The sequence below is a fragment of the Nicotiana sylvestris genome, chromosome 3 (assembly GCF_000393655.2).
Source record: "Nicotiana sylvestris chromosome 3, ASM39365v2, whole genome shotgun sequence".
In the NCBI taxonomy this organism is placed as follows: Eukaryota; Viridiplantae; Streptophyta; class Magnoliopsida; order Solanales; family Solanaceae; genus Nicotiana; species Nicotiana sylvestris.
The window spans coordinates 50,778,147-50,850,235 of record NC_091059.1 but is presented as its reverse complement, the minus strand read 5'-3'; the positions used below and the strand labels follow the sequence as shown (position 1 = coordinate 50,850,235).

Here is a 72,089-nt window from a genome sequence, read left to right as displayed (position 1 = left end):
GACACGGTTCATTTGACCGTTTGGCCTAATACAACATTCTCCTATTGAGGTCCTCCTAGACATAGTTCGATTTCTTTGAAGAGATGACCTCCTGGGGTGATGCCCCCCCCCCGGTATTTGAGGTTGATTGAAGATAAGCCTTGAATACTTGATGAGTTCTTCTTAGGTAGCATATGGATGTTGCCTCGTTAAAAATCCTCGCCAGTAAAATCCATTTTGGGATAAAACTTGATCGAAGGGAAAAAGAGTGCAACGCATGCTTTAAAACCCAAGGTCTTTGAGTTGAAGGGCATTTCGGCGTTTCCCATCGAAAGCCTATAAGAAATTAGTAGGATACATAAAGCGAAAAGGGAGAAGAATATACCTTAGCAATAATAGCGTTTGAGCATCGATATGTTCCAGTTGCTTGGAAGTTGCTCTCCTTCCATGGTGCCAAGTTTGTAGTACCCTTTGCCCACTACTCCGAGGACGCGGTACGGTCCTTCCTAGCATAGGCTTAGCTTCCCTTCATTTGGGTTTTGAGTGTTGAGGGTGACTTTTCTTAGGACTAAGTCCCCGACTCGGAAATATTGGAGGTTTGTTCTCCTGTTATAATACATTTCGACCCTCTATTTTTGGGTGGCCATTCGGACTAGTGAAACATCTTGCTTTTCATCTAGTAGCTCGATGGCCGTAGTCATGGCTTCGCTATTTGAGTCCTCGGTAGCATGTCGGAATCTGGATCTTGGCTCTCCGACCTCGACTGGTATCAAGGCCTTGAACCCATATACCAAAGAGAATGGTGTCTCTCTTGTGCTTGACTTTGAAGTTGTTCGGTATGCCCATAGTACTTCGGGCAATACCTCTCTCCATTTTCCCTTAGCATTTTCTAACCTCTTTTTCAAGTTTTCGATGATGGTCTTGTTCTTCGACTCAGCTTGTCCATTTGCACATGGGTGATAGGGTGTTGATAGGATCCTCTTGATTTTATGATCTTCGAGGAATTTTGTCACCTTGCTGCTTATGAACTGTTTCCCATTATCACATGTAATCTCAGAGGGGATCCCGAATCGGCATATGATGTGGACCCAGATGAAGTCAATGACTTCTTTTTCTCTTATCTTCTCGAAATCCTGTGCTTTCACCCATTTCGAGAAATAGTCAGTCATAAACAAAATAAATCTAGCTTTACCTGGCGCCATTGATAGGGGGCCGACGATGTCCATCCCCTATTTCATGAACAACCATGGTGATAAGACTGAATGTAGTTGTTCACCGGGTTGGTGAATCATTGGCGCAAACCTTTGGCATTTGTCACACATTCAAACGAATTCCTTGGTTTCATTCTCCATGTTGTTCCAGTAATAGCCTACTCTGATCACCTTTCGAACCAATGAATCGGCACCAAAATAATTTCCACAAGTGCCCTCGTGGATTTCTCGAAGTACATAATCGGTGTCCACCGGTCCCAAGCATACTACTAGTGGTCCGTCGAAGGTCCTTCTATATAGAGTTCCACTCTCATCGAGTGAAAATCGAGCTGCTTTGGCTCGAAGGGCTCTCGACTCATTTAGGTATTTGTGCAGCTTCCTGTTTCTCAAATAGTCGATGTATTTACTCCTCCAATCCCATGTTAGACTTGTTGAGTTTACCTCTATGTGGCTTTCTTCAATCACCGACTTGGATAACTGTATGTTGGCCGAAGTAAAGGTGACTTTTGAAGACTGACAAAGAACTTAGGCATGGACCAGGTCCATTCTAGTGAACCACAGACATTGTCAACTCAAACATGTGATATGCACACAAATGAGATAAACCTCACTTACCGAATATTTTGTATATTGGATTAGGAGAAAGACTCCTTACACAAAGAGATACGGTTTAATAAATGGATAGAGTTAGAGCATATGACCAACTAGAACTCTTCCACCAAGGAAGAGTAGCATCAGTATTCTAGTCAATCTATATTTACTAGCTCCATAAATATCAGTGTTGTTCTCTTTTATTGGTAACACACATAAGCAAATGTTGAACGTGAATTGAGAGCAAAATAGCAAGGCAATTTTGCAAGCAATTTATGTGTGATTCAAGCGTGCAATCCTGAAGCTACTTAAACCAGATAAAAGAAACAGTTCCAAGTGTCTGTCTTTTATTCTAGTTCAACTTGTAGTAGATGTTTTCATATTGAACCTTTCAGCTTTATCTAGAAGAAATTGTATAGGTACTTAGAGTTTCAAGTTAGAGTTAATTTGAAATTGTCGTAAGAGTTGAGGCTATGTGCTACAATGGGATTAGAGTTAATCCTAGGTTTACAAAAGAGTTTTTGTAAATGCAGTTTTTGGCTCGGTGATTTCAGTGGAGAGTTTGGGAAAATCCTACTGGAAGGTAGGTCATGGTTTTTTTGCTTTTTGAGCCAGGTGTTTTCCATGTAAAATCTCTGTGTTCTTTAATTTCTATATTTTTAATTCCGCAATAGTAGCAGTTGGAACACATAGAAGAACCAGGTCATTCTATAATCAGGTTAAACGAAAAATTAGATACTACACAAATCACCCCCTCTTGTGTGGTATTGAAGTATAAAACATTAATTGGTATCAGAGCAGGTTATCCTTGAAGAGGTTAACACCTTAGGAATAGATCAAGAAGAGTGCACCACCTGGAAACTGGGAAGGACAATCCACTACAAGGCCTCCACTCTTTAATGACCAATACTACTCTTGGTGGAAAAATAGGATGAGATATCATATCATCGGAGAGGACTATGAACTTTGGGACATTGTTACTGATGGTCCCCTAGCTACAATGAAGAAGAATTATGAAGGAGTGGATGTTCCAAAGAGTAGAGTTGACTGCACTGATGAGGACTTGAAGAAGTGGGAAAAGAATGTTAAGGCCAAGAAATGGCTTGTGTATAGACTTGGTCCAAATGAGTACAACAATATTCAAAGTTGCACTACTGCTAAGGAAATTTGAGACACTTTACATGTGGCTCATGAAAGAACTCCTCAAGTGAAGAGATCAAGAGGAACACTGTTGTATTCTCAATATGAGAATTTCACCATGAAGAAAAGAGAAACCATCCAAGAGATGTACACAAGGTTCACAACACTAACAAATAAACATAAGTCTCTTGGAAGGATTATCCTTGAAGAAGACAAGGTTGAGAAAATTCTGATAAGGGTTTTACCTGTTACTTTGTAAAGAAAAATCACTGCTATTCAGGAGTCGAAGAACATTGCCACTCTCAAGTTGGACGAGTTAATTGGAAATGTCACTTCCTATGAACTGAGAAGGCAGACCATGAAGAGGGATGCTCTTAAGAAGGAAAGAAGCCTGACTCTCAGAATTACTGAAGGTGCAGATCAAGAGGAAGATGAAATGGCTATGATCACGAGGGAATTCAAGAAGTATCTAATGAGAGGAAATGGTTCTTCAAGAGGTGCAACTTACAACAAACCAAGGGTCCCTGAAAAATAGACTAACGAGGGCTATTAAAAATGTGGTAAGACTGACCACATGATCAAAATCTGTCCTCAATGGGAAATAGAATGAAAGAAGGAAAGGGATGAACGAAGGAATAAGAAGAAGGAACAGGTTCATCCCAAGAAGAATAAAGGATAAATGAAGGCTATGGTTGCTGCCTGGGGAGAAAGCTCAGATGAGGATTCAAAAGATGAAGATGAAGATGAACAAGAACTTATGGCCATTAGAGAATCAGATGATGAACAAGTGGTAAGTGTGAATCATCTCAAAGATAAGATTAAATTATTGTTTAATTAAAGGCTATCTGAGTTACTGCTAGATTTCATTGATGAGTCTGAGGTCATAAACAATGAAAAGGAACATCTGTCTAAGGAATGTGTAGTCTTGAAAGTTAAGTGCAAGAATCTGGAACTCAGGGCTAGTGAAAGTGATAGTAAAAGTACTGAGTTGAAGAACCAGGTTCTTGAACTTGACACCACTATGTTAGGGCTTAGATCTGAAAATTTAAAACTAAAATTAGGAACAAGTAAAATGAAAGATGATCAAATACATCTCACCTTAGAAGTAAACTTAGGAAAAATGAAGGATGAGTTGTACAAAAGGGATGAGAAGATAAGAGTCCTAAAAGAAGATCTAGGTAAGGTTAAGCATGAACTATACAGAACTTGTAAATGGTATAAGTCCTCTGATGCACTATCTTGGCTATAAGAACATCACAGTAGCAATAAGAGAGGACTTGGCTATGAGACCCATGCACCTAAGTGGGATCCCAAAAGCAAATATATCACACTTCCTAAGAACAAAATCTGCACACACTATGGTACGACTGGTCACTTTAAAGGTGAATGTAATGCAAAAGAAAAGGCTAGTCAAAAGAACAAAACCTTTGTTTAAGGGAAAAATAGGCTGCCAGGATGGGCTAAAAAGAATTTAATTCACTATTTTGCCTATAGAAAGGGACCCAAACTAGTTTGGGTTCCTAAGACTAACCCTTAATTTTCTCTTACAGGTCAAAGTGAAGGGATGTAGCCAAATATGGTATATGGATAGTGGCTGCTCAAAGCATATGACTGGAAGCAAGAACTAGTTCCTTTCACTTGAGGACCTCAAATTAGGTAATGTCTCCTTTAGAAATGTGAGATCATTGGGGTTGGAAAGGTAGGTAAGACAGACTCTCATTCCATTGAGAATGTCTACTTGATAGATGGCTTGAAATATAGCCTAATGAGTGTATCGCTACTGTGTGAAAGAGGTAACTTGGTAGCATTCACCTCTACCAAATGTTTTGTGATACATCTTACCACTGACAAGATTGTTTTGCAGGGAAAAATAGTAAACAATATATACATTGTAGATCTGTCCGTTCTCTCTGAAATGAACTCACTTGCCTAAGTGTGTTGGACAATGATCCTCTCCTTTGGAACAAAAGACTTGGTCATGCAAGTCTAAGTCAACTCAACAAATTAGTTTCCAAGGACTTGGTGATAGGGCTGCCTACCATCAAGTTTAATGAATACAAAGTTTGTGAGGTTTGTGCAAGGGGAAGCAGGTAAGATCCACTTTTAAAGGCAATAAAGTGGCAAGTACGACCAGGTCGATGGAACTGGTTCATATGGATCTTTATGGTCCAATAAGAATATTAAGCAGCGGTAATAAGAAATGTGTTATGGTGCTTGTTGATGATTACTCTAGGTTTTCTTGGACATTCTTTTTAACATCCAAGGATGAAACATTTGACATGTTTACTACCTTTGTTAGAAAAACTCAGAAACAACTTAATCAACTTGCATCAATTAGATCTGATCATGGAACTGAATTTGAAAATGCTAAGTTTGCTGAATTTTGTGATGAGCATGGTATAGATAATATTTTTCTTCCCCTAGGATTCCTCAACAAGTGGATTAATTGAAAGAAGAATAGGACTCTTGAAGATATGGCTAGGACTATGCTTCTTTATAGTAAACTGCCCCATAGCTTTTGGGCAGAGGATGAAAATATTGCATGTTACATCATTAATAGGGGCATTACTAGACCTCTTGTAGAGAAGACTCCTTATGAGTTACTTAAAGGGAGAAAATCAAATATATCCCATCTTAGGGCATTTGGATGCAAGTGCTTTGTGCACAATAATATAAAAGACTCCCTAGGTAAGTTTGATCCCAGAAGTGATGAGGGAGTATTCTTGGGATATTCTTCACATAGGAAAACATATAAAGTATACAACAAAAGAACTATGTGTGTTGAAGAAAGTGTACATGTAGTTTTTTATGAAACTAACATTTTTTTTGCGAGACAGGGACATGAAGATGAAGCTATTGGGCTGGTAAAAGAGTTAAATGAAGCTGCACCAGAAAAGGAACATGTGATGGAATAGGTTCTTCCATCCAGGGCAACTTGATAGGGGGAACTGAACAAAGAATAACTGAATCTAATCTATGAGCATGTTCCTCTGAAACAGAACATGGGAGAAACATCAAACAGAAACCAGTTGGTTGTGAAACCTTACAAGTATCAAAGTTCTCATCCCATTGAGAACATAATTACTGATCTAACCTATGCAATTAAAATTAGATCTCAATTAAAAAATTTGTGTTCTTTTGATGCTTTTTTATCTCTTATTGAACCTAAAAATGTTACTGAGGCTTTGCAGGATGCGTACTGGGTGAATGCAATGCAATAAAAACTCAATCAGTTTGAAAGAAGTCAGGTTTGGTGTCTGGTTCCATGACCCAAGGACATATCAGTAATCGGCACTAAATGGGTCTTCAGAAATAAACTTGATGAAGATGGAACTGTTACAAGGAACAAGGCAAGGTTGGTGGTTCAAGGTGACAGCCAGGAGGAAGGCATAAACTATGATGAGACCTTTGCTCTAGTTGCAAGATTGGAAGCAATAAGACTTCTCAAAGCCTTTGCAGAACACATGGAATTTACTCTTCATCAGATGGATGTCAAAAGTGCTTTCCTAAATGGCTACTTAAAGGAAGAAGTGTTTGTCAAACAACCTCTAGTGTTTGAGAGTGAGGAGTGTGCGGAACATGTATACAAATTAGACAAGGCTCTCTATGGACTCATGCAGGCTCCTAGAGCATAGTATGAACGACTATCCAAATTCCTGCTTGAACATGACTATAAGAGAGGTAAAATTGACAGTACTCTATTCTTGAGGGAAAAAGGTAAGGACCTTCTTGTAGTATAAATATATGTTGATGACATAATTTTTGGGGCAACGACTGAAAAATTAAGTAAAGAATTTGCAAAACTTATGGGGAGTGAATGTGAAATGAGTATGATGGGTGAGCTTAATTTCTTCTTAGTCTTGCAAATTAAACAAAATACAAATGGAACCATGATCCATCAGCAGAAATATGCAAAAGAGTTGATTAAGAAGTTTTAAATGAAAGAATCAAATGAAATAGACACTCCTTTTGCAACAGCCACAAAACTGGACATAGATGAACCTGGTTCATCTGTTGATCAGAAGTTGTATAGGGGTATGATTGGTTCACTTTTGTATCTTACTGCTAGCAGACCTGACATTGTTTTTAGTGTAGGGCTTTGTGCTCGATTTCAAGCAAATCCAAAGGAATCCTACATGACTGCTGTCAAGAGAATATTGAGATACTTGAAAGGCACTACTGACCTTTGTCTTTGGTATCGAAAATGTAGTAACTTTAACTTAGTGGAATATGCTGATGCTGACTATGTAGGTTTCCTGGTGGATAGGAAGAGCACCTCAGGTTTGGAACACTTACTTGGTTCATGTTTTGTGTCATGGTCTACTAAGAAGCAAAATTCAGTGGCCTTATCCACTGTTAAAACTGAGTATGTTGATGTTGCTTCCTGTTGTGCTCAATTACTATAGATCAAACAAAAGTTGATGGATTTTGGTATTGAAGTTGGTTGCATCCCTATTTTCTGTGATAACACTAGTGCTATTAGTATGACTAATAACTCGGTTCATCATAAGAGAAGTAAGCACATATATTTTAGGCACCATTTTTTTAGGGACAACTATGAGAAAGGACTCATTACTATAGAATTTTGTGCTACCGATAAACAGATTGCTGACATCTTCACCAAAGCACTGAGTAGAGAGCACTTTGAATAGAACATGTTAGAATTAGGGATGATTAAGATCACCTAATGGGATCAGTTCAGAATGCACAATGAAAAAAAACTGAAAAAAATGAAAAAAAAATTGGTTAGAAAATCTGGAACTTGTGTAAATATCTAGATTAATCGTTGCTTAGTCTAATACTGTAAAATGTATACTCCTATGACATGTGTTTATATGACTCACTGATCTCTAACAAAATTTTCTCTATTTTGGTAAATTGAGACATGGTCAAGAGGATTCATAGTGAAGAACCTGGTTCATCAGTACTGGTTCATCTGAATAACGAGGTATGCTTTCTACACTCTGTACAATTTGAAAAATTAATATTTAATTCATGAGCAGAGTCCTACCCATGTTCAAAATCATCACAAAAATCTATCCCTCTAAAGTTTGAACTAGTTCTGTCTCTAATAGAATCCCTACCACATAAAATGCCTAGAATCTAGAGAAGCTTAATCGCTTATTCAACCTGAAATTTCAGGTTGATTGGACTTCTAATTGACTACAAAAAGCTGCTGTTAGTCATTAATTAAGCGTCTCTATTTAAAAACCCATCATCACAATCTCTTCGACTTTCATAATTCTCTAAACCGTTGATTTTCTTCTTCACTCTTCCAAAACCCCAATTCACAAATCCTTTTCTAGGATTAGCAAGATGTCTAACCCCCAAGATAACCCAGTCACTCCTCCACAGCTTACCCCCTCTAATTCCTCCACCCCTCCTCCACCAAGCACAACCCCTCAACCTAGGAGAAGGCGAGTGAAAATGCTTGCTCGTAAAATGGTGGCAACTGGTGCTCTTTCAAAGAAATTGAACGTGAAATTAAAGGCAAAACAAGCCCAAGATTCTGAGAACTCAGATGATACGTTCAAATCTATGAGTGAGGGGGAAGTAGATCCAACCAGAACAAACCTATTGTCTACGTTTTCAACTAAAACAGCACGTACCTCAGAAGGGGAATGTGGAATTGCCTCAGTTAAGAAGGAAAGGTGGTAAAAATAAAAGTGAAAAAGAAAAGAAAAGTGAGGGTGTGGATAGTAATGTGAGGGAAAAAGGGAAAGAAGTGGCTGATTCTTCACCCACTTTTGAATTGGTGAGACCAGCTATCTGTGGGGTCGAACATGCAACTGTGGAAGAGAGTAGGAAGATGACAGGGGGAAGTGGTTCAGGGGAGGCTGCTGAAGGGTTGGTTAATCTTAGTTCACAGGCAGATGAACCTAGTTTATCTATTGAGGAGACCCTAGTAGACCTTCAGAAGAAAGTAGGTGCTAGCTATAATCCAAAGAAAAGGAGAACCCCAACACCAAAAGCCCCTAACACTGCGAAACCTTCCTAGAAAAGAAAGGCTTCTTCTCCAACAACTACTGAGATTTCTCTACCAAAAGGAAGGGCCACACGAAACATTATGAAATAGAGTGAGAGTGAGTTACAAAAGGCTACGGAAGAAAGCACGAAGAAAATGATTGATATAGGGAAAGCTAAGGTAGCAGAGCCTACTGAGGCTGTTGATGTGGATGAGATGGAACAGGTCCATCAGGAAGAGCACACAACTGTGAAGGTTCAGACCCCCAAGCCCAAAAAGACCAAGACTTCTTCCAAGAAATCTTCATCTGTGTCTGAGACTGTTGAACCCTCATTGGCCAAGAGGACAAGGTCTGCTGTAAAAAACAAACAAGTTAGAATTACTGAGAAGGAGGAATGGAGTGGTGAAGAAGAGAGTGAATCTGATGATGAACAAGAAAAGGTGGCCTAGTTTGGCAAAAGAAAATTTTTGAAGGGTAGACTTCTGAAGGATTTTGTGGAACCACGGATGGTTCGATTGGTTGATGCTCTAGCTGCTCAGGGCTGGAAGGACATGATCCTTCAGTTGGATGGTAGGCTGGCTAGGAATGAGATCATTGAATTCATGGCCAATGCAAAGGTCAAGGATGACAGAGTTACTAGCCAGGTGAAAGGGATCCAAGTGACCTTTGATGCAAACAAGCTGGGTGAGATTCTTGACAATCCTTCTAAAGGATATGATATTAAACAAGGCAAAGATGGCCAAGTCTGGACTCCCTTCCTACTACCCTTGCAATCACTAGGAGATTCTGTGATGTCACAGAAGTGAATGAGGCCAAAGTTGTGCATAAGAGTGAAATGAAGCCACAACACAAAGTCCTGTTTGAATTTGTCAACAAGTGCTTGCTACCTAGGCAGGAAAGTAGGCACATTGCTAACAATATGGACTTGCTGTTGATGGAGTGTCTTGAAAGTGGAAGGTAGATCAACTGTCCTGCATTTATTATCAAGCTACTGGACAGGGTTATCAATGGCTCCAAAGCCCATACTACTCCTTATAGGTTTATTTTGACTACTGTGTTTGATCGTTGTAGGGTGCCACTGAAGAAGTGGGAAATGGCCACAAGTAATCAACACTTTGATTTCTTATGACTATGAGGTCACTGCTATTCCCAATGAACCTGGTTCTTCCAAGAAGACACCTATAAATAGCAAAGTCAAAGTTCCAGTGCAGGAGAGTGGGGCAAAGGATGCTGAGATAGCTAGGCTAAAGGCTCGTTTAGCAGAGGTTGAATCTGAGAGAGATGCTCTCAGAACTGAACTCAAAAAAGAAAAGGAGAAGAACGATGGAATTCTTCAAGATATGTTGCACCTTCTCCAATCCAAAACCCAACCCTCTAGTCTTTCCAAGTTTTAAGTTCTCAGCCTTCTGTTCTTGAACCTTTTCTAGACCTTTCCCCTAGATTCAGGATTTTTCTTGTTTTGCTCATGTTTTGACTATTTTTATTTCTTTTTGTGGATTGTGGTAGATTGATATTAGCTATAAATGAAGTTTGTTGTGTTTGCTCTTGAGTAATTGTTTATTTTTCCTTGATAGTTTAAATATGTTTGGTTGATTACTGATGATTAATTCATGATTGCACTTGTATTTGCCCCAGTGGCCATGAGTAATTGTTAAAATTTTGGAATCACACTATGTTTATACAATTTTTCGATGATACCAAACGGGGAAAGATATTGTGCTTTAAATTCTGAATAGTGATGTTTATAACCTAATGAACCTGTTCCTTGATGATAAGTAAAAAAATTCTAACTTTGCATTGATGAATAAGATGAGTTCTGATAGGGCTGAAGTAAGTGAAAAGCACAGAGTTTGTTATCATCAAAAAGGGGGAATTTGTTGGCCCAAGTAAAGGTGAGTTTTGAAGACTAACAAAGAACTCAAGCATGGACCAGGTCCATCCTAGTGAACCACAGACATGGTCAACTCAAGCATGTGACATGCACGCAAAGGAGATAAACCTCATTTACCAGAAATGATATCTCCTGATCTTGATCGAAAAATTTGCATATTGGATAATGAGAAAGACTCCTTACACAAAGAGAATACGGTTTAAGAAATGGATAGAGTTAGAGGATGAGACCAACTAGAACTCTTCCACCAAGGAAGAGTAGCATCAGTATTCTAGTCAATCTCTATTTACTAGCTCCGTAAATATCAGTGTTGTTTTCCTTTACAGTTAACGCACATAAGCAGATGTTAAACGTGAATTGAGAGCAAAATAGCAAGGCAATTTTGCAAGCAATTTATGTGTGATTCAAGCGTCCAATCCTGAAGCTACTTAAACCAGATAGAAGAACTAGTTCCAAGTGTCTGTCTTTTATTTTAATTCAATTGTAGTAGGTGTTTTCATATTGTACCTTTCTGCTTTATCTAGAAGCAATTGTATTAGGTACTTAGAGTTTTCAAGTTAGAGTTAACTTGAAGTTGTTGCAACAGTTGAGGCTATGTGCTACAACAAGATTAGAGTTAGTCCCAGGTTTACACAAGAGTTTTTGTAAATGCAGTTTTTGGCTCGGTGATTTTAGTGGAGAGTTTGAGAAAATCCTACTAAAAGGTAGGTCGTGGTTTTTTCACCTTTTGAGCCAGGTGTTTTCCACGTAAAATCTCCGTGTTCTTTAATTTCTGCATTTATAATTCCGCAACAGTAGTACTTGGAACACATAGAAGAACCAAGTCCTTCTATAATTAGGATAAATGAAAAATTAGGTACCACACAAATCAATCCCCCACTTGTGTGGTATTGAAGTATAACACATCACTGTACAACAACCCATGGGAGTATGTCATCTTCTTTGACAGACGACCCAGGTTCGCGAGTTCATCGACCTCATAATTCTAATCTCGAGAAATGTGGACCAGAGTCCATTCTTTGAAGCGATGTAGTATGACCTAAAGTTTGACTAAGTATCTTTGCATCCTATCTTCTCGAACTTCGAAGCTCCCAATTACTTGGTCAACCACCAGAAGGGAGTGGAGTTAAGGAAGGCTCGAGAGATACCGCTTTAATTCCTCTAAAGCATGTTGGCATTCTGGAGTCCACTCAAAGCTATTTTTCTTTTTAAGAAAGGAGAAGAAATGATGACTCCGATATGACGATCTCGAGATGAACCGGCCTAAGGCGGCTATCTGCTCGGTCAACCACTGCACGACCTTCATATTGTTAACCACTTTAATTTCTTTGATTAAATCAGGGTTGATCTCGAACCTATTCGACACCATGAAGCCTTAAAATTTGCCCGATCCTACTCCGAAGGCACATTTCTCGGGGTTGAGCTTCATGTTGTAGCTTCTAAGGATATCGAATATTTCCTGCAAATGAGTCAGATGGTCCTCTATGTGCAGGGACTTAGCTAGCATGTCATTAATGTAAACTTCCATAGATTAGCCTATTTGATGTTCAAACATCTTATTAACTAGGTGCTGGTACGTAGCTCCTGTGTTTTTAGCCCGAAGGGCATTACATTATAATACTATGTACCATATTTTGTGAGGAATGAAACTTTCTCCCTGACCTCTAGGTAAGAATTTGATTATACCCGGAGTAGGCAACGAGAAAAGTGAGGATTTCATGGCCGGTCGTGGCATCGATCAAGCGATCGATGTTGGGCAATGGGAATGAGTCTTTGGGCATGCTTTATTAAAGTCTTTATAATCTACGCACATTCTTAACTTATTTCCGTTTTTGGGAACCACTACTTTGTTAGCCAACCATTCGGGGTATTTTACCTCCGTAACTGATCCTATTTGAGGAGTTTTGTTACCACTCTTTGATGAACGCATGTTTTACCTCGGACTGAGGCCTCCCTTTTTTGATTCACTGGTTTGAACCTGGGATCGACACTTAGTCGATGGGTGGCTATTTTCGGCGGGATCCCTGTCATGTCTAAATGGAACCAAGTAAAGCAATCAATGTTGTTAATAAGAAATTAGATGAGTTTTTTCCTGAGTTCGGGGGTTAATCCCATTCCCAGGTATACCTTTCAATCTGGAAGGTGCTTGAACAAGACGACCTGTTCGAGTTCTTCGACCTGTCATGACCCTAAACTCGGACCCCGTCGTGATGGCGCCTCTCGTAAAGAAAAGGCCAGCCGACACTTCCCATTTCAATTTTTAGTAGTTAAACCACAAGAAATAAGTCTAAAGCATAATAAATAGAATCTTAAAGCAGCAGATAATAGCATAATTTGCAGAATACAACCCCACACAGCCCGATACCGGGGTATCACTAGTCATGAGCATCTATCAATTCTAATACAAGTCTGAAAAGTCTATAAGCTATTACAAAATGTCTGATAAAGAGATAGAAATGATAAAGGGGAAGAAACATGGGACTACAGACACCAAGCAGCTACCTCATGGTCTCCGAAATCTGCCGGAGCTCTCAACTCGCACTGGCAGGATCAACAACGCCTGAATCTGCCCACGAGGTGCAGGGAGTAAAGTGAGTACTCCAACTCAGTGAGTAATAATCATAAATAAAGACTAAAAGCATGAAATCACGTAAGGCACATTACATGCTATAATGAAGCAGTAAAACAGGTAAGCACAGTGATTCAGTAGAGATATATAAATCATATAAGTTCAGTTTAAAATTCAAGAAATGTCTATTCAACATTTAAACAAGTAAATGACAGACAAATAAGACAGATAAGCACATAGAGAATTGCCCCTCGGGCACAATGTCAACAATACTAGCCCATCGGGCTATATCTCACATCACAATAGGTATCCACGCTCACTGGGGGTATGCAAACTTCTGGAGGGGCCTCTTACGGCCCAAGTGCAACATCAATCCATCTTGTGGCATCATCACTGGGCCCTCGACCTCGTATCAACAAGCCACCTCATGGCATACATATCTCAGGCCCTCAGCCTCATAATTATAATCAGTGTTTCCTTACAACATAGGCCCTCGGCCTTACTCAGTCAGAATCTCACAGCCACTCGGGCAACAGTAAAACATAATGCTCAGTCCAAAATATCATTTAAAATATTATTTAAGTGTTAAAGTAGAGTAAACATGGCTTGGTTATGAAAAATAGTAGAATATAGCATGACTGAGTTCAAGTATAAAGTCAAAACAGTGAGGAAATATCAACAAAAATCCCCTAAGAGTTCAAATAGTTGGTACGAAGCCCAAATATGACGTTTAGCCCAAAACATGATGATAGCAAATAGTTTTTAGTCAAATACATGGTAAATATTCGTTCGGGACGGACTAAGTCACAATCCCCAATAGTGCACGACCCCACGCTCATCATCAAGCGTGTGCGTTACCTCAATATAGCACAACGATGTGAAATCCGGGGTTTCATGCCCTCAGGACATCATTTACAATCATTATTCACCTTAATCCGGCCAAATCTCTAGCCCGCGATGCCTTTGCCCCATGAATCAGCCTCCACTCGCATCAAATCTATCTAAAATCAGAATCACGATGTCAAAATATTGTAAGAGAACGAAGCCCAAGCGAAAATAATCAATATACGACACAAATCTCGAAATTACCAAAACCCAACCCCCAGGCCCACGTCTCAGAATTCAATAATTTTTATATCAATAGATCCCTTATCTACCCACGAGTTCATACATATCAAAAGTTGTGAAATCCGACCTCAATTGGTCCTTCAAATCCTCAATCAAAGGTCTAAGTTTCCAAGCCCTAGTTTCCCCAAAATTTGAACCTTAAATTCTATAAATTACAAGCTTAATCCGTGAAATAATACCATGGAAACAAGTTTTTAGGTCCAAAATCCTTACCTCAATGAAGTTCCCTTGAAATTCCTCTTCAAAATCATCCAAAGAGCTCCAAAGACGACTCAAAAATGGTGAAATAGCTCAAAAATCGCGAAGGACACAATTTATACCTTCTGGCGCCCAGGCATTTTTGCATCTGCGGCAATATACCTGCTTCTGCGGTACCACATTTGTGGTCCTTGAACCGCTTCTACAGAAATCACTTAAAATGCCCACTCCGCATCTGCAATGAAATATCCGCACCCGCGCCATTGCAGGTGCGGTTCCTAGACCGCATCTGCGGTTCCTCCTCTCCTAGCCCCTTTCCGATTCTGTGACCAATCATCCGCATATGCGGCATCTCACCTGCGGTCCCCAATTCGTAGGTGCAGAAATACCAGAAGTAGAAAATCTGCAGCTTCTTCAAAAATCCCAAACTCTCCGTCAACCATCCGAATTCACCCTGAGGCCCCGGGATCTCAACCAAAAGCACAAACATATTCCAAAACCTTATTCAAACTTGTACCAATCTTCAAAACCCTCAAACAAAATCGAATCAACTAAAACACATCGGATTCAAGCCTAAGTTTCCAAAAATCTTCCGAATTCTGCTTTTGATCAAAAACCCAACCAAACCACGTCCGAATGACCTAAAAGTTTGCACACACATCCCAAATGACACAACGCAACTACTGCAACTCTCAGAATTCCATTCCGACCCGTATATCAAAATCTTTCCTACCAACCGAAAATCGCCAAAATCTCAACTTCGCCAATTCAAGCCTAAATCTACTCCGTACCTATAACACTCATTCCGATCTAGGTCTTATTTCTCAAATCACCTCCCGAAGCTATCCGAACCTTCGGAACTCACATTTGTGCCCTCTAACACATAAGTCAACATGTGGTTGACTTTTCCAACTTAAGCTTCCTCAAAAGAGACTAAGTGTCTCAAACCTTACCAAATCCTTTCCGAACCCGAGCCAACCAACCTGATCACATATAGAACCAATAGACAAAGCAATAAGATGCAGAATTGGGGGAAACATAGCGGTAATTCATGAGATGACTGGCCAGGTCGTCACATCCTCCTCAACTTAAACAAATGTCCGCCCTCGAACGAGTCAAGAAACATACCTGAAGCCTCAAACATGTGAGGATATCTGCTCTACATCTCCCGCTCGGTCTTCCAGGTAGCCTCTTCTATGGACCGACCTCTCCACTGCACTTTCACTGAAGCTATATCCTTTGATCTCATCTTTCGAACCTGATGCTTCAAAATAGCTGCTGGCTCCACATCATAAGTCAAATCACCATCCAACTGAATCATGTTGTAATCTAGAACATGAGACGGATCCCCAATATACTTTCGAAGCATAGAAACGTGAAATACCGGATGCACACTCGACAAGCTGGGTGGAAAAGCATGCTCATAAGCCACCTCACCAATCCTCCGAAGCACCTCGAAAGGCCCAATGAACTAAGGACTCAATTTACCCTTTTTCCCAAACCTCATAACACCCTTCATGGGCGAAACCTTCAACAAAACCTTCTCGCCAACCATGTAGGACACATCTCGAACTTTTCTGTCAGCATAATTCTTTTGCCTCGACTGTGCTATACGAAGCCTCTCCTGAATCACCTTCACCTTTTCTAAAGCATACTACACCAAGTCTATCCTCAATAGCCTAGCCTCACTCGACTCAAACTAACCAATTGGAGATCTACAACGTCTCCCATACAAAGCCTCATACGGGGCCATTTGAATACTTGACTGACAGTTGTTGTTTTAAGAAAACTCCGCAAGCGGTATAAACTGATCCCATGACCCTCCGAAATCAATGACACAAGCCCGCAACATGTCCTCCAATATATAAATAGTGCGCTCGGACTTCCCGTCCGTCTGAGAGTAAAAAGATGTGCTCAACTCAACCTGAGTACCCAACTCTCGCTACACAGACCTCCAAAACTGTGATGTAAACTGAGTGCCCCTTTCTGAGATGATAGAAACTGGGACACCATGCAACCGAACAATCTCCCGGATATAGATCTCTGCCAGCCGCTCTGAAAAATAGGTGGTACACATACGAATGGAGTGCGCGAACTTGGTAAGCCGATCCACAATCACTCAAATAGCATCGAACTTCTTCAAAGTCTGTGAAAGTCTAACTACAAAGTCCATAGTGATCCTCTCCCACTTCCACCCTGGAATATCCATCCGTTGAAGCAAGCCACCCGGTCTCTGATGCTCATATTTCACCTGCTGACAATTGAGACACCGAGCTACAATTCCCACAACGTCTTTCTTCATTCTTCTCCACCAATAATGCTGCCTCAAATCCTGATACATCTTTGCAGCACCCGAATGAATGGAATACCGCGAGGTGTGGGCCTCCTCCAGAATCAACTCCCGAATCTCATCCACATTGGGCACACATATCCTGCCCTACATCCTGAACACCCTATCATCACCAATGGTTACATCTCTGGCATCATCGTGTTGAACTCTGTACTTAAGGACAAGCAAAATGTGGATCATCATACTGGCGCTCTCTGATGCGATCATATAAGGAAGACCAAGAAACTATACAAGCCAATACCCGACTAGGCTCCGAAATATCCAACCTCACGAACCGATTGGCCAAGGCCTGGACATCTACTGCAAAAGGTCTCTCCTCAACTGGAATATTTGCCAAACTCCCAATACCCACCGTCTTTCGGCTCAAGGCATCGGCCACCACATTGGCCTTTCTCGGATGGTATAATATAGTAATATCATAATCCTTTAGCAACTCTAACGATCTCCGCTGCCTCAAATTGACATCCTTCTACTTGAACAAGTGCTAGAGGCTACAATGAGCAGCAAACACCTCACAAGACACACCATACAAGTAATGTCTCCAAATCTTCAACGCGTGAACTATGGCAACCAACTCCAAATCATGAATGGGGTAGTTCTTCTCATGGGGCATCAACTGACGAGAAGCATAAGCAATAACTCTACCCTCCTGCATCAATACACAACCAATACCAACTCTCGAAGCATCACAATACACGGTATATGAACCTGAAGCTAATGGCAAAACTAACACTGGAGCTATGGTCAAGGCTGTCTTGAGCTTATAAAAGCTCTCCTCACACTCGTCCGACCATACAAATGAAGTACCTTTCTGAGTCAACTTGGTCAAGGGCGATGCGATATACGAGAATCCCTAAACAAACCGGTGATAATAGCCTGCCAAACCAAAAAAGTTGCGAATCTCTGTGGTTGAGGATGGTCTAGGCCAACTCTGAACCGTCTCTATCTTCTTCGGATCAACCTGAATACCCTCGCTAGACACCACATACCCCAAGAAAGCCATTGAACTGAGCCAAAACTCACACTTGGAGAATTTTGCATAAAACTTCTCCTTCCTCAATCTCTGCAATGCAACTCTCAAATGCTTCGCGTGCTCCTCCTGACTACACGAATACACCAAAATATCATCAATGAAGACTATGACAAATGAGTCGAGATAAGGCCAGATCACGCTGTTCATCAAATGTATAAATGTTGCTATCTTAAAAATATATGAGTCCCTGATCATCAACTGGTGATAACCTGAACGGATATCAATCTTGAAGAACACTCTCGCTCACTGAAGCTGGTCGAATAAATCATCAATGCGAGGCAAAGGGTACTTTTTCTTAACCGTTACTTTGTTCAATTGCCTATAATCAATGCATATCCTCATAGTGCCATCCTTCTTCTTCACAAATAGAACCAGCGCACCCCAAAATGACACACTAGGATGAATGAACCCCTTTTTAAAGAGTTTCTGAAGCTGCTGCTTTAGCTCCTTCAACTCCGCTGGTTCCATACGATACGACAAAATAGAAATGGGTTGAGTGCCCGGCACTAGGTCAATACCAAAATCAATATCCCTGTCCGGCAGCATGCCCAACAAGTCTGTAGGAAACACATCGGGAAAATCCCTCACAACCGGAACAGAATCAATACTGGGAATCTCAGCACCGACATCCCTTACAAAGGCTAGATACGAAAGACAATCTTTCCCAACCATACGCTGGGCCTTCAAAAATGAGACCACTCTACTGGGAACATAATCAGTCAAACCTTGCCACTCAATCTGTGGCACACCTGGTATAGCCAATATGACTATCTTAGCATGACAGTCCAGAATAGTACGACATAGAGATAGCTAATCCATGCCCAAAATGACATCGAAATCCACCATACACAATAATTAAAGATCCACTCGGGTCTCCCGACCCCCAATAGTTACCACACACGACCGATAACACGGTCTACAACAATAGTATCACCCACCAGGGTAGATACATGAACATGTGAATCAAGAAACTTATGGGGCGTACCCAAATAACGAGCAAAGTATGATGACACATAAGAAAAGGTGGAACTGAGATCAAATATTACAGAGGCATCTCTGTGGCAGACTAAAACAATACTTGATAACAGCATCTGAATCAATAGCATCGGGTCTGCCTGGAAGTGCATAGAAATGAGCCTGACCGCCACCTGAGCGACCTCCCCCTCTGGGGCGACCCCTATCTGACTAACCTCCACCCCTAGCTGGCTAGGTGCGTGATGATGAAGTAACTAGCGCTGACGCCGATGACTGACCCCTCTGCTGGATGAACTGGCAAGACGACGAGGGCACTGCCTCCACATATGACCCATCTCTCCACAGTTATAACAACTCCCAGGTGCTGGAGAATGGGACTAAAGGGACCCCCTCGCACCGGAGTAACTAGCAGATGTACCAGGAATAGAAGAGCCCTAAACTGATGGAGCACATGACCAACTTTGAGCTGGAAGGGCACTAAGTGATGACTGGCCCTGATGAGAACTGTTAGAACCATGACGCCCTACGATAACCTAGGCGAGCTGGTTGAGCATGCCTAAATGGATGGCATCTACCGTGCTGAAACTAACCTCTCGAAGGAGCACCACTAGAGCTTCCAGATCCTTGAGGCCTCTTGGCCTAACTCTCCTCTCGCTCTTGGCGACGAACGGACTCAATCTCACAGGCAATATGGACAACCTCCTCGAAAGTAGCACCAGTCACCCTCTCCCTGGTCATGAGAATACGAAGCTGATAAGTGAGACCATCAACAAACCTCCTAATCCTCTCTCTATCTGTAAGTACCAACCAAATAGCACGACGAGCTAACTCGGAGAACCTCATTTTATACTGCGTCATAGTCATCTCTCCCTGATGCAACCACTCAAACTCCCTATGCAGTTCCTTTCTGCGAGACTGCGACACATACTTCTCCAGAAAGAGAACGAAGAACTGCTGACAGGTAAGGGTGCTGCACCAATAGGTATACATCTCTCAAAAGTCTCCCACCAAGTGAAGGCAGCTCCAGAAAACTGATAAATAGTGAAAGCGACCCCGCTGTACGAAGCATCCTCTAACACTTATCCAAGAAACCCTGGGCAACCTTGCCCTCTGCACAGCTGAAAGTCGGAGGCTGAAGTCTACCAAACCTCTCCAACCTATGCTGCTCATCCTCTAGCATGGCAGGAACTACATAGTCCTGAGCAGCTGCAAACGGCTGGGTTGGATGTTCCCCCGGCGTCTGAAGTCCCTGCACGACCTGCTCAGGTTTGCAAGCGACAGGAGTCTGAGTGCCTCCCCCGGCCTGAGAAGTAGTTGCGGCTGTAGTGACTGAAACTGCCTGAGCTAGGCCAGCGCAAACTGATAGGATCTGAGCCAAGGCCTCCTAAAGACCCGGAATCACAATGGGCATAGCTGGTGCCTGAGCTGGTGCTGCTGGAGCCTCCATAGCTGGGACTTGATCCAGAACTAGGGCGGCTAGTGGATCTGCAGGTGCAGCCCTAGCTAGTGTGCGGGAGACACCTCTACCCCTACCGCGACCACGATCGCGTCCTCGGCCTTTAGTAGTCACAGTTGGTGGTACTGGTGGTCGTCCATCCTAACCGGTAGCGTGTGTCCTCACCATATATGAGAGAATAGAATAATAGATGTTTAGTACTCGGATCAACAAATTCGCACGACAAGAATTTCAAGAATATGGAGTTTATTTCCTAAAGGTTCTGCAGCCTCTCGAGGATAAATACAGACGTCTCCGTACCGATCCGCGAGACTCTACTAAACCTGCTCATGACTTGTGAGACCTATGTAACCTAGGCTCTGATACTAACTTGTCATGACCCTAAACCCGGACCTGGTCATGATGACGCCTCTCGTGAAGACAAGGCCAGCCAACACTTTCCATTTCAATTTTTAGCAGTTAAACCACAAGAAATAAGTCTAAATCATAATAAATAGAATCTTAAAGTAGCAGATAATAGCATAATTTGCAGAATAAAACCCCAAACAGCCTGATACCAGGGTGTCACTAGTGATGAGCATCTATCAATCCTAATACAAGTCTGAAAAGTCTATAAGCTATTACAAAATGTCTGATAAAGAGATAGAAATGATAAAGGGGAAGAAACACGGGACTGCGGACGCCAAGCACCTACCTCGTGGTCTTCGAAATCGGCCAGAAGCTCTCGACTCGCACTGGCAGGATCAACAACGCCTGAATCTGCGCACGGGGTGCAAGGAGTAAAGTGAGTATTCCAACTCAGTGAGTAATAATCATAAATAAAGACTGAAAGCATGAAATCACGTAAGCCACATTATAGGCTATAATGAAGCAGTAAAACAGGTAAGAACATTGATTCAGTAGAGATATATAAATCATATAAGTTCAGTTTAAACTTCAAGAAATGTCTATTCAATAATTAAACAGGTAAATGACAGACAAATAAGACAAATAAGCACATAGAGAATTGCCCTTTTGGCACAATGTCAACAATACCAGCCCCTCGGGCTATATCTCACATCACAATGGGTACTCGTGCTCACTGGAGGTGTGCAAACTCCTGGAGGGGATCTTACGACCCAAGGGCAACATCAAGCCATCTCGTGGTATCATCACTAAGCCCTCGGCCTCATATCAACAAGCCACCTCGTGGCGTACATATCTCAGGCCCTCGGCCTCATAATCATAATTAGTGTTTCCTCACAACATAGGCCCTCGACCTTACTCTGTCAGAATCTCATAACCACTCAGGCAATAGTAAAACATAATGCTCAGTCCAAAATATCATTTAAGTGTTAAAGCAGAGTAAACATGGCTGAGTTATGAAAAACAGTAGAATATATTATGACTGAGTTCAAGTATAAAGTCAAAACAGTGAGGAAATATTAATAAAAATCCCCTAATGGTTCGAATAGTTGGCACGAAGCCCAAATATGGCATTCATCCCAAAACATGATGATAACAAATAGTTTTCAGTCCAATACGCGGTAAAACAGTCATTCGGGACGGACTAAGTCACAATCCCCAACAGTGCACGACCCCACGCTCGTCATCAAGCGTGTGTGTCACCTCAATATAGCACAATGATGTGCAATCTGGGGTTTCATACCCTCAAGACATTCAAATCTCTAGCCCGCGACGCCTTTGCCCCTCGAATCGGCCTCCACTTGCATCAAATCTATCCAAAATCAGAATCGCAGTGTCAAAATATGCTAAGGGAACGAAGCCCAAGCGAAAATAATCAATATACGACACAAATCCCAAAATTACCAACACTTGACCCCCGGTCCCACATCTCGGAATTCGATAATTTTACATCAATAGATACCTTATCTCCCCACGAGTTCATACATATCAAAAGTTTTGAAATCCGACCTCAAATGGTCCTTCAAATCCTCAATCAAAGGTCTAAGTTTCCAAACCCTCATTTCCCCAAACGTTATCCTTAAATTCCATAAATTACAAGTCTAATCCGTGAAATAATACCATAGAAACAAGTTTTTTGGTCCAAAATCCTTACCTCAATGAAGTTCCCTTGAAATCCCTCTTCAAAATCGTCCAAAGAGCTCCAAAGCCAACTCAAAAATGGTGAAATAGTTCAAAAATCGCGAAGGATACAATTTATACCTTCTGGCCCAGGTATTTTCTCATCTGCGGCCATATACCCACTTCTGCGGTAACGCATTTGCAGTCCTTAAACCGCTTCTGCTGAAATCACTTAAAATACCCACTCCGCATCTACGATAAAATGTCCACAGCTGCGCCATCGCAGGTGCGGTTCATAGACCGCTTCTGTTGTTCCTGCTCTCCTATCCCCTTTCCGCTACTTTGACCAATCGTCCGCATATGCGGCATCGCACCTGCGGTCCCCAATCTGTAGGTGCGGAAATACCAGAAGCAGAAAATCTGCAACTTCTTCAAAAATCCCAAACTCTCCGTCAACCTTCCGAAATCACCCCGGGGCCCCCGGGACCTCAACCAAAAGCACAAACATATTCCAAAACCTTATTCAAACTTGTACCAATCTTCAAAACCTAAAACAACATCGAATCAACAAAAACACATCGGATTTAAGCCTAAGTTTCCAAAAATCTTCCGAATTCCGCTTTTGATCAAAAACCCAACCAAACCACGTTTGAATGACCTGACATTTTGCACACTCATCCCAAATGATACAACAGAAGTACTGCAACTCTCAAAATTCCATTCCGACCCCTATATCAAAATCTCGCCTACCGACCGAAAATCGCCAAAATCTCTACTTCGCCAATTCAAGCCTAAATTCACTCCGAACTTCCAACACTCATTCCGATCTTTCTCTTAGGTACCAAATCACATCCGAAGCTATCCGAACCATCAGAACTCACATCCATGCCCTCTAACACATAAGTCAACATGCGGTTGACTTTTCAAACTTAAGCTTCCTCAAAAGAGACTAAGTGTCTCAAATCTTACCAAATCCTTTCCGAAACCGAGCCAACCATCCCGATCATATATAGAATCGATAGAAAAAGTAATAAGAAGCAGAAATGGGAGAAACAGAGCGGTAACGCATAAGACAACTGGTCGGGTTGTCACACAAACATTGATTTTGTTGTGTCCGACTCTTCGGAGGCAATGAAGGTTCGAGGAGTGAGGAAGTCTTCATCATCATCTTTGTTCGAATGCTCACAGACCACTTGTTCCTCGGGGGTCAGCCCATTTCCTGACTCATCCTGGATGAGGAGAGTATATGTTGGTGCCGTGTATCTTACCGCAAACATTTCCTTCACTGCGTGTTGTTCTCCGTACATCGTTTTTACACCATATTTTGTTAGTAACTTCATCATCTGGTGAAGAGTTGATGGTAATACCCTCATGTTGTGAATCCACGACCTTCTAAGTAGGACATTGTACCTCATGTCACCTTTGGTGATCTGAAACTTGGTGTGTTAAACTGTACCAGACACGTTGACTGGGAGGACGATTTCTCCATTCGTTGTCTCGCTTGCCATGTTGAATCCTTTGAGGACTCGAGTGGTAGGTATGATCTAATCGGGCAGTCCGAGATGCTCCACCGCCTTCAATCTGATTATGTTGGCTGAGCTACCTGGATCCACGAGTACACGTTTAATTTGAGCATTGTTCAAAAGAAAAGAAATTACCATTGCATTATTATTAGGCTAAGACAAGGTCTCGATGTCCTCTTCGCTAAATACGAGAGCATTCTCCGGTATGTAACTATGAGTTTGCTTTTCCCTGGTGATGGATATTTTCGTTCGCTTGACAACGGGTCCCTGTGGGGCGTCGACCACTCCAATGATCATATGGATGACATGTTTTGGTTCCTCTGGTTCATTTTTTTGTTCGCCTCTCTTTCCCGAAGTTAGTTTTTAGCTCGGTCGCTGAGGAACTCCCGAAGGTGCCCTCCGCTTATCAGTCGGGCTACCTCTTCTTGAGTCTGTTTATAATCCTCGGTCCTATAACCGTGAGTGCCGTGATATTTGCATACCAAGTTAGCGTTCCTTTATGAAGGATCTGACATTATGGGTTTTGTCCACCTGGTTTCTTTGATTTTACCTATGGCCAATACGATGTCCGAGACATTGATGTTGAAGTTGTACTTAGATAACCGGGGTGCCTCTACCGACCCAGTGTGCCTATCGAACCCGATTTTATTCATGAGTTCTCGGGAACTTTGGCTTTGATCTATCCTTTGCTTGCCTCGAGGGGCATTATGCCTTGGGCCATTTCTTCGATCTTTTAAATACGGCTGATATCTTTCCTTGTTTGGTCTCGACTCTCTTTCTATAAACATTTATTCCTTTGATAAGAGCATGCTAGGATATACTGAGCTAGATGGTGCTCCCAGTTGGTTGTCCTCGAACCCGCTCTTCGATTGGTATCTATTGTGTGCATTTGCCCAAGTCACGGCGGGATACTCAACCAAGTTCTGCTTTAGCTACTTCAAAGCTATCGAGCTTCGCTGGTTCAAACCCTGAGTGTAGGCCTGCACTGCCCAGTCATCGGACTCCTCCTTCTTCCATTCCTCGTGCTTCTTGGCATCTAGCCCGGGCTTTCCTGTGTCCATTTCTTACGGGGTCTGCGCCTGTTTTCGTGTTTAGAGTGTTGCAGGAGCTGATATCAACTGGCTCCACGTTTGGCACTCCCACAAGGTTTATGGGTGGTACACCAAGCCCTATGTCATTGTTTTATCCCAGCCCTTCACTGTCATGAGTAGGTGCATTTTGTGTGATAGACATATTTTGGCCTGAAACCAGAAAATCTTTGACAAGAAAAAATGTGAAGAATAACGTGTGTTATCAAGAAACTAGCACCAAAACAGTCACTATTATTTTTAGCCCTAGGGTGGGCGCCAAACTGTTTACCTTAAAAATGGTTTTAACAATTATATTTGATTTGTGGTTCTAAAAATACGTGATTTATCTTAATACTAGTTGTTATGTGAATAATGCTAAGTATAAATGAACAAGAAATGATAAGCAAACCAATGTGGTCGCAAGACTGAGGGCCTCGAGCTCATCCATATGGAACCTCGAGGGCAACCTTTAAAGTTTGATGATGAGCAATAAATGAAGAACAATAAATGAACATAATAATGAGAAGTAATAAATGAAGAACAATGCAGTAAATTCATGGAATAATTGTTGATTATGTTTAGGCAAGAAAAGCAAAGGTTGTTCTATTGTATCCAATCTTCATTTGTGTTACCAAGTAAAGAAAAGGGTCCCTCTACAAGAACGCTTGGGTCCCCTTTATATAGGAGGGGTGAATCACAATATAGTACATGTCTAATCATGACAGAAAAAGGCTATTGGTATAGTTGTGTAATAGCCTAGTACAGATTGGTACTGTTTCTCGCAGACTTTGTCAGCTTTAATCACGTGCCTTCGGGGGTTTCCCGCCTTTTTATGGCGGTCGTCGATTTTTATGCTGCCTCGAGGTATGCTGTGGTTAGTCTTCGATATACCCCCTCGAGGAAAGTGCTTCGAGGACGAGCCTTACACCATGCTCCGAGCCCATCGAGGCCGGGCATAAAATGCCATAGGAGCCTTAAAATTGACCTTCCCTGATTTTGACCGTATACAAACATAATTAAATGGAAGAATAAGCTCAATAATGAAAGTTATTCCATATAATAACAACTTCAATTGAATGCACATAAGAATAAACTCAAAAACAAAAGACGTAACATGTAATAACAAGTTTAATTAAATGCATATGAGAATAAACTCGACAATAAAAGACATAAAATGTTACAACAACTTCAATTAACTGCATATAAGAATAAACTCGATAATGAAAGACACGTGTAATAACAATTTCAGTTAAATGCATATGAGAATAAACACATTAATAAAAGGCATAACATGTAATAAAAACTTTAATTAAATGCATATAAGTAACCTAAGAGTCTGAATCAGTCAATTTCAACATATAATTTCGTGTACACACTCGTCACCTTATGTACATGTATTTCACATAATCCAAATAGTGCAATTAAACCAAATCATGCGGAGTAGTTTTTTCACACAAAGTTAGGCAAGACACTTACCTCAATTAGGTCAAATTGACACTCAAACATGGATTTTCCCTTAAACTTCTCCTCTGCATTGCTCAAATCTAACAAAAAACTGCTTAATATCATCAAACAATGCAAGAGAAACCAATTTCGATTAATAAAGATAAGTTCTTTGTATAATTCCCCAAAAGTCAACCTTGGACCCTCTCGGTCAAAACCCGAGTCCAAGTGTAGATCTCAACTACCCATAACACCACGAGTCCATATATGTATTTTATTTTTAAATCTGAGTCTAATACGACTCTTGACGTTCAAATTTTTGTTTTTCAAAACATAGAAAAAATCCCCCAAAAATTCTCTTCAAATTTCACGGAGAGGTTAAACCTCATAAATAATCACCTAATATAACTGAAATTGGTTCAAAATCAATTACTCAATAGTTGTATGCGAAAATCCCTCCTAACGAGTCTAGAGTTCTAAAATTAACAAATGAATCTAAGTCCCGTATTTTAGTCGTTTTTTTCAGGTGCAGAAGTTGCAAATGTGACCCCTAGTTTGCAAATGCGGCACCTGACAACCCAGGAAAATGTTGCAAATGCTGCACTGACTTTGCAAAAGCAAAGTCATTCGCTTATGCAAATGCGCCAAATGGTCGCAATTGCGACCTGCCCAACCCAAGACAGTTTTTTCCAATTGCATGTAAGGCATCGCATTTGCAATGCCTTAACTCTCCCTATCTAGTTCGCAATTGCGATGCTGGTGCTCACAATTGTAATAACCGCAGCACCAGCACACCAGCAACCTGAAACAAGTTCAAACCATTCTGAAATACGTATGAAACTCACCCGAGCCCTCGGGGCTCCACACCAAACATCCACACAAGTAATCATACGAACTCGCTCGCACGATCAAAATACCAAAATAATATGTGGAACCACGAATCGGACACCAAAACACATGAAAATAAAAAAAAACTCAAGAATCGCTAGAATCACAGCCGAGCATCTTAGTCCTATCAAACCAACTCGGAATGACACCAAATTTTGCAAACAAGTTTCAAATAACAAAACGGACCTATTCAAAGACACGAAACCAAAATATGAACCCGATAGACATAAAGTCAATCAATGGTCAAACTTAAAGATTTTCTAAACCTTCAAATTGTCAACTTTTGGTAAAACAAGCCAAAACAAGCTAGGAACCTCCTAATTCAATTTCGGGCATATGCCTAAGTCCAAAATCACTATACTAACCTATTGGAGCCATCAAAATACCATTCCAGGGTCATTTTCCCAAAAGTCAACCCTTGGTCAATATTTTCAACTTGAGCTTCTAAAACCAATGGATCCAAATCATTCAAAACTTTTTCGAAACAAAAATAACCATCCCCATAATTCATAAACTTACAAATACAAATACACGAATCTTTAAAAGGGAAAATAGGGTCATAAACTCAAAACAACAAGTCGAGTTGTTACATTCTTTCCCTTTTAAAACAAACATTTGTCCTCAAACGTGCATAGAGACATACTTGAGGTGCTAAAAAGGTGAGGATAATGACTTCGCATGTCATGTTTGGTCTCCCAAATCGCCTCTCAACCGGTTGAACCATTCATTGAACCTTTACTGAAGCAATGTTCTTTAACCTCAACTTCCGAAATTGCCTATCCAAGATAGCCACAAGCTCCTTAAGATAAGTCAAATGTTTGTCCAATTAGACTGAGCTGAAATCTAATACATGTGACGGATCACCATAATGCATTTAGAGTATGGAAACATGGAACACCGGGTGAACTCCTAATAATCTGGGTGGAAATGCAAGTTTGTAGGACACTTCACCAACTCTTTCAAAGATCTCTAAAGGACCAGTAAACCGAAGACACAAATTGCCCTTCTTTACGAACCTAATCACACAGGCACGTGGCATGCTTTCCAACATATAAAGAGTTTGCTCGCACTAAAACTTTGCGAGTAGTTGAAACTGATCTCATGAACCCTCGAAATCAATAACACAGGCACGTGGCATGCTTTCCAACATATAAAGAGTTTGCTCGCACTATCCGTCCAACAGGGGATGAAATGTCGTATTCAGCTCGACCTGTATGTCTAACTCACGCTGCACTGCTCTCCAAAAATGTGATGTGAACTTCATGCCTCAATTATAGATAATAAACACCGGCACACCATGAAGACAAATAATCTCATGGATATAAATCCGAGCCAGCTGCTCTAAAGAGTGGGTAGTCATGACTAGAATGAACTGTGCAGACTTGGCCAGCCTATCCACAATGACCCACACTGCATCAATTTTCCTCAAGGTCCATGGAAGTCTAACTAAAAATTGCATGGTGATGTGCTCCCACTTCTACTCTAGAATATCAAGCCTTTGAATTAAACCCGCCAGTCTCTGATGCACGTACTTCACCAACTAAGAGTTTAAACACCAAGGCACATAATTTACTATATCTTTTTTCATTCTTCTCCACCAATAGTACTTGCTCAAATCCTGGTACATCTTCGTGGCACCCAAATGAATGGAATACCGCGAACTGTGGGTTACTTAAGAATCAACTCAGGCAACGCATCCATATATGGCAGGCAAATCTTGCCCTACATTTGTAACACCTCATCATCTCCGATAGAAACCTTCTTGATAGTATCGTGTTGCACCGTATCTTTAAGGACAAGCAAGTGGGTATCATCATACTGATGCGCCTTGATGCACTCAAACAAAGAAGACCACAAAACCACGGAAGCAATAACACGGCGAGTCTCCGAGATATCCAACCTCACGAACCGATTGGCCAAAGCCTAAACATCTAGTGCTAACGGTATCTCTCCAACTGGAATATAATCAAGACTCCCCATGCTCTCAGCCTTCCTACTCAAAGTATCGGCTACAACATTGGCCTTCCCGGGAAGATAATGAATGGCGATATCATAGTTATTTAATAGATCTAATAACCTCTATTGCTACAACTTCAGATCTTTTTGTTTAAATAAATGTTGTAGACTCCTGTGATATATGAATACCTCATAAGACATGTCATAGAGATAGTGCCTCTAAATCTTCAATAACATAAATAATGGATGCCAACTCTAAATCATGTATTGGGTAGTTTTTCTCATGGGGCTTCAACTAACGTGATGCATAAACAATTACTCTACCTTGCTACATCAATATGCACTAAATACCAATCCGTGAAGCATCACAATAAACTGTATAAGAACACGATGCTGAAGGTAAAATCAAAATTAGAGCTATGGTCAAGGCAGTCTTGAGCTTCTGAAAGCTCTTCTCACACTCGTCAGACCACCTGAATGGGCCACCTTTCTAAGTCAATCTGGTCAAAGGATCTGTGATAGATGAGAAATGCTCCACAAACGGTGGTAATAACCAAACAAGCCTAGAAAACTTTGGATCTCGGTAGCAAAAGACGATCTCGGCCAACTCTGAACTGCCTACACCTTCTTCAGATCCACTTTAATCCCCTCATTAGAAATTACATGGCCCAAAAAAGCTACTGAATCAAGACAAAACTCACACTTGAAGAATTTAGTATGAAGCTTCTTCTCCCTCAAGGTCTGGAGCATGATCCTCAAGTGCTGCTCATGATCCTCCGGCTGCGAGAATATGCCAATATGTCGTCAATGAACACAATGACAAAAGAATCAGTATATGGATGGAACACACTATTCATTAAGTGCATAAAGGTTGTGGGGCATTGCTCGTCCCAAATGACACCACCAAAAACCCATAGTCACCATAGCGAATCCTGGAAGCCATCTTCGAAATGTCTGAATCCTGAATCTTTAACTAATGGTAACCCGATCTCAAATCAATCTTCGAGAATACCCTAGAACCTTGAAGGCGACTGAACAAATCATCAATATGCAGTAGTGGGTACTTATTCTTGACTGTAACCTTGTTTGGCTGCCTATGATCAATACACATACAAAACTCACACTTGGTGAGCTTTGGCTTTATCAAGGGGTTCCTGAAGTTGTTCCTTTAATTCCTTCAACTCCACTGGTGTTATACGATATGGTAGAATAAGAATGGGCTGAGTGTCCGGCACCAGGTCAATACCAAAATCTATATACCTGTTTGGCGGCATGCCCGTAGGTCTGCTAAAAACACATTTAGAAAATCTCTCACTACCAAAACTGACTCAACATTGGTATTATCGACACTGACATTCCTCACAAAGGCTAGATATTCTAAGCATCCCTTCTCAACCATCTTATGTGCCTTCAGGAAAGACACCACCTTATTAGGAACATAATCCAATATATCTCTTCACTCCAGCAACAACAAACCCAACATATCCAATGCCACGGTCTTGGCGTGATAGGGCGACAACCTGTTACACCCCATATTTTCGTACGTGAGAGTACGTCCTATGTCAATTGATGTAAGCTCAGAAATAAGATCATCTTTGAAAGTATATAAAGTAAGTTAATCATGTTAACTTGGAGGTTACAAATATTTAAGATCATCAACTGCAAGTATCAATAGAGTTGGAAAGCTTAGAAGCTAAACGAATCGAAGAAAATAGTTTTATCGAAAGACGACAAGTTGGAAATGTTAGAAACAAAAATATTGCATTTCAAGGCTCCTTGGTATGACGTAAATCTTTAATACATACAAATTCTGTATTTGAGTGTTTGAAGATAGTTTTCTTAACCAAAAAAAAAAGTGTTCTACACCAAATGGATAAAAACGACTTAATAGGGTAAGTCATCTTTAGTTAAATAAAAACCTCTCCACTCCTGCTCTACTTTGCTTAGCTGGTTTACACAAACATGTAGACATTATTTACTCTATACTATTCTCTCGTTTCACTTTAGATGAGATAGTTTGATTCAGTACGGAGTTTAAGAAAAAAAAGAATATATTTGAAACTTGTGGTTTTAAAAGCTTAATGGGTGCTTTGTGGGACCATGACATTTGTGTGGTTATAAAAGCTTCTCATTAAGGGTAAAATGGGTAAAATAAAGAGTATAAAATTGAATTATTTCTAATATAAAAATATGTCATTTATTTTGGAATAGACTAAAAAGAAAAATACCTCATCTAATTTGAAATAGAGGGAGTACTCACAAGTAACAACAATTACCAAACTTGATCACATGCCTCATCTCCAACACCCTCTACCACTATCATATGCCCCTAGAATTTATGTTCAATCAACAATAGCAAACCTAATGTAATCTCATAAATGGGGTTTGGGGAGGATAATGTATATATATATCTTACGCCTACCTTATGAAGATAGAGAGTCTGTTTCCGATAAACCCTCTTTTCAAGAATCGTATAGAATATATGTTCAATCAAACACCCAAAATTATAAGATTTCAAGTAAAATGTTTTGTGTAGAAGAATTTCTCATGTAAATTTTTTTATATAACAAATACTTTTAAAAAGAACTTTACATCATACCATTAGGGTCTTAATTAATATAAGCAATGTTCCACATATAGGATTTAGCTTCAAGTTTGAGAGAGTACTCTATTACAAAGTTTACTTCATGTAGGCTTAAGCTATCAACCAGGCACCCGCATTGTCATGACCCCAATATCTCATCTTTAGGATCGTGATGACACCTAGTCTTTAAGATTATGTAAGTCTAGCACATGTTGAGAATTTAACCGAAATAAACGACTAAGTTATTAATTTAAACCGATAAATGACATAATAAAAGCCCAAATGGAGTAACAGTCATACAATCATAGTACATAGTCATAATCTCTACTGAAATACACTAGAAATCTCTATTACAATATTGTTTGAAACTAAAAGAAACTGTAACATATGATTACTAGAAAATGACTCTGAGGCCTGCGAGCATCGAGTAGGTATACTTTGAAGTCTTTGTGATGTCTGAATCAACTCACTAGCGCCCAGCACGGGCAGAGGTACCTGAATCTGCACAAAATATGCAGAAGTGTAGTATGCGTATATTACAATGATACCCAGTAAGTATCAAGACTAACTTTGGTGGAATAGTGATGAGGTCAAGTCAACACACTCACTAAACATAGAAACCTATGCAGAATATTAATATAAAGCTAACGATGGGAAGTAAAAACAATAAATGACAACAAAGCAGAATAGTAATATAAAGCTAACAACGTAAAGTAAAAGTAGTAAATGACAACAACGAGTAAGCATGTGATAAAAACAGCAAAGAATCAAATACAATTGAAAATACAAGTCAAATAAATTAAAGAAAACATTAACCATCTAAATCAACAAGTTGTTCCAACATAGAATGTACAAAAAGAATCACCTCGAGGTCCATACCTCATATTCACATTTCACAAGTCACAAATCACAAATCTTCCTTATATCACCACGTGAGCCTTGCATTTATTTTTCAAAATACTTTTTCCTAAATAGCTTCACGCGCTTTAGCCCCCTTATCTCGCCGCGTGTGCTTCAATTGAAGTAATATTTCTTACTAGAAACATGCACATAAATCCCCCTTATTTCGACGCATGCGCATCAATATCACCACCCTTGTGTTGCCGCATGTGTATCACATCACAACACAATAGTCAACTCACATCACACGTGTCCATATGCCACAACATTGCCAAAACAACAATACCAATGTCACAACAACGCATAGCCCATGGCTCAACAATAATATATACAAGAGTCTCAACAACAACACAATGAAACGGAAGAATAAGCTTAACAATGAAAGTTATTCCATGTAATATCAACTTCATTTGAATGCACATAAGAATAAACTCGACAACAAAAAACATAATATGGAATAACAACTTCAATTAAATGCATATAAGAATAAACTCGACAATAAAAACATAAAATGTAATAACAACTTAGAATAAACTCGACAATGAACGACATAACATTTAATAACTATTTAAATTAAATGCATATAAGAATACACTTGACAACAAAAGGCATAACAAGTAATAACAACTTTCATTAAATGCATATAAGAATTAACTCGACAATGAAAGACATAACATGTAAAAGCAACTTCAATTAAATGCATATAAGTAACCTAAAAGTCTAAATCGGTCAATTTCCACATATAAACCTGTGTTCATACTTATCACCTCATGTACATGTATTTCACATATTCTAAATAGTGCAATTAAACCAAATCCTACGGGATAGATACCCCAAACAAAGTTAGGCAAGATACTTGCCTCAACTAGGCCGAATCGACACTCAAAAATGCAATTTCCCTTAAAATTTGCCTCCGCATTGCTCAAATCTAACAAAAAAAAGACTTAATATCATCAAACAATGCAAGAGAAACAAATTTTGATTCATAAAGTTATGATATTTACACAATTCCTCAAAGTCAATAAAAGTCAACCCCGGGCCCTTCTGATCAAAACCCGAATCCAATGGTACATCTCAACTGCCCATAACCCGCGAGTCCATATATGTGTTTTGTTTTCAAATTTGAGTCTAATTCGACTCTTAAATCTCAAATTTTTTATTTGTCAAAATATAAACCAAATCCCCCAAAAACTCTCTTCACATTTCATGGATTAGAGGTTAAATATCATAAATAATCATGTAATATAACTGAAATTGGTTCAAAATCACTTACCCAATAGTTGTATATAAAAATCCCTCCTCAAAAGCACCTTCTACGAGTCTATGGGTTCTAAAATATGATAAATGAGTCTAAATCTCATATTTTAGCCCTTTTGTTCGGGTGCAGAAGTTGCAAATGACACCCGGGGTTCGCAATTGCGAACCCTCGCAATTGCGAACCCTCGCAATTGCGAACCCTCGCAATTGCGGGCAACACCTCACAAATGCGGCACTTGACAACCCAGGAAAATATCACAAATACTATACTGACTTTGCATTTATATTTCGTTTATAGCAGGACTGTGACACTCCTCTCAATCCAATCCCTTACTTGAACCTCAAAACTCACTATCGAGTTGTAGCCGAAGTAGATCAAGAGAATGGACGATGCCCATATGACAAATTTGACCCAATGTCAAAGAGGTCAAAGGCTTAGAACGAGACGAGTCATGGATCCAGAATGACTTCATTGACTGATCACCAAGAAAGAAAGACGTTTTACGCAGCATTTCAAGTCAGAAAACTCTTTAAGAGTGTAATCAAGTTAGGTTAGGCCAACGTCGGAACTTGATGTGGTCACCTTTCTGATCTAACACTATATGCGATGGCCAGGGATCATCCTCTCAATAGGAAAGTTACGACCAAATGGTCGCAATTGCGACCTGCCCAGCCTAAGCCCATTTTTTCCAATTGCGAGTAAGGCATCACATTTGCGATACATGAACTCTCCCTGCCTACTTCGCAATTGCGATAAATGCAACACTAGCACACCAGCAACCTGAAATAAGTTCAAACCTTTATAAAATACATTTGAAACTCACCCTAGCCTTTGGTGCTCCACACCAAGAATCCACACAAGTCTAAAAATATCATACGAACTTACTCGTGCGATCAAAACATCAAAATAATATTTGAAACTACAAATAGAATACCAAAACACATGAAAATTAAAAAGAAACCCAAGAATCGCTAGATCACAAGTGAGTGTCTTATTCTTATCAAACCAACTCGGAATAACACCAAATTTTGCAGACATGTTCCAAATAACAAAACAGACATATTCAAAGTCCCAAAACTAAAATCTGAACCCGATAGCCGTAAAGTCAATCTACGGTCAAACTTTAGGAATTTCTAAACCTTAAAATTTCAAATTTCGGCAAAACAAGGTAGGAACCCCCGAATTCAATTCCGGGCATATGTCTAAGTCCAAAATCACTGTACGAAACTATTGGAGACATCGAAACACCGTCCCATGGTCATTTTCACAAAAGTCAAATTTCAATCAATATTTCCATCTTAAGCTTCTAAACTAAGAACCAACTGATCCAAATCATTCTAAAACTTCCCCGAAACAAAATTAACCATCCCCGCAAGTCGTAAAACGACAAATACACATATATGAAGCTTTAAAAGGGGAAACGAGGCTCAAATACATATAAATGACTACTCGGGTCATTACATTCTCCCCCTCTTAAAACTAACGTTTGTCCTCGAATGTACATAAAGAAATACTTGATGTGCCAAAAAGGTTAGGATAATGACTCCGCATATTGTGCTTGGTCTCCTAGGCTGCCTCCTCGACCGGTTAACCCTCCGTGAACCTTCACTGAACCAATGTTCTTTGACCTCAACTTTCGGACCTGCTTGTCCAAGATAGCTACTAGCTCCTCAACATAAGTCAAATCATTGTCTAGTTAGACAGAGATGAAATCTAATACGTGTGACAGATCACCATAATGATTCTGGAGCATGAGAACATGGAACACTAGGTGAACTCTCGATAAGATAGGTGGCAATGTAAGCCTGTAGGCTACCTCACTAACTCTCTCAAGGATCTCAAAAGGACCAATATACCGAAGGCTAAAATTTCCCTTCTTTACGAAGCTCGTCACATCCTTCATGGGTGATCAAACTCTGAGCAGAACCCTCTCTCCCACCATGAATGCTATATCACAAGTCCTCTGATCAGCGTACCTCTTCTGCATGGAATGTGCTGTACGAAGCCGATCCTGAATCAACTTTACCTTCTCGAAGGCATCCTGAACCAAATGAGTGCCCAAAACCTAGCCTCAACTAGCTCAAACCATCCAACCGAAGAACGACATCTCCTCCTATATAAGTCCTCGTAAGAAGCCATCTGGATGCCCGACTGATAGTTGTTGTTCTAGGAAAACTTTGCGGGCAGTAGAAACTGATCCCATGAACTCCCGAAATCACTAACACAGGCATGTAGCATGTCTTCCAATATATAAATAGTGAACTGTCTGTATGTCTGGGGATAAAATGTTGTGGCAGCTCGACCTGTGTGCCTAACTCATGTTGCACAGCTCTCCAAAAATGCAATGTGAATTGCGTGCCTCGATTAAAGATAACAAACATCGGCACACCAAGAAGATGAACAGTCTCACAAATACAAATCCGAGCCAACTGCTCTGAAGAGTAGGTAGTCATGACTGGAATGAACTGTGCAGACTTGTCCAGCCTGTCCACAATGACCTATGCTGCATCGAATTTCCTCAAGGTCTGTAGAAGTCTAACTACAAAATTCATGGTGATATTCTCTCACTTCTACTTTAGAATATCAAGCCTTTGAAGTGAACCACCCAGCTTCTGATGCTCGTACTTCACCTACTGACAGTTCAAACACCCAGCCACATACTTCACTATAACTTTCTTCATTCTTCTCCATCAATAGTGTTGTTTCAAATCTTGGTACATCTTCGCGGCACCTGAATGAATGGAATACCGCGAACTGTGCGCTTCCTCAAGAATTAACTCAGACAACTCATCCACATTGGGCACACAAATCCGGCCCAGAAACTACAGAAAGGGTGATGTGCTTATTCAAGGACAAAAGGGGCTATTCAATGGCTAAAAGTAGACTGATTAAGACATAATCATTATTTTATATACAACATGAAGCGAACTGGGCAATAATTCCACGAGGAGATGCTCACCAGATAAACTCATGACTATCGCAAAATAATTACTCCATAAACTACTGAAAAATTCAAAGACAAGAAAGGAAAAAAAGTTACTCACAACCGGTGTATACCAAACCGCATTTGTTTATGACAGTTAAGTTTAAATTGAGATGAGAGTACATGTTAGTTAATTATGATTAAGTGATAAATTGTATATAAAAGACACGCCTTATATTTAGTATTTTTTATGTAAATATCGTGTATGAGTAAGTAATTTTCAGAGATATATCACTTCCCAAGTGGTTATTCACTATGTTACTCAGACCTATGTTGCTCGGACTCTTCGAATGTAGCCAGGTTCGTGTCGGATCTTCTAAAATAGTATATTTTTGGAGGATCTGCGGCAACACTTTGGAGAATCTACACAACATAGAGTCAGACATAGTTGGACACGTTAACTAAATGATGGAACCACAGGAAGTTTGAAGTTTAGAACATTTAGCAGCAAAGTAATTTGCCTTAAATGGATACTGTTCTTCTCGAGAAGAAGACTCCTGAATCACGTAATTCCCTAAGAGCCTAAAGCATGTGACAGGTCACAGTCGCTCAAAGAAATATCAGCATCATACGTTATTCAGTAATCTCTTACCTAACAGATCAACATAAACCATCACCACACTTGAAATTCTAGAAACTGATCAGGAACTATCAAACATACACGCATGATCTATCAGTTGCATGCATCACCAGAAAAGTATTAATTACCTGGATTGCAATCATTGATTATAACCTTCATTTTGCGACACACTGGGAACCTCACAAGTCACAACAAGTCCTTCATTTCGTTACTAGAACATACTGGAAAAGTCGTCCTCCTCATTTTATACATTTAAACAGGAAAATACATCATCTTTTAACAGAATGCGCTTAATTGCTGTTTCTAATCACAACTTCAAAGATTTGGAAGTGAACAATAATTCAACTTGAAGGCACAAATAATAGCAGATTATTTTGAGATTGGAGATCATATATTACTGATTTAGGAGTTGAATTCCTATAAGAGAGAAAGTGAAGGGAATTCAACATAGGCTCCCTAGCTAAAAGCTACACATAAATAGAAAATTGAGAATTCTTGAAATCGATTAGAAGATATTCAGCCATTTACACTTGCGTATCAACTGAATAACTAACTCGCCATTGTAAAGATGACATTAAGTACTGAGATCAAACACCGCCTAAGCAGCCAAAAGCTAGGTCTCAAATCAAATGATTACTTTCATTCCAAAGGTCCTAAGCATTAAACCCCTGTCCTGCCTAAACAAACCGATTTTCATTTCCCAGAAAAATGACAGCAGTTCTAAGGAGAACTATAAGCTAATTAGCGTCTTATTAGTTATTATATCAAAAACTAATACATAAATTTCATTTCCTGACTTCTTTTATTAACAAAAAGATGATAAAACTATGGCAAAATCAGAACTCAAGCAGCAATATATCATATTGGAGGCATTTACTCAATATGGTTAATTTTTACCAACAGCTGACAGGGATCTTGCCTATGATGTATAATTCTATTATAATTAGATAGATAGGGTATGTAGAGCATATGTATTGGGGTTGGTTGATAATAAAACAACGGAAGTTACAGTCTGTTGAATATTGTTCAAAGAATATCTTTGTTTCCACAGCCTTACTGCCTGTATTGGTTTTCACTTACTTTTCACATTGGCTAATTGTAAGAGTTGGTTAATGCTCTTCAATATTAGACACAAAAACGGATAAGACTCAGAAATACCCAAGCTTATGAAGGTATCCATGAGCATGAACATATTGATAAAATAGTTTGTATACAGGTAAAATCGGGGTTAATGTTATCCTCGATTTCCCGGTAAAGACACCATAGGGAAGCAAGATCTGATGCAACCCCGAGTAAAGCCGAAGGGTTCCTCATTTCGGAGCCAGGGGAGAACGAACGGTGCATCCGTAATCGGATACAACTGAACATCGGGTCCGGACAGAGTGAGCGTTATAGACTAAGGAAAAAGAGAAACGGTTAAGCACGTTAAGCGGGAACCATAATATCCGCCCTCAACCGGATATTACAGCGCAAATCCTGCCCGATATCAACTGCAGATCAACATTTACCGCAAAAGAAGATGTTTTCCTTATTTAGACTTGTATTTGGATTGAAACTCCCCTACTATATAAAGGGGAGAACATTTTAATTTTAAACCATTTGACACGCATATCAAAGCAATAAAAGTTCATTGTCATTCTCTAGCTACTGTTCATTGTGCTTTTCGGCTGCTTATTTATTCGGTTTCAACCGAGCCAGTCTCGAGGGCTCATCGAGGTCAAATTCCAATATTTTTCTAAAAGGCCAGTCTTGATTGTTCATCAAGTTTAATTTGATTATTTTGCTTCCCTTTACTTTAATTAATTTCTATTCATTTAATTGTTACTCATTTTAAGAGTAAACAGTGTGGCGCCCACCGTGGGTCTAAGGATAATAGTAGTGATTTACTACGTATCTCTACAACACATGTCATACCTCCTTTTTTAGCTACACCCCCGAAAGGGGATGTATAAAGGAATTTTTCCAACTAAAGGACAATCGAAACAGGATTTATACTAAGAAATTCAGAGTCACCACTTGGGATATTTGTGGTGTCCCAAGTCACCGGTTGAATCCCGAATCGAGGAGAATATGACTCTGTTTAACAGTCCGCGAACCAGAAATCCGAGTAAGGAGTTCTGTTAACCCGGGAGAAGGTGTTAGGCATTCCCGAGTTCCGTGGTTCTAGCACGGTCGCTCAACTGTTATATCCGGCTTAATTATCTGATTTTAATACAGGTTTTAACCTATGTGCAATTTTAACTTTAAATCGTTTTTATTCATTTTTAAAGAAGATTGCAACGTTATTAAAACACGTCTCGAATCACGTCACATAAATGCACCCGTGATTTTTGACATATTTTAACATCTTTGGGATTTGGATTTGGGTTACATAAATGTGCACCCGAATTTAGGAAAAGTAATTTTATTAAAATATCGCACCTAAAGCAACTACGCGTTTTTAAGTTTGCGAGGGCCATGGAAATTTACTAAATGGCACACCTCGAATTCTAAATATTTTTAAAGACATAATTAAAGAGGGCCACGCTATTTTTCATCTTACTTTTCGCGGCGCACCTCAATTCCATTTTTAAAGGATATTCAAACTATAGCTTGAAGGGTCATGAACTATGAGTTATCTAGTTATGACTCACCTCCAATCTACTTGATGAGCTTAATTAATTAACACTAAATATAGTTAAAGGTTCCATGTAAATTAGCCAAAAGGCTTGTGTGAGGGAAAACTAATTCATTGCACAAAAAAGGCTTGAGCCCACACAAAGGGAATAGAGGCCCCAAACAAAGGAAATGGTCTGACTCTGACACAAAGAAGCCTTCTGAATTGGGCTATTACATCAACAATGTCCTTGCCTAAACAAATCATATCCATATAATTCAGCCTAAACTTGATCTAACAGAAAAAGGGAATATATACTTAACTGTACTTGCATCACCATTGAACCAAGAAGAAACAGATGCTAACTAAGGAATGAGTTCTTAAATCCAAAATATGAGGCCAAATAAAACTGACATGAGAATGGTCATAACACCTTGACATTGTAATGTATAACACCATGATAAATATGCTCGAGAAGGATGGCAGAATTGAGGAAGTAAACAAGCTTTTCCAGCAGATGAAAGATAGTGGAATCAATCCAGATGTTGTTGTTTACAATACACTAATCGAAGTTCAGGAAAAGGCAGGTCAACTTAAGCAAGCTTACAAGTTTATCAAATTGACTGCCAGCAGCACAAATGCTACAGCTTATCATCAGCACAAAAAAGACTGCCAGCAGAACTTATCACTATTAAGCTATTTGAACGAATCGATTTGAAGTCAGCCTTAGCACAACTATTGACTAGTTGTGTGCTAAATTCCCAAACAGAACACCATGGCTAACAATGCATAATTTTTGAACAAGAGCAGGAAATAGAGCTACCTAGACAGTGCAAAATAGGGCAAGCCAACAACTGCTCAAATTGACTTCTTTAACAGCTCAAAAGAGCAGAAGTGTTGTAGCAGAAACAAGGCATGTAAATTTTCGAGCAAAGCAGGAAATAGAGCTGCCTAGACAGTACAAAACAGGGCAGCTTTCAGCAGGCTGACAGTCTAAACAAATATTCCCAAAATGCTACATATTTCAACACAATTCATTGCTTGAATCGGTTGTTTTTAGTAGCACGACAAAATGAAGTTCTTATAGCTATAACAATGCATATAACTTTTTGAGCAGGGGAAAAGAAAATATAGCAAATCTACACATATACAAGCAGCGACACAGCTGAGTTTCAACACCAATTGTTTCCCAATCAAATAAAGCTATCAGTTGACATAGGGACTCGGCAGAACAAAGAACAGCAACAAGCAGACTGGACTATCAATAGGCAGAAAACAACACTTGTTTCCAGAACTCTTTCGGGCTCCAACTAAGAAGAATGTACTAAATGTTCATAAAAATCACAACATAATATATCGCTAGAATGAGATTCGGCTAACATTTTCACGACTACCCAAGCTTCAACCAAATAAAGCAAACTAATGGAACAAACAACAAGAATTCAAAAGTAAAAGCGTCGCAGATTCATACTCTGCCAGCAACCACAGGTTTCATCAAAATGTATCTTATCACGTCGACAATGCATAAATTTTAGCTTAATCAAGACTGAACTTCTTAACCATGTTTTAAGTCGTCTAAACAAAGTAGTACAAGATAGGAAATGCACCCGAATGCGCAAAACTTCAACTACTTCCAAGAGCAGAATACAAGAAGGTTTAGTAGTGGAAATCCAAAAACAAAGCAACAGCAGAGAAACAGGACTTAGCAGCCACGGAGGAAACTCGACCAGTAGCTCTCAACAGTGATGAGCTCGCTAAAATCAACTTCACTTGAACAGAAATCATGGAAGGAAAATGGAACTTTTTTTTCTTTGATTTTTAGAGTTTTGGAAGCAAACTAAGAACAAGCAAAAGAAAAGAACTCAAAAATTTTCCCGTTCTCTTTCAAAAAATGAAAAGAAAATAGAATGAATAAAACCTAAGAAAACTAAGAAACAAACCTCCATTTTTCTTCATCTGATTTTTTTTACCCCAGAATTCTCTGAAATCCTCCCCCTTTACAAAAATCAGAAACGACCCTTTTGAAAACGAACCTCTGATGAATGTGGGGCTTGGATTGGGTGAAATCGACCCAACGCCTCACATTCATCTAACGAATCGTTCTCAGAACCTTCCAATCGCGTGTTATATCTCACCTTCGAGCGAGTGAGAGGAGGGGGAATCTTTGGTGTCAGAACCGTTAGAAATGGCAAGAAGAGAGAAGGGGGAAACGCGTGGTGTGAGGTTTGATGCTCACTCGCCATGGATTTTGCCAGAATTTGGGGCTTGTTCGCGTGTTCTTCGGAGAATAAGAACAGTAACGCGTTGGGTTTGGGACTTAGGGCTCGCCCGTTTGCTTCTTTTAGTTATGAATTATTTGGGAATGGGTTGGGTCAGTTTAAGGCAGACAGGCGGGTAAGGATGGAATTGGGTTGAGCCTGGACGGACTGGGTCGAATTTGTTTGGGTTGAATGGAATTTGGGCCTTGCATTTTAATCCATTACTCTACAGCCCTATTTTCTTAATTCTCTTTTTCCTCTCTTTTCATTGTTGTTTTTTCTTTCCCTTCTTAATTAATTAAAACTTAAATTAAAACTCCTAAAAATAATTAATTTACTAAATTAAGCTAAATACCTAATATAATATTTACAAGAATTAATTATTTCTAAATTAAAGGGGAAATTATTGATTTGGAATTAAAAGGCTAGAAATGCAAAAGTAAGCCAATCTTGTGATTTTCATTTTAATGGAGCACCTAATTTAATAATTAACCTTAAAATGTGAAAATCAATCCTAAATGCCAACGCACGGTATTTTTGTATTTTTTTCATGAATTAAATAAAATAAATGTGCATAGACAAATGCAAACAGTCGACAAATAATGCCACAAAAATTCACAAAATTATAAATAGTGGGAAAAATTTATTTTTCTTGAATTTATGGGAGTAACCCACGTAGGGCAAAAATCACGTGCTCACAGCTGCCCCTCTTTGCTCGGAATTGCGAAGAGTTTTCGTGCAAAGATAAAGTGAGCGGGTACAAGCGATTTTTGCCCGTTTGAATACTCCGTGGGAAGTATTTTTAAAAGATTTGACCGCACTCTGCTTCCGAGGTTGCCTACATATCCTTGGCTAAAAAACAATTAGGTCAGTGTAGTTCAGGAATATTTGGTAGCTGGGACTACCATGAAGCTGGACTTCTACTGTTGTTGTTGCTGCTGCTATTGCTTACTGAACCTCCTTATTGTACCATGTCAAAATAAAACAAGAAGCTAGACTAGACTATGATCTATGGATTACAAAGATCCTATCTATATCTTCAAACTTGATCTTGTGCTTCTTGTTGCCTTGTTGTTCTCCGTTCTCTCATAAACATCCGTTTGTTGCCACCTTGAATGGTAAACTGAGATGTTTTCCCCTTCTTCAGGTGAGCCTGACTGCTGAACCTGATATGTATTCTCATGCTATCTAGGCGGGCTCCTGACTTCAAAATGTGAATGTATTCCCATGCTATCTAGGCGGGCTCCTAACTGCTGACTTGAAATGTATTCCCTGCTATCCAGACGGGCTCCTGACTTCAAAATAAACAAAGAAAAGAATTTGAAAGCTAAAACTTAAATGGTACTCCCTTGTTCTCCAGGCGGGCTCCTGACTGCTGACTTGAAACGTATTCCCTGCACTCCAGGCAGGCTCCTGACTGCTGACTTGAAACGTATTCCCATGCTATCCAGGCGGGCTCCTGATTACAACTTAGACGAAACAAGGAATTTGAAAGCTAGAACTTAAATCGTACTCCCTTGTTCTCCAGGCGGGCTCCTGAATGCTACATTTGAAAGTATTCCCTGCTCTCCAAGAGGGCTCCTGACTGCTTCGTTTGAAATTATTCCCGTGCTGTCCAGGCGGGCTCCTGACTTCAACATAGGCAAAACAAAGAATTCGAAAGCTAAAACTTAAATTGTACTCCCTTATTCTCCAGGCGGGCTCCTAACTGCTGCGCATTGAAAGTGTTCCCTACTCTCCAGGCGGGCTCCTGACTTCAACTTGAAATGTATTCCCTGCTCTCCAGGCGGGCTCCTCACTTCAACAAAATAGACAAAACAGAGAAAAATTTTCTGCCCCAGTTTGGGTATACGGGAACAAATGTGAGTGTAAAACTAAATCATATTACCAAGTGTTACTAAGAATTCGAAAGCTAGGTCCCATTATGCAGGGGGTCCTGACAACTCTTAACTAAACGACAACTTTAAATCTAAGTTATATCTTCTACAGGTATGACTTCTGCTAAATCTTGCTATCTAAGAGAATCTTTAAACTACTCCCCATTATCCAGGAGGGTCCTGAAAATCAAAGGTCAAATTTTATCTTAAGGGTGACAATTTTCATGGCTGAATTATACTACCCTACATCAGAGTTTACGCTACATGTTGTTATCCAATCGAAATCTTAAAGCTAAGTCCCATTATTCAGGAGGGTCCTGGAGACTCCTAATTAAATCCTACCTAGAACATGCAAACTTCTAAGCTAACTTATATTCTTTTGGGATACATTTATGCCAGATTATGTTATTTCTGAACTTCAAACTAGGTCCCATTTTCCAGGAGAGTCCTGAAAATTAAAAATCAAACCTGTTTAGTGATTGCCTTTCGTTATGGAGGGTTTCTTCGAAACAACCGAAATTTTCTGCCCCTGTTTCAATCAAAGAAAATCTTGTCAGTTTAAAATGGTGGTTAGTTGATGGCATTCTTGTTGAAGATTTTTCCGCTGCATTGTTTTGTTCTGACTGGCTTTCCCGAACTAGTCCTGAACCGCTTTGACTTTCTGACTGACTTTCAAACCCCATGACCTTTGACGAACCGAGTGTCCTTTACCAATGTTGTTGTTTTGCCTCTGACCCCTTTATCCGAACCTTTGCGTCTCCCATGACATTACCAAACCATTCCACTAATGAAACTTCCGGTGATTACTTGTACCCCCCTCTTATATCATGTTATCCTTAGTATGCTCCGACCACGCTGTGCTTTGCAATTTTGGAAGTTGGTAGTGAGCTTTGACTTGCTTTGAACAAGACTGACATTGAAACATCTTAGACAAATAAACCCAAAAGAAAAATTAAATGCAATGACTTTGTGGGTTAATGATAAGAAGAATCCAAAACCAGATGACTTCTACCAAAGGAAAAAGAAAAAGAAACTTATCTGAGTGGAACAACTGGTACCAATGATCATGACGTGCATTTCGAATTAATCGGCCCAATCTATCCGACCAATCAACTTTCAGTTGTCGTACTTTGTTGCCTCAGAACTTCCATGACTTGATTACTTTACCCAAACCTTGACCTTGTTCATCTTGCGGTGCCTTGAAAGGTTTTCACCAGCAGACCTCTTTCATACGTTCATCTCTCAACTCACTTTCGCCTTATAGTGACCGTGAGGGTTTTCACCAATAAGACTCTCTCATTTTTATTTCTCTCAACTCCCGTCGCCTTACGGTGCCTGTGAAGGTTTTCAACAATAAGACTCTCTCATTTTTATTTTTCCTGCTTGAACCGGAGTGTTGCCCCTGACATGAATTACCTTTACTTACTCGACTTGGCCTTTCTCGAAGACTGATCAGAAGGTCTTTCTTTGGACCGTAATGTGGGCTTTTGGACAGGGTTAGAAAGAAAGGGTATAAAAAGGTTAATTCAAATGGGTTAAAATTACAACTTTCAGAATCGAGTTTCTTACAACATCCACAATTTCTGCCCCAATTTCTTATTTGGGGACTTTTGGATTTTTGTTTTGATGGGACCGAACCGTGAGGCTGCCTACGTATTCTTAAAAGGAATCAGGTCGAACATAGTTCATGTCATAGAAATTACTTCGTTGTTGTGATTTTTCTTTTCTCTTTTTTTTTTTTTTCTGTTATTCGTTTTTTTTTCTTTTCCCTCTTTTTTTCCTTTTTGCTTTTCTCTTTTCTTTTCTTTACTTTCTCTTTCTCCTCTCTTTTCATTTTTTTCTCCTTTTCCTTTCTTGTTCACTCTTTCTTTTCCATTTCACTTACTTATCCTCTGCACTTGCGTTTCTGAATTGTGCCGTTGATCCCGAAAGAGGGGTATGAAAGAAAATAAATAAGGCTCAAAAAGGAATGATAAGGGATAAAGTGTTTAGATAGCAGAACAAAACGCCTTCATCATTTCAATCTTCAAAATATGCCAAATACAAACAAGTACAATCAAACAAGGAAATCATACATAGTATCTTTTGACTGCATCGGAATTGATAGCCATTTCTACACATTTGCCTTCTATATCTGTCAAATACAATGCGCCATTGGACAATACTCTAGATACAACAAATGGTCCCTTCCAGTTTGGGGCAAATTTTCCTTTTGCTTCAGCCTGATGAGGAAAGATACGTCTCAACACTAGTTGACCCACTTCGAACTTCCGTGGACGTACCTTCTTGTTATATGCTCTCGCTATTCTTTGTTGGTAGAAATGGCCATGACATACTGCCGCCAATCTCTTTTCATCAATCAAACTTAATTGCTCCAAGCGGGGTTTTACCCATTCAACGTCATCAATTTCTGCCTCAGCAACAATCCGAAGGGATGGGATTTCAATTTCTGCGGGTATTACTGCCTTCGTGCCATACACCAACAAATAAGGAGTAGCCCCTACTGAAGTACGGACAATAGTGCAATATCCCAGCAATGCAAATGATAGCTTTTCATGCCACTGTCTAGAACCTTCCACCATTTTTCGAAGTATCTTCTTTATATTCTTGTTGGCTGCCTCGACGGCTCCATTCGCCTTAGGGCGATATGGGGTGGAATTGCGATGTGTAATCTTAAACTGCTGACATGTCTCCATCATCAGATAACTGTTGAGATTAGCGCCATTGTCCGTAATGATTACCTTCGGAATCCCAAACTGACAGATGATATTTGAATGCACAAAGTTGGCCACTGCTTTCTTGGTCACAGATTTGAAAGTATTCGCTTCAACCCACTTAGTGAAATAATCTATGGCTACCAGAATAAATCTGTGTCCGTTTGATGCTGCTGGCTCGATTGGCCCAATGACATCCATGCCCCAAGCAACAAAAGGCCATGATGCAGACATTATATGTAATTCAGATGGTGGAGAATGAATCAAATCTCCATGCACTTGACACTGATGACATTTGCGCACAAAACTGATGCAATCCCGCTCCATAGTGAGCCAATAGTAACCTACTCGGAGAATCTTCTTTTCCAGAACATATCCACTCATATGTGGTCCACAAACTCCGGAATGTACCTCAATTATGATAGTTGTGGCCTGTCTTGCATCTATGCATCTTAGCAATCCCAGATCTGGAGTTCTTTTGTACAATATTCCTCCATTGAAGAAAAATCCACTTGCCAATCGTCAGATTGTTCTTTTCTGATCACCTGTGGCCTGTAGCGGATACACTCCCATCCTAATGTATTCTTTGATATCATGGAACCATGGCTCCCTATCAAGTTCTTCTTCCACCATATTACAGTAAGCATGCTAATCACGGACCTGAATCTGCAAAGGGTCCACATAAGCCTTATCTGGATGATGTAACATTGACGCTAGAGTAGCCAAAGCATCGACAACTTTATTATGGATCCTTTGTATATGCTTGAATTCTATCAACTGAAATCGTTGATAAAGATCATGCAAACACTGTCTATACGGTATGAGTTTTAGATCCTGTGTTTCCCATTCTCCTTGAATTTGGTGCACCAGAAGGTCTGAGTAGCCCAAGACCAAGACTTCCTGGACACCCATATCCATAGCTAACCTCAAACCCAGGATGCATGCCTCGTATTCAGCCATGCTGTTGGTACAGTAAAAACGAAGCTGAGCCGTAACAGGGTAGTATTGCCCTATTTTCAGAAATAAGTACCACTCCTATTCCCATGTTTGCAGGCCCATCAAAGAAAAGTTTCCATCCCGGCTTCTCAACTTGTTCCAACTCATCAACATGCATCACCTCTTCGTCAGGGAAATAAGTTTTCAAAGGTTCATAATCTTCATCAACCGAATTCTCGGCCAAATGGTCTGCCAAGGCCTGTGCTTTCATTGCAGTCCGAGTTACATAGACAATGTCAAACTCTCTGAGCAGGATCTACCACTTTGCAAGCCTCCCTGTGGGCATAGGCTTTTGAAAGATATACTTCAATGGATCCAAGCGAGATATGAGGTAAGTAGTATAAGATGACAAATAGTGTTTCAGCTTCTATGCCACCCAAGTTAGGGCACAACATGTCCTCTCAAGATGAGTATACTTAACCTCGTAGGACGTGAACTTCTTGCTAAGGTAATAGATGGACTGCTCCTTCCTACCAGTGATATCATGTTGACCCAATACACAACCGAATGAATTGTCCAAAACCATCAAATATAGAATCAAAGGTCGCCCTGGTTCTGGCGGGACCAACACGGGTGGGTTTGACAAATACCCCTTGATCTTATCAAAGGCCTCCTGACATTCAGCCGTCCACTTGACCGCAGCATCTTTCTTTAACAGTTTGAAGATAGGCTCACAAGTTGTTGTGAGCTGAGCGATGAACCTGCTGATATAATTCAATCTCCCCTGTAAACTCATCACCTCGGTCTTGTTCCTCAGAGGTGGCAATTCCTGAATGGCCTTGACTTTCGATGGATCCAGTTCAATACCCCGGCGGCTGACTACAAACCCCAACAACTTTCCAGATGAAACCTCGAACGCGCATTTTCCAAGATTAAGCTTGAGATTGTACCTGCGAAGCCTTTGGAAGAACATTCTCAGATCCCTGACATGGTCAGACTACTTTCTAGACTTCACGATCACATCATCCACGTACACCTCGATTTCCCGGTGTATTATATCGTGGAATATTGTTGTCATTGCCCTCATGTAGGTTGCCCCAGCATTTTTCAAACCAAATGGCATAATCTGATAGCAATACGTTCCCTACGGCATGATGAATGCTGTCTTTTCCGCATCTTCCTCGTCCATTAAGATCTGATGATAACCCGCGTAACAATCCAGAAAAGAACCAATCTCATGTTTGGCATAATTATCAATCAAGATATGTATGTTCGGCAATGGGAAAATGTCTTTTGGACTCACTTTGTTGAGATCCCGATAGTCAACACACACCCTGGTCTTGCCATCCTTCTTCGGCACAGGAACAATATTGGCTAACCAGGTAGGATACCGGGTGACTCGAATGACTTTGGCATCGAACTGTTTGGTGACCTCTTCTTTGATCTTTACACTCATATCCATTTTGAATTTTCTCAGCTTCTGTTTGACAAGGGGAAATGCCGAGTCAGTTGGCAATTTGTGAACCACTAAATTAGTACTTAGACCTGACATGTCATCATAGGACCATGCAAAAACATCTTTGTATTCGAACAGTGCTTTAATTATCTCCTCCCTGAGTTGAGGTTCTAGATGGACACTTATTTTAGTTTCACGGATATTATCTTGGTCCCCTAGGTTAACTGCTTCGGTATCGTTCAAGTTAGGTTTGGGCTTTTCCTCAAAATGACTTAGTTCCTTACTAATTTCTTCATAGGCCTCATCATCATCAAATTCCAACTTGTCATCACACTCAATTTCTTGTATTATTATTTCAGAGTTAGATTGGCTTTTAAAACTAGGCAGAAGATTCTTCATGTATGTCATGTCATTGATATCAACATAAAACAAATTGTACAAAAGAAGAAGAAACAAAAATAAAATTGGAAGGAATGAAGGAAAAGGGACAATTGTATTTCATTGAATTTAAAGATAACGGGGTTTTAACACATCCAACTGGACGGAACATAATATCTGAATTACAGACCCAGGAATAATCCAGACAACTAAAAGAAAATCAAAACCCACTACCAAGATTCCCTTCGGATAGGAAGAGGAGTGGCTTCCCAGTTGTTGACTTTTGCAGGTGGTCCCACGAATTGCATATCTGCCTTGCTTGACCCTTCCCCGACCTCAACCATGTTAGCCTCAGCGAACAACCTTTCAAGTCCCTTCTCCAAGTCTCCATCAACACCAATCAATGATCCAGGAACCTTTGACAACAATTGCTTTCTAACACCCGGCCTGATGAATGATTTGAACAGACGTGAGATTGGCTTTGGCAGTGCCCATGCTTTTTGTTTCATTTTGCGGGCTCGTCTCACATCTGCAACTGTGGGCTTGAACCCAAGACCAAAAGTATCCAGATTCTTTGAAAGAGAAACTGGCTGCACAATACCTTGCAGTGATGCACCCAAACCCTTTCCCCGTACAAAACCATTTTTCAACATTTCAACGACTACCATGACTGATGCCGCAACCATCTTTGGAGTTGAAACGCACTTTTCTTCCGGAATTTTCTCTACCGATACTGTGTCGAAAACCTGATAAACCCACGGTCCCTTGTCGTCGTCAACCTCCATGAACGGAACAATGGAATCATTGGGCACACATAAATTATCTTCACCGTGTATAACAATTTCCTGTCGATCCCATTCAAACTTGACGACTTGATGCTGAGTAGACGGGACTGCCTTGGCAGCATGAATCCAAGGTCGTCCCAACAACAAGTTATAAGAAACAGCCACATCGAGTACCTGGAATTCCATAGTAATATCAACTGGTCCTATGGTGAGCGCAAGCACTATGCCCCCAACTGAATCTTTTCCTCCACCATCGAATCCCGAAACGCAAATACTATTCTTGTGAATTCTTTCATCTTCTACTTTCAGCTTGTTCAACATGGAGAGAGGACAAATGTTCGCACTAGACCCATTGTCAATCAATACTCGAGTAACCACGGAATCTTCGCATTTCACCGTCAGATAGAGGGCTCTATTGTGCTCAGTACCCTCCACGGGCAACTCATCATCAGAAAAAGTGACTCTGTTTACCTCAAATATCTTGTTAGCTATCTTTTCCAAGTGGTTTACTGAGATTTTGTCAGGAACGTGGGCCTCATTCAAGATCTTCATCAAAGCCCGACGGTGCTCGTCAGAATGGATCAATAATGACAATAACGAAATTTGAGCCGGTGTTTTCCTCAATTGCTCCACAATGGAATAGTCTTGCACTTTCATCTTTTCAAAAATTCCTCTACTTCTTCCTCGGTCACAACTTTCTTCACCAACACTGGGTTATCTTTTGAAGTCTTAGCTTTCCTTAACTCTTCGGGGGGCAAAGCATCTCCCGATCGAGTCAAACCATGGGTCTCACACACTTCTTCTCTAACCTCTTTCCCCTGGTAAGTTGTTGTCACTCGTTCATAATTCCACGGGACCGCCTTGCTGTTGACTATCAGTAATTGAGTTACCGGTTTTATGATAACAGGCTCTGTGCGAGCACCCTTCACGACCACAACATGTTTACTTGTAACCCCTGGTACCACCACTTTAGCTTTCTCTAGTTTCACTGCAACAGTACTTGACGACCCTTTCTCGGCTACCATAGCCGGCTTGCCGACTACCTCATTTAACTGGACCACTAATTTCCCGTTGATTATCTTTTCCTTAGGACTATTTTCACTGGAATGGATCATCATCACCATCTGCGAGGGTTTCTTAGGCTCCCCTCCCTTGTGTATCAACTCAATCATATGGGTCTCATGGTGAGCTGGTAGCGGATTCTAGTTGATATTTGGTGCTTCTAGGGCCTGAACCTCGATCCGATGAGTATCAACAAGCTCTTGCACAGCTGTTTTCAGTTTCCAACACTTCTTTGTGTCGTGTCCTGGGGCCCCCAAACAATACTCACAACTCACCGAGCGGTCAAGATTTCTGGGAAGGGGATTCAGCATTTTGGCCTCGATAGGATTCAACATACCCAACTGTCTCTGCCTGTGGAATAGACTAGTATAGGATTCTCCCAATGGAGTAAAAGTCTTCTGCTTCTGCAACCTCTCATTTTTAAAGGCTTGATTGGGTCGAAAACCTATTCCAGGAGGATTTCTGTAGGTTTTTGGGGGTGGATAGTTATTTTGTGGAGCTTGGTATGGATTTTGGGGAGCCGGCGCACGCCATTGTGCGTGAGCGGGAGGTTGGGTATAGGTTTGTACATGATGAATAGAAAAATGGGAATCTAGCGGTGGGTAGTAATGTTGTGGTGGGCTATATGGAGTGTCGGGGTAATTTTGGGGATGGGGTCGAGGTTGGTTGTAGTAATGTGGAAGGTTCCTGGATCCACCCCAAGTTGCTGACTCGATCGTCGCAACATCCTCTTTCTTCTTCTTTCCGAGCACACCCCTAGTACCGTTTTGAGTGGCCTGAGTGGTTGCTTTGATTGCTGAATAACTCATGATCTTATTGGACTTGAGTCCCTCCTCAACCATGCCTCCCATTTTCACAACTTCATTAAAGGACTTGCCCACTGCTGACACCAAATGACCAAAATAAGTGGGCTCCAAAGCCTGCAAGAAATAATCAACCTTCTCGCTTTCTTTCATCGGAGGTTCAACCCTCGCCTCTTGCTCTCTCCAATGGAATCCATATTCCCTGAAGCTCTCACCGAACTTCTTCTCAAGTTTTGTCAACGACATACGATCTGGGATGATTTCGAGATTATACTGAAAATGACAGGCGAAGGCTTGGGCCAAATCATCCCATGTATACCACCTGCTATGATCTTGTCTGGTGTACCATTCTAGCGCCGACCCACTCAAACTTTGGCTGAAATACGCCATCAGCAATTCATCTCTTCCGCTTGCTCCTCTCAGTTTGCTACAAAATCCTCTTAAGTGTGCTACTGGGTCACCATGCCCATCGTACAAATCAAACTTGGGCATTTTGAACCCCGGTGGCAACTGAACATCTGGGAACAGACATAAATCTTTGTAGGCCACACTTACTTGGCCCCCTAACCCCCTCATATCTCGGAACAATTGCTCTAAGCTTTTGACCTTTCTGATCATCTCTTCATGCTCGGGATTTTTGGGCGGTTTCTCGGTCTCTGTCGGGATATCAAGATGAGGAGTGTAAGGATATGGTTCTGGGACTTTGAAGGTGGGTTTAGGGGGATAGTACTGGTTGTCGTGAGTTTGGAATAGGGGTTCACTGGAAGATCTGTGTAATGTAGCAGGTGGAAGTGCCACAAAAACAAGTGTAATTGGTGGAGGAGGGTATGAGACTTGTTTGGGTGGGGAGCTTGTGATGTATGAGAAGTGGTGCCTTGGCATTGTTGGTGTAGGGGAAAGGTTGAAGATGAGTTCACAGTGGGAGGTTCCTGAGGTTGAGCCAATGGTGGGACATAAGTGGGGTTAGCGGGATATACTGGCGGTGGATGCTCCTTCGCCCAGGCTTGGTACATTTCAGCCATCTGTTGCTTTAGCTTATACATTTCCTCCCTCATTGCATTAATGTCCATTTCTTCTACTTCTTTCGATGGGTCGACAATACTTGTTTCTGGTTCCTGATTGGCCATATTCAACCTGTCTTTCGATCGGGTGTTGTATGAATGAGTTGCCAGAATGCCGACCAGCTAACCACCTTCCTAAACTCAATTCATCAACAACAACATTGTTAGTGGTTAGGTTTTCAACAAGTTGGTAATCTCCCATTTGAGGGATGAATGCACCTAAGCAGTTAACCGTTTCTATCATACATTTGTTCCTGGTGACTTATAGACTCAAAAACAGAAAGAAAATACAAACCCAACATGACTTATAGACTCTAACAGAAAAGGAAATACAAACTCAATGAAAATCACGAGTACATCAATGCTCCTGGTGCCTACGGGACATCATTCGGTTTCGCCACGGGCCTATGTGAAAGATCCCTTTGAAGTTGGTCCAAGTCGTTCATTACTTTTTTAACAAAGGTCATCACCGCTGCAAAGAATGTAGTGCAAGTCATATCCTCACAGACGTGGCACTTCATAATGATGTAGTCAACGATGTTTCTAATTCTCTATTTTATGACGCCCTTTTCTTGTAACAAACGCCCAATCTGCTAGGCCCTGGCCTCCAAAGTTTGCTCAGCAGCATAATTTTGTTCCTGAAGCTGTTGCAAATCTATTTCTAACTGCGCCAGTGCCGTATAACAATGTTCCCTTTCAACTTTGAAGTCTTTTGCCTACTTGATCATTTTGTTTTCCGTGGCGATGACCATTTTCTTTAACCCTGCGACCTCATCGTCGTACCTTTCTCTCAACTGCTTAACCAGGCATGCCCGTTCGTCTGCATTTTTAGCCAATTGTTTTTGAGCCATGGCTAGTTCACTTTCTGCTTTGTTCAAATCGAAACTATAGTTACTCACTTTCTGCCTTAGGTTAGCTATGAGTTTTTCATCTCTGTCGCTTCAGGCTGGATTTTCTGCCGCTACTTTCATCTTTTGAATTTGAGATCGAAGGGCTTCAGGTTCTTTGGCTAGCCTTTTATTTTTCCCTTCATCCACCGCAATCTTCAAGCTACTCTCGAATTGAAGCTCCCTGATTTGCTTTTCCAATTTTTCTATTGTGGCACTGTACTCATTCTCTTTAGCCACCCAAGCCCACTGTTCTTGTGACGCTTCAACGAATTCCTGAATGTGAGGCTTTTTGGCTGGTCTTTCTGGTTCAGCCCTTGCAGTGTTCTTTTTTCTATACCAAGCAAGATAGGCGGGTGAAACTTCGCCTCTAGATAAATCACGCACTCGAGTGTTTACTGTCAAGTACTGGCATTCATTCCAAATATAACGAACTATCTCTTCATGAAATTGACCGTCAGAACTAACCTCGACCGCATGCGTACTAAGATCTTCATCTGGATGAATCACCTGCCACCTTCCCAACTGTCTAATCGCCCTTTAAGGAGCTTAAGTTTGAATACCTCACAGACCCATCAGGAGGAAATAAGGACCAGTGGCGGGCATATACACAATTTCTTCAACAGGAAGCCAACCTAATGTCCACTCTATTTGCCCTTCAGTAATGGAGCGAAGGCAGGATACCCAATCTTCAAAACCCTCTGGCCGCTTAAACCTTGCAATTCTTGTGTCAAACTCTTCAATACAACTTTTCTCTGTGGATCCATAACTCATATACTGAGGGCGATGGCACAGGTGCTTGATCATCCACATCTGTTATAGCAAATTGCACCCCTCGAAGAAATCTGCCCCAACTTTACAGGCTGTGAGAGCTCGGTATATCTCAGACACTATCATAGGGGCGAGAATGCTCTTGGCATTGGTAATCAGGACCTTAACGACTCCGGCCAACCGTAAATCAATATTCCCGTCTTTTCGGGGAAATACCACAAGGCCTAAAAAAGCTACCATGAAGGCGAAATGCCTATGCGCAACCCATTTTGTTCGGTTTCCTTTGCTACAAACCCCGCTTGCCGGATCATTGAACCCTTCTACATGCCCATACCTCTGGTATATAAAACGTAGAGTAGCAAAACCATCCTCCAACTCGGAATACTGTACTCCCTTGCTTATCTTTAGCAAATCCATGAACTTGTGAGAGTTAACGGCTCTTGGAGCGATCAGATACTTATGCCTCATCCCTTCAGTACTTCCCATATAACCTGCTATCTCTTCCAAGGTTGGTGTGAGTTCAAAATTCGAAAAGTGAAACACGTTATGGGCCGGGTCCCAAAACGTAACCAAAGCCTTTATGACATCTCCTCTGGGCCTGATTTTTAACAACCCGGTGAGACCTCCTAAATGTATATTGACCTTATCTTGCTATGATTTTCCCAGATATTCCCACCACATGTGCAACTCCAAAGGGATCTTGTTCATGACTGCTATCGGCAAACTTGGACTCGTGCTCATTATGCACATTTATTAGGGTTATTAAGCAAAAATCAAGACTCATTTGACTCAAAGACAAAATTGACACACTTTTTCTTTTCCCATTTTTTCAAAAAAAAAATCCGGTTTTGCAAATACGGCCTTTCAGCAGCTCAAAGATGAAGATTTTAAGGCTGTGTTGGCTAACCGGTGAAAACCTTGTAAAATGACCACATGCAGTTGTTCTTGCAAAAACAGCCTTCTGGCGCCCTTTTAGGGACAATCGGCTATTTATGACAAGAATGGAATCACCCTAACTATTTTCAAATAAAAGTAAATTTTTTGTTCTTTTGGATTATTTTTGCAAAGAGGAAGTTGGACCCGATGGGGATTGCCTACGTATCTCACACCCTGTGAGAATCAAACTGGCGTAGTTCGGGAAAATAAAAAAAACTTCTTTTTCTTCTCTTCTTTTTTTCTCACTCCATTGGCAAAACTCTTTTTTGTCCATTCCGTTGGCAAATAAAACAAACTATTTTTGAAGACAAAGATTATTCAATTTCTCAAAAATTTGGCAGAGTTTCAACACGATTTGGATATTGGTTTTTTTCAAAACAGGCGATTAACTTTCTTTAACCCTCATACTGCTATTTCTTTTCCAAATTCTCTCCTTTTATTCAAAAGCCGGTCAACATGCAAATCCGAAGCAAATAAATGCACAAGTAGCAAGTACGATGCATCAGGGTGATCTTTTATTTCGGGTGCACATGTCCAAGACAGACCCAACCACTGTGTTGAGTCTCCAAAGTCAGATATGCACATGATGCAAGCAAAACGCTCCTACTAGGGATCCGGCATGAGGTATTGTTATACTAGATTTAAAACCCTAGGTTTATTTGTTCTAGACCTGGCTTACCCGAGCGGACAACTCGAGCCGAGGAGGGGGCTGCGTACTGGTAACCAAAGGATCATCTGGCTTTGCAACTTCTCCGAGCCTCGTTCTATTTCGGATTTGACACTAATAGAAAGAAGTGACAATCAACGTGCACTCCTCAGGAGAGAGATGAGAGGGGTTTTGTAGATGTTTATATATACAGTTCAGATAATATCAAAGCGATAAAAAGCAACATTTAGCACATTAGGCCCAATCATGTAATAAAATCAGATAATAAATAAAGCCAAACATAATAATTATTCTATGCTCGAATTCTTGAACCCTGAACCAGAGATTCTGGGTTCGATCCCCAGCAGAGTCGCCAGAGCTGTCACACCTCCTTTTTTAGATACACCCTCGAAAGGGGATGTATAAAAGAATTTTTCCAATTAAAGGACAATCGAAACGGGATTTATACTAAGAAATTCAGAGTCACCACTTGGGAGATTTGTGGTATCCCAAGTCACCAAATTAATCCCGAATCGAGGAGAATATGACTCTGTTTAACAGTCCGCGAAACAGAAATCTGAGTAAGGAGTTCTGTTAACCCGGGAGAAGGTGTTAGGCATTCCCGAGTTCCGTGGTTCTAGCACGGTCGCTCAACTGTTATATTTGGCTTAATTATCTGATTTTAATATAGGTTTTAACCTATGTGCAATTTTAACTTTAAACCGCTTTTATTCATTTTTAAAGAAGATTGCAACGTTATTAAAACACGTCTCGAACCACGTCACATAAATGCACCCGTGATTTTTGACATATTTAGATTTGGGTCACATAAATGTGCACCCGAATTTAGGAAAAGTAATTTTATTAAAATATTGCACCTAAAGCAACTACGCGTTTTTAACTTTGCGAGGACCATGGAATTTTACTAAATGGCACACCTCGAATTCTAAATGTTTTTCAAGACATAATTAAAGAGGACCGCGCGATTTTTCATCTTACTTGCCGCGACGCACCTCAATTCCATTTTTAAAGGATATTCAAACTATAGCTTGAAGGGCCATGAACTATGAGTTATCTAGTTATGACTCACCTTCAATCTACATGATGGGCTTAATCAATTAACACTAAATGTAGTTAAAAGTTCCTTTTAAATTAGCCAAAAGGCTTGTGTGAGGGAAAACTAATTCATTGCAAAAAAAAGGCATGAGCCCACACAAAAGTATTGGAGGCCCCAAACAAAGGAAATGGCCTGGCTCTGACTCAAAGAAGCCTTCTAAATTGGGATACTACATAAACAATGTCCTTGCCTAAACAAATAATATCCATATTATTCAGCCTAAACTTGATCTAACAGAAAAGGGAATATATACTTAACAGTACTTGCATCACCATTGAACCAAGAAGAAACAGATGCCAACTAAGGAAAGAGTTCTTAAATACAAAATATGAGGCCAAATAAAACTGACATGAGAATGGTCATAACACCTTGACATTGTAATGTATAACACCATGATAAATGTGCTCGAGAAGGCTGGCAGAATTGAGGAAGTAAACAAGCTTTTCCAGCAGATGAAAGATAGTGGAATCAATCCAGATGTTGTCATTTACAATACACTAATCGAAGTTCAGGTAAAGGTAGGTCAGATTAAGCAAGCTTACAAGTTTATCAAATTGACTGCCAGCAGCACAAATGCTACAGCTTATCATCAGCACAAAGAAGACTGCCAGCAGAACATATCACTATTAAGCTATTTGAACGAATCGATTTAAAGTCAGCCTTAGCACAACTATTGACTAGTTGTGTGCTAAATTCCCAAACAGAACACCATGGCTAACAATGCAGAATTTTTGAACAAGAGCAGGAAACAGAGCTACATAGACAGTGCAAAACAGGGCAGGCCAACAACTGCTCAAATTGACTTCTTCAACAGCTCGAAAGAGCAGAAGTCTTGTAGCAGAAACAAGGCATGTAAATTTCGAGCAAAGCAGGAAATAGAGCTGCCTAGACAGTGCAAAACAGGGCACCTTTCAACAGGCTGACAGTCCAAACAAGTATCCCAAAATGCTACATATTTCAACACAATTCATTGCTTGAATCAGTTCTTTTTAGTAGCACGACAAAATAGAGTTCTTATAGCTGTAACAATGCAGATAACTTTTCGAGCAGGGGAAAAGAAAATAGAGGAAATCTGCACATGTACAAGCAGTGACACAGCTGAGTTTCAACACCAATTGTTTCCCGATCAAATAGAGCTATCAGTTGACATAAGGACTCGACAGAACAAAGAACAGCAACAAGCAAACTAGACTATCAATAGGCAGAAAACAACACTTGTTTCCAGAACTCTTCCGGGCTCCAACTAAGAAAAATGTACTAAATGTTCATAAAAATCATAACATAATATGTCGCTAGAATGAGATTCGGCTAACATTTTCACGACTACCCAAGCTTCAACCAAACAAAGCAAACTAATGGAACAAACAACAAGAATTCAAAAGTTAAAGCGTCGCAGATTCATACTCTGCTAGCAACCACAGGTTTCATCAAAATGTAACTTATCACGTCGACAATGCATAAATTTTAGCTTAATCAAGATTGAACTTCTTAACCATGTTTTAAGCCGTCTAAACAAAGTAGTACAAGAGAGGAAATGCACCCGAACGCGCAAAACTTCAACTACTTCCAAGAGCAGAATACAAGAAGGTTTAGTAGTGGAAATCCAAAAACAAAGCAACAGCAGAGAAACAGGACTTAGCAGCCAGGGAGGAAACTCGACCAGCAGCTCTCAACAGTGATGAGCTCGCTTAAATCAAATTCACTTGAAAGGAAATCATGGAAGGAAAATGGATTTTTTTTCTTCGAATTTTCAGAGTTTTGGAAGCAAAGTGAGAACAAGCAAAAGAAAAGAACTCGAAAATTTTCCCGTTCTCTTTCAAAAAACGAAAAGAAAATAGAATGAATAAAACCTAAGAAAACTCAGAACCAAACCTCCATTTTTCTTCCTCTGATTTTTTTTACCCCAGAATTCTCTGAAATCCTCCCCAATTACAAAAATCAGAAACAACCTTTTTGAAAACGAACCTCTAATGAATGTGGGGCTTGGATTCGGTGAAATCGATCCAACGCCTCACACTCATCCAACGAATAGTTCTCAGAACCTTCCAATCGCGTGCTATATCTCACCTTCGAGCGAGTGAGAGGAGGGGGAATCTTTGGTGTCAGAACCGTTAGAAATGGCAAGAAGAGAGTAGGGGGAAATGCGTGGTGTGAGGTTTGATGCTCACTCGCCATGGATTTTGCCTGAATTTGGGGCTTGTTCGCGTGTTCTTCGGAGAAGAAGAACAGTAACGCATTGGGTTTGGGACTTACGGCTCGCCCGTTCGCTTCTTTTAGTTATGAATTATTGGGAACGATTCGGGTCAGTTTAAGGCAGACGAGAGGGTAAGGCTGGAATTGGGTTGGGCCTGAGCGGACTGGGTCGAATTTATTTGGGTTGAATGGCATTTGGGCCTTGCATTTTAATCCATTACTCAACGGCCCTATTTTCTTAATTCTCTTTTTCCTCTCTTTTCATTTGTTGTTTTTTCTTTCCCTTCTTAATTAATTAAAACTCCTAAAAATAATTAATTTACTAAATTATGCTAAATACCTAATATAATATTTACAAGCATTAATTATTTCTAAATTAAAGGGGAAATTATTGATTTGGAATTAAAAGGCTAGAAACGCAAAAGTAAGCCAATCTTGTGATTTTCATTTTAATTGAGTACCTAATTTAATAGTTAATCTTAAAATGTGAAAATCAATCCTAAATGCCAACGCATGGTATTTTTGTATTTTTTTTCATGAATTAAATAAAATAAACATGCACAGATAAATGCAAACAGTTGACAAAAAATGCCACAAAAATTCACAAAATTGCAAATAGTGGAAAAAATTTATTTTTCTTGAATTATGAGAGTAACCCACGTAGGGCAAAAATCACGTGCTCACAACACACACCGTATTTTACACTTGCTCTTTGAAGTTTGATTTCAGGTTAATTTAAGAATGTTAAATTCTCAGTCCGCTAACTTAAACGTTGACGTCGAGTCAGGCCACCACGGTGAAAACAATAACGTGGCACCCAGCAATGTCGTACGCCCTCTTGATCCCAATGGTGTCCCAATCGCTGACCCGGTCAACGCTAACTCACAGGTTGCCATCAACATCAACTGCCAACTGACCCTGAAAATAGCATTCGCGGAGCAATTCGACCATCTACACAAGAAGCACCCAAAGGAAAAGGTGATGGAGTTAGCTTGCGGTTGATCTTCAAAATGTTACAAGCTTAGCAAGCGGCAATAGCGCATTTGCAGACCCAAAGTCACACCCCTAACAGGATCGAGCGTGAGTGGGTAAAAGAAAACGCTCAAATGGATGAACAAATTGCCATGAAACTAGATAAATTCGCGCTCGGGAAATATTTCGAGCTGATGAAAATGCTCGAAGCGCTAACAAAACGGGTTGAGTCTAGTAAGAAAAAAGATAATGACATGATGGTGAAAACTTACAATTCGAGGGTCGATCAGATCCCGGGAGCGCCTCCAATATTGAAAGGGCTGGATTCAAAATAATTCATTTATAAGACTTTCCCCCCAAGTACGGCACTGAAGCCAATCTTGAAGAGATTCCGAATGCCCGAATTCCCAAATATAATGGGATCATATATCTAAACGAGCATGTAACTTCCTATACATGTGCAATTAAAGGCTTTGACCAAGAAGTCGATGAGATCAAATCAGAGTTAGTGAAGAAATTTGGGGAAACCTTGTCCAAAGAAGCGATGATATGGCACCATAACTGCCTCTGAATTCTATTGATTCATTTCTATTCTTGAAGATGCTTTCTTAAAAGCCCATGCCAGATCCATCAAGGTCGAGACGAGGAAATCAAACCTATTTAAATTCAAGCAGAGAGATAATTAGATGCTTCGGGAGTTCGTGTCAAGGTTTCAGATTGAGCGAATGAACCTGCCCCCGGTCGTGGATGATTGGGCCATTTTGGCGTTCACTCAAGGGCTCAAACCGCGAAGTTCCATTGCTTCTCAATAATTGAAGTAAAACTTGGTAGAGTACCCAGCGGTTACTTGGGTCGACGTCCAAAGCAGGCATAAGTCAAAGATCATAGTCGAGGACGACCAGTTGGGGCCGCCCTCGAGGTCTATTTACCCAAACAGAGCGAATGACAAATCTAAAAGGATTAGGGACTAGGAGCCAAGGCCGGTCTGAGATCGGTATCACCCGTATGACTCGGACAAAGAGGGAAATAGATACAGTCACCACCCAACCAGGAACGACATGAGAAGTTATCAAGCACCAAACAACAAGCAACCGGGGTTTGATGAGTAAGGGCGGTTTCGGTAGATCGCTCGGTGGTAGGGAAGAACCGAGATTTTTGGTGTAAAACTTCAATGTGGATGTTGCGAATATAGTGTCAACCATTGGTTGCATCAAAGAGACCAAGTGGCCTAGGCCACATTAGTTCGATCCCGCACAAAGGGATCATAGCTTGGTATGTAAGTACCATGGTACTCACAGTCACATGATCAAATATTGTTGACAGTTGAGGTAAGAGGTGGCTCGACTATTCAACAATGAACATCTTCGAGAATTCATAAATGAACGGGCCAAAAATCATTTCAATAACAGGGATGCCAACAAATAGATTGAACAAGAGGATCCCAACACGTGATCAACATGATCATTGGGGGAGTGGATGCCCCCAAGGGCCAATGATAAAATGCATCAAGGTTTCTATCACAAGGGAAAAATGAACCCGGGATTACGTCCCGAAGGGGCCCATCTTATTCAGCGACAAGGATACTGAGGGCATCATCTAGCCTCACAACTATGCACTAGTAATATTCGTACTTGTCAATAAAGTTCGAGTTAAATGTGTATTAATTGATCCAGGTAGCTTGACCAACATCATCTGATGGAGGGTCATAGAAGAGTTGGGATTATTGGACCAAATCATGCCGGCAGTCCAAGTGTTGAACGGGTTCAACATGGCATGCGAGAAGATGAAAGGTGAAATAAGCCTACCATTAAACACTATGGGGACCACCCAAGAAAAAAAATTCTACATGATCAAGGGGATATGATGTACAATGCCTTGTTTGGAAGGCTATGGGTTCATAGCATGAGGGCGGTACCAGCAGCAGAATTTTTAATTCAAGATTACAATTTACATAGCCGTAACAAAAACACAGATGCATCATGCGACAAAGATGCATCATGCGACAAAGATATACTAATTTCTATCAATAACTTTTTAGCAGCAAAGATGGAACATGCAAATCAAAATTAAGAAAATCACAAAGCAGATACGAGTGCTTAATCACTATCACTATTAAGCACTAAAAAATGGATATGGGAAGATTATTATAGTGCACACCGCTAAGAAATAGAGTATCTTCGGCAGATTTTAATGGGTCAAATTAAAAAATAGAAGAAAATTCCCTATCCCTCACCCACCCATCAGTAGGTACGTTGCCAAAAGAACGGATTTAAATCAGTACTTTTTTATTTTAAATAAGCAATATTAATACCTAGAATGAGTTGGTCTTCTTTGTTGCTATCAGTGGATGGACGACGGATTGGTTGCGAAGTTGGTTGCTGTGCAGAAGAAGCTTCTCCTGGAGAATTATCACCCAATGCCGCAAGAATAATGTTAGCATCAATATTAATTCCTGAACGCTAAAGTCGTGCAAGGACATCTGCAACAACTTCTTGACGGATAGTTGCCTTTTGTTACTCAATTTTTTCCTCCATTCTTTGTATCTTCTCCTCCATTTTTTGTAGAGAATTTGTAGTATTTGAAGAGGATTCAAAAAATCCTATTTTCCCTCTCAAAGAAGTTCTTATAACCCCTCGTTCATACAATCTCAGACGTCCCGGATGTTCAGGCTCATGACATATGCAAATGCATCTACGGACTCATTGCCATTTTCATTTTGTTGTGCTTCAATTTCCTCCATTTCAGACTTCAAAGAAAATTCAAACAAATAGAACAAGTAAATAAAAAGTAAACTAATAAAAACAAATAATTGATCTCAATATAACATCAGTTAAATATAATTCGCACAATTTTACTAGTTGTATCTTCATCCGAGAACTTGTATGATCGCCCATCTTTCCTTTTTCTTGTATCTACAAAGACTTCCTTTGGTGATAAAGGAGCCGAAGTTTCCTTATCGTTTTCCTACTTACATGAAAGTAAGTTAGCATTCTTGATGATCTACCATGTACTAAACAAGAGCCAAAATTGAGAAATTGGTTGCCATGATTTGTTAGTTACACACCAACTTAGAGCGAACTAAAGCAAAACTTTTTTTTCCACCAGTGTGAGGATTCTTCTAACTTTTTCCGGTTTTCAATATTAATTTGGGACATTCTCTGCAAGAAGAAAGAAACATCAAACAACAACTTCATTATGGATCATTCATGTTCTTCAGTACAAGCCATTCAGATATATATGACCAATTATTCTCATAACTTAATTGATCTCTCAAGTCATATAGTTCATCCTTAAATTGCACAATCAATCTAGAAGATAAGGACCTTTTTTTTTAAGAACTAGGGGAGGAGCTTTATCACCAATGCAAGTTTAAGGAAGGCAATGGAGCAAAAATAAGGTTCTGGGAAGATAAATGGTTGGGGGACTCAACATTGCAAGCTGATTTTCCGAACCTTTATTCAATATCCACAAGTAAACAGTCAACCATTTCACAAAACAGAGCTAAATTCTACATCTTCTTGATGCTTTCTATGAAATACATTAACTTATTAAAAAAAACAAGTGGCTCATGAAGCAGGATAAATGATTCAACCAGCTAAATGGTCCGCCATCTCCAAAAAAATTCTTAACAGTAAAGAATCAAGTCACATCACTAAAATAGTAAAAATGTAATATAAATGCAGTTCCATTTGTCTAATAATGAACGTTAAACAAAGAAGAGATCAAGCCACTAACAACAAAAAGAACTGCTGGCAAGACAAAAGCAAATAGACTCATTGTTGTCCAACTTCAGCTTTCTTCTTTAGCCAAAGCCTATCAAGAGCACTATCAGCGTCTTCCTCGGCTAAACTCATCCAAATGCCCAACGTTGAGCTGGACATAAGCATGATCCTTAGAAGTGATCAACCTGTTAGTGGCAGAGAACTTCCTATGGATGTAAAGGTCCATGTTTTGTCCCTCGTCGTTCTGCATCTTGAAAACTAGGCTTTACACTAGTAGACTTTAGAAGTTAAAAGCCCCTGGAAGACAGTCTCTAAATAAAAACCTAACAACTAAATCCCCCAATTCTGAAAACTAAAAATCACAAAATATATCGCATAATACAAACAAAACAGAAGCAAAATAATGGGTTTATCAGAAATATTATCAAAGAAAGAAAATAGAAGGAGCAAGGAAATAATTTTTCAGACTAGGGAAGAAGAAAGCAAAATCGAACAGTAACAGCAAACATCGAACAGGTAAAAACCCGAAAGCCTACCTCAGATATTGTGGTATATTAGCCGATAATAGTCGTCCTTCACCGGAAATAATCGTCCTTCACCGGAGCTGGTCGACAGAGTTCGCTGGTGGGTTCTAGGTTGATGAACAGAGAGAGAGGTGTTTGAGATTTTGGGGGAATCGCTGTTGAGAGTGAAGTCGATGTCTTCTAGGTTGGTTTTGTGTTTCAGAGTTATTAAGATATTAGTGGGGTCCATTATTTTTGTTTTTTAATAAAAACCTATGAGGGAAACAGAGGAGGGAAAATTAAACCGCTCTAATAGCTTTTTATTTCACAAAACCGTTCCCACAAACAACCTTATTGTATCGCATATAAAAACCATCTCCGTACAGATACTTATGGTGATGGTTAATAGACTATTGGAACGGTTATTGTTCAAAAGTGTGCCAGAAGCCTTTTGACTTTATTGGGATGGTTAAAACCGTTCCAAAATATGATCTATTGTAACAATTACAAAACCGTTGCCCAAAAACTATTCCAATAAATTTGTTTTCTAGTAGTGCGTTCTGATTTAACCCTTCAGAGTGGAAGGAACAACTGAGGGAACAGGTCCCTACCAGTTCCCGAGGAGACTATACGAAGTCAACTCTTCAGTTAGAAAGTTGCTACCTATACACGCTACAGTACATGAACAGTGTTGCAGTCAACTTTTCACTGAAGACTTTTTACCTACCTTTCTTACATCATTGTAAGTGATGTCACACATGTATATATACAATCAAGAAAGGTAAAACAAACTCAATTGAACTTTTCAGAAGCTCATTCACGTGACTATCCAGCAAGAAAGTTTCAAGTGCTTCAAGAACAAAGAACAAAGCAACTACGCACCAGTTCCCACATTGAGTTATTGTATGTCCTTAGTTGAGTTGTAACTTTGTAATAGTTCTTCAATTGTAATTCCTATCTAGCTTTTTTAGAAGTATTCTATAGGAACCCTTTTGTAAACCTTAAACTAGTGCGTTTGAGTCTTGGCTAGAGTTAGTCATGCTGTAAAGTCTTTGTAATAGAGTTATTACAAAGTGGCTTGTAAAAGAGTATTACAAGTTAGTAAGGGATTAAGAGGTTAATTCCTAGGTTGAATAGGTTGTAATCTAAAAGTTGCTCAGTAGTGAATTTGAAATCCTACAAGGGTAGGTCGAGATTTTTAATCCCGTTGAGCTGGGAACTTTCCACGTAAAATTCCTCTTGCCATTTAATTATTGCTCTATATGTATACTGTTGAATGTGATAGAGAACCTGGTTCTCTATAGAGTTTGGTTGACCCTTATATTCTATCAGCCAGCATATCCTGGGCCTCGGAGGACTTGTTCGAAGCTACCTACTACTTGGACATAAACGTGAGATACTCCCGTCCGAGGGCATTCCGTTATGAGATGGCCGAGTCCAGTTGTGCTCGGAGCTCATTATTTAGTCGAGACCACTTGTCGACTTTATCCTTCATCACTCTGAGCTGGTCCTTGGCCGATGCCAAATCCTCTTTGGTAGCCTCCTTTTTCGAGGCCAGAAGATCCACCTTGCTCCTCAACGCCTCGGCTGATGCTTTGACCTCGTTTTTTTCGGCTCGGAATTGGTTGATCAGGTATATCTTCTCTTAGACCTGTGAGGTTGCATTATTTGCAGCTATTCTTAGCCTCTCATTATTAATCTAAAATACCCTTACCTTTTCGACCAGAACAATATGTTCCCGTTTCACCGACGAGGACTCCTTTTGAGACTTTTCCTACTCAGCTTCGAGGATGGGAGGTCCTTGAGGGCCTCGTCTTTTTTCTCTCTAAGAGCTTTGTAGATGTCCTTCTACCGAACCTATTCCTTGAGCTTGAACTTGATTTGGCTCACCTATATTAAAGACTGATGGAAGCTCTCGTGATGAAGCACCGAGGCATGAGAAACAAAAATGATGAGATCATAAGAATATGCAAAGGTTAAATGAACCCTTTAAGGGATACAAAGAAAGAAAAACATACAATGTTCAGTGCCTGTAGTGCCTCGTTGAAAAGGCTCGATGCATCTACCTCGTTCATCTTAGCTTGGTCCTCTTCGGTCACCAAGTAGCGATTGTAGCTAGCAATGCCAACCGATCCGGACAGCACCCGGGTATCCGCTAGGATCGTAAATTATAGAATATAAGGATCCACCAAACTCTATAGAGAACCAGGTTCTCTGTTCGGTCCAACAGTACACACACCCACAACAGTAATTAAATGGCAAGAGGAATTTTTCGTGGAAAATTCCCAGCTCAACAGGATTAAAAACCACGACCTACCCTTGTAGGATTCCAAATTCTTTACTGAGCAAACTTTTAGATTACAACCTATGCAACCTAGGAATTAACCTTTTAATCCCTTACTAACATGTAATACTCTATTACAAGCCACTTTGTAATAACTCTAATACAATCACTTTACAACATGACTAACTCTAGCCAAGACTCAAACACTCTTGTTTAAGGTTTAAAAATGGGTTCCTATAGAATACTTCTAAACAAGCTAGATAGGAATTACAATTAAAGAACTATTACAAAGTTACAACTTAGCTAAAGACATACAAAAACTCTATTTGGGAATTGGTTCGTAGTTGTTTTTTTCTTTGTTCTTGAAACACATGAAACTTGGTTGCTGGATAGTCATCATAAATGAGCTTGTTAAATGTTCAAGTATTTTGTTTTACCTCCCGTGAATGCATATATACATGTGTGACATCACTTACAATGATGTGAGCAAGGTAGGTAAAACGTCTTCCGTGAAAAGTTGATTGTAGCGCTATTCTGCACTATAGCATATTCAGGTAGCAACTTTCCAACTGGAAAGTTGACTTCGTACAGGCTCCTCGGGAACTGGTACAAACCTGGTCCCTCAGCTATTCCTTCCACTTCTGAAGAGTTGAATCGTATTCCACGCTGAATCCCAACCTGGGACCTTGTGTTCTTGAGGTCTTGTACATGTATAACAAGTTACTTATCTAGTTCTGGATAGTAAGTTTGTTAGATTATCAAAACATAAAGTAAAGTACTTATAACTAAAGTACTTGAAACCTATCAGTAAACATGACCGTTCTTTTATGTTGAGATCTACACTCGGGGCTAGGAACTGCTTCACCAGCTATTGGCTTGATCTCGGCCCGCCTAACTCTGGCAGCATATCCCTTTTTGAGATCTCTAAGTGACCAAACCCGGAGTAGTCCTCTAATTCACCGATGTCCATGCCTTCAAATAATAGTTTTAGGGCCTTGTCTATGGCCCATGATATCTCGGTTGGTTTTCTTTAATGGCCTAAACCTCGTAAAATAGAGACTTCATGTGAGATGATGACTCAGGATGTCAATTACATTGGAGGCTTCTCTCGGAGAGGGAGTAGCTTATCGAGAGGTCGTAGCCACTAGCTTTCCTTCAGGCTCCCAAGCCAAAGAGGGTTCGCCCCCCGGTCACTTCCTTCTTATGCTGCCTGCTCTTCTGCATCAATGGCTAGCCCATGGGCAATGAAATCCAAGTCGTCATCTTCAAGGTAGTCCCTGAGCTGGTAAAGGGATTCGGGGTACGATACCCTGGCCCGAGTACTCTTATTTTTTCTCTCTAAGACCCTGACCACGAACCTCTTCTTCATGGCCTCGGCGTTCGCCTCTAGGGAACCAGAGACCCCCTTTTTCTTCTCTTTTTCTCTACATTCTTTGCAGCGGCCTCGACATTAAGCTATCCCGAAGTGTAGGGTTTAGCAGGCGAGGACGGAGCCTCTTCCTCTTCCACTACTTGAAACTCAGTGGTCTTGGGCAAACCTATGGAAGAAAGAAAGGGACTTAATAAAGATGATAGTTGAATAGAAAAGGAAACTCAATCGGGTGGAGAATACTCACTATGGGAACAAGCCTCCCACTTGCCCTTTAATAGTTGGGGCCTTCGCGCACCAAATATCATAATTGTTTGACTATCCCCTCGACCTACTCTTTGAAGCAAGGAACTACTTTGTGGACTCGGGCGACCACTGCACAACAGTAGAACCAGGCGATGAGAAAGAAGAACAAAACCCAAAGAGTATTCTAACTACTTAAGAGGAGAGGAACTTACGTGTTAAGTTCCATTTTTCAGGGAATGATAGGAACTTGGGAAGAATGATATCCTTGGGCGTAACACAAAAGAATCTCCCTTACCAGCCTCGGTCCCTGTCTTCATCGATGCTCGAGAATGGATCTTTCTTTGCTCGATGGAAGAGCTTGACTTATCCCCCTCAAAATATTCAGGGACTGTGGAGGCGAAGCAGATGGCCGATGTTAAACCAAGGTTCCACCATGTTATTGAAAAAGTGACAAAGAAGGATCATGATCCTCTAAAAGGACGGTTGAATTTTCCCGAGGCTGACTTTGTACCTTTTGTAGAAGTCGAGGAATATTGTATCCACCGGGCCAAGAATGTAAGGGTATGTATAAACACTTAAATACCCCTCCACATGCATAGTGATGTCCTTATCAGGTCCAGGAACAACCACTTCCTTGCCCTCCCACTTGCAGTGCTCTTGAACCATCGAGAGCGTGTCGTTAGTGATGGAGCATTTGTACTTCCACACCTCCTCACCTTAATCCCCTTGCTTGGAGGCTTTTTGGACTTTAAATTCATTTTCTATATAGCAGCCTCCAAGGATGAAATTCTTTAAAGGAAGTTTGGAGGCCACTTTATGTATGACCACTTCGACATTTGTGGCCGGGTTAGATGTTGAATAGACTGTCTATTAGGGCAGAGATTTTGAATTTTTCACTATCAAATTCTGGGAATATGAATGTATATAGGCGTGTATGAAGATTTGAAGATGAGAATGAAGGTCTTAGGGTCAAACTTGAAGATTCACGAACAAAGTATGAATATTTGAAGATGGGAAGATGAAGATATGAAGATGTGAAGAACAATATATGAAGATTTGAAGGGATTATGGGCAAGTCAAAAGTTCGGGGGTAACATAAGAAGGTTTGAAATCGGAAAGTATAAAAGTGAAAAAAGAACCGAAGCTTTTATAGAGGAGAGGTAATTAATGCATGATGTTTCGCATTCAAGGACGGTCAACCGGTAGCTGACACATGTCCAAAGCCAGAGCGACACGACAGATGGGACGCTTTACTATCTCATTGACCTGATTGCAGTGTATGGAGGAGTGAACAGGGTAAATTAATCACTTCTAGTCGGTTTGATAAATTTGCTCTCCGAAAAGTGAGGGGACTATCTTTGTACGGGTAAAATCGTGGATAATGTTACCCCCGATTTCCCGGTAAAGAAACGAGAGGGAAGCATGATCTGACGCAACCCCAAGTAAACTCAAAAGGTTCCTCGCCTCGGAGCCCGGGGAGGACGAATGGTGCATCCAGGATTGGACACGGCTAAACAACAAGTCCGTGTAGAGTAAAGGTTCAAGACTAAAAAAAAGAGAAACGGTTGAGCACGATAAGCGGGGAGACGTAACATTCTCCCTCTATCGGATATTACGGTGCAAATCCCGCCTAATATCAACTGCAGATCAACATTTATCGAAAAATAGGAGTTTTACCTTATTTAGACTTGTACTAGGATTGAAGCTCCACTACTATATAAAAGGGAGAACTTTTTCATTTTAAACCACTGTTGGCACGCATATCAAAGCAATAAAATTTCACTTTCATTCTCTAGCTAATGTTCATTGTGATTTTCAGCTGCTTAATTATTCTGTTAAAACCGAGTCAGTCTTGAGGGCTTGATCGAGGTTAATTTTCAATGTTCTTCTAAAAGGACAGTCTTGATTATTCATCACGTTTAGTTTGATTATTTTGCTTCCCTTTACTTTAATTAATTTCTGTTCATAGATCATTCGTATTAAATTAGATCGTGTATCCTTTAATTGGGGGCGGGGATGAGGGGAGGGGGGATGTGAACCATTTTAAGAAACAAATACATTCATTTCTAGAAAATTACACTCTAACCTCAAACTATATTGGTTATGAAACCTTTGTCATATGCTAGACAGGATAAGAACTTTCATGGGTGGAAAAAGATAAAATACAAGCCTAACTCTATTTTCTTAGTCATTTACAAGCTTACATTAGTCACATTTTTTTGTGTATGTTCACTCCTAGAAATTCCGTAAACATGAGGGAATGCATAAATATGTATTAAAAATAATCCAGGTATCATATAACCAAAATGTTTTACAGCACAAAGAGCATCATCATTATATTGTCATGATTATATGTAAAACCATATGGGACTCTCTTCCCCTATCTAAAAGATTGACCAAATATAGGGTTGATGGATCTACATTGAAGGTTAATACCAAGTGCGTCAGAATTAGCTTAGTATAGAATATGTACCTTCCTAATCATCTTCTGCTCACCAAAAGGTTCTCGTGTCCCATTATGACCTTGATTAGTATCATTGGCCCATCTAGCTTTTTGGTTGTCACCGATAAACCTCTACAAGCTAAGTCATTTCCTCTCCAAGGAGTTAGAGTTCGTATCATTTGGAGTTGGTTTGATATAATTAGGACGCTTGGTTGCTTAGAAGTTCATTATGATTTTCATGCATTTTGGTATCCGATTCGTGATTCCAGATGTAATTTTGATATTTTGATCATGCAAGCGAGTTCGTATGATGTTTTTAGACTTGTATGAATGTTTAGTGTGCGTGGGATTGGGTGAGTTTTAGATTGGTCTTGTCA

General features: G+C 40.3%; 2 protein-coding genes across 9 annotated transcripts; one reads left to right on the top strand and one right to left on the bottom strand.

Annotated features, from left to right (window-relative positions):
- Window positions 1-6,859: 6,859 nt before the first annotated feature.
- Window positions 6,860-7,327, top strand: LOC138887339 (secreted RxLR effector protein 161-like). Its single transcript, XM_070169074.1, has one exon. The coding sequence runs from the start codon at window positions 6,860-6,862 to the stop codon at window positions 7,325-7,327; it is 468 nt and encodes a 155-aa protein (XP_070025175.1).
- Window positions 7,328-32,225: 24,898 nt separating this feature from the next.
- Window positions 32,226-65,587, bottom strand: LOC104233012 (uncharacterized). Of its 8 annotated transcripts, none has more exons than XR_011406036.1 (5): window positions 65,404-65,587; window positions 63,993-64,303; window positions 63,457-63,891; window positions 33,737-33,804; window positions 32,226-32,477 (listed from the first exon to the last, which is right to left on the bottom strand). XR_011406036.1 is itself a non-coding variant. In XM_070170763.1 (4 exons), exon 4 carries the CDS (start codon window positions 53,442-53,444, stop codon window positions 51,900-51,902), a length of 1,545 nt encoding a protein of 514 aa, XP_070026864.1. In that variant the 5' UTR covers window positions 53,445-58,584; window positions 63,457-63,891; window positions 63,993-64,303; window positions 65,404-65,587; the 3' UTR covers window positions 46,037-51,899. The 8 variants fall into 8 exon arrangements, 5 of the variants coding, with proteins under 5 accessions (XP_070026864.1, XP_070026865.1, XP_070026868.1 ...); XR_011406035.1 differs by lacking the exon at window positions 33,737-33,804 and having other exon boundaries at window positions 63,993-64,109; window positions 64,210-64,303; window positions 65,404-65,586; XR_011406034.1 differs by lacking the exon at window positions 33,737-33,804.
- Window positions 65,588-72,089: the final 6,502 nt, after the last annotated feature.

Bases quoted from the DNA above. Each gene is read 5' to 3' on its own strand.
- LOC104233012 (XM_070170763.1), bottom strand. From the start codon at position 53,444: ATGCCAAGGCACCACTTCTCATACATCACAAGCTCCCCACCCAAACAA.
- LOC138887339 (XM_070169074.1), top strand. From the start codon at position 6,860: ATGAAAGAATCAAATGAAATAGACACTCCTTTTGCAACAGCCACAAAA.